The sequence below is a fragment of the Echeneis naucrates genome, chromosome 7, assembly GCF_900963305.1.
Source record: "Echeneis naucrates chromosome 7, fEcheNa1.1, whole genome shotgun sequence".
Lineage (NCBI taxonomy): Eukaryota > Metazoa > Chordata > Actinopteri > Carangiformes > Echeneidae > Echeneis > Echeneis naucrates.
In genome coordinates, this window is record NC_042517.1 from 21,177,022 (window position 1) to 21,249,110 (window position 72,089).

The 72,089-nt window shown below is 42.0% G+C and overlaps 2 protein-coding genes across 2 annotated transcripts; one reads left to right on the forward strand and one right to left on the reverse strand.

Moving 5' to 3' along the window:
- The first annotated feature begins 9,675 nt into the window (after nt 1-9,675).
- hdac7a (histone deacetylase 7a) lies at nt 9,676-54,934 on the forward strand. Its single transcript, XM_029505503.1, has 27 exons — nt 9,676-9,916; nt 10,024-10,260; nt 25,894-25,959; nt 38,932-39,122; nt 39,218-39,308; nt 39,755-39,854; nt 40,472-40,572; nt 41,080-41,202; nt 41,311-41,420; nt 41,971-42,072; nt 42,241-42,406; nt 42,651-42,856; nt 43,020-43,223; nt 43,738-43,972; nt 44,408-44,541; nt 44,765-44,885; nt 45,205-45,254; nt 45,888-45,995; nt 47,100-47,155; nt 47,322-47,409; nt 47,524-47,643; nt 47,717-47,814; nt 50,695-50,813; nt 51,200-51,333; nt 51,714-51,795; nt 52,153-52,291; nt 52,369-54,934. The coding sequence occupies exons 1-27, from the start codon at nt 9,676-9,678 to the stop codon at nt 52,409-52,411; spliced, it is 3,465 nt and encodes a 1,154-aa protein (XP_029361363.1). The 3' UTR covers nt 52,412-54,934.
- Nucleotides 54,935-55,123: 189 nt separating this feature from the next.
- LOC115046357 (twist-related protein 2-like) lies at nt 55,124-58,920 on the reverse strand. Its single transcript, XM_029506676.1, has 2 exons — nt 57,590-58,920; nt 55,124-56,295 (listed from the first exon to the last, which is right to left on the reverse strand). The coding sequence occupies exon 1, from the start codon at nt 58,689-58,691 to the stop codon at nt 58,050-58,052; it is 642 nt and encodes a 213-aa protein (XP_029362536.1). The 5' UTR covers nt 58,692-58,920; the 3' UTR covers nt 55,124-56,295; nt 57,590-58,049.
- Nucleotides 58,921-72,089: the final 13,169 nt, after the last annotated feature.

The window sequence follows — 72,089 nt, forward strand, 5'->3', positions numbered from 1 at the left end:
TATGAATTAATCTATTAATTTGTTATTCTATGTACAGTAAATTTTTTAATCTGCAATTATTTTTTTATCATAACAAAAACTAAATTGCATTCAAAATATGAGCTTAAATTAACCTCTGCATATAAATCAACTAAAATGAATTTAGCCTTCTATATTTCCTGTCCCAAGTTTTAATTCAGCATCATAGGAGAGCTTCTATGAGGACTATGAGCTTGTTGACTCATTCGATGAAAGTACATCTGTAGTATCCATGCATCCATGTGACAGGGAAGAAGACTGAATGAGGAAGGATTGAATGCTTTGGAGTTTCTGACTGGAGTACAAGCAGTAGACCTCTCATACTGCTGCAGAGTGGTTGGCCTTGATGTAGCAACAACTTTCAGAGTGCCTTTGTCTTCTACCTTTGAAATTGAGTTCACATTAAGGAAGTCATTTCCAAATATGGGGTCCATGAAATGAAAAGTGAGACAGCCATTTTCACTTCATCAATTACGTCATCCACAGTTGTGGAGGTCCATTAGGGAGTGCCAATCTCTGAGCATTGCCATCAGTAATATAATATTTAGGAGCATCGAAATCCCCATCTTCAAAAACGAAGCCTGCACAAACAAAATACAAATCAGCAGTCAGACATCTGTGCATTTTATGTTTCAATTTTAGTGGCTGGGCAGCGCAGAGACATAGTGGATAGCGCTGTCGCCCCACATTAATAAGGTCATGGGTTCAGTTCTCTGGCCTGGGGCCTTTCTGTGCGGTGTTTGCATATTCTCCCTCTGCCTGTGTGGGTTTCCTCCGGGTACTTTTGTTTCCTCCCATCATCCGAAGACATGCATGTTTAGGTTAACTGGGGACTCTAAATAGTCTGTAGGTCTGAATGTGAGTGTGAGTGGTTGTTTGTCTCTATTGGTCTCTGTGTGTTGGCCCTGCAATGAATTGGTGGCCTGTCTAGGCTGTACCCCATCCTCACCCAGTGTGAGGTCAGGTGGATAGTCAAAGATGACTTGAAAATTTTTGTGGAGGATATTTTTTTATTACCCAGGTGAGAGAATGAAGTCAAGTCGTATCAAACTAGTCAGTTGAGTTGGGGCAGAGTTCTTTCACCTAGGTGGGTAAGAGAGTCTGACAATTACTCATTGGCTTGCCCCTTGAAAAATAAGGGTCAACACTGCACATATTGACTGCATATACTTAATGTAATAGTCAATACACCTTGACACTTATGAAACACTCGTAATTATAACTTCAATATACCATAGTAACATCTGACAAAAAGATCTAAAATCACTGAAGTAGCAAACTTTGTGAAGACCAGTACTTGTGTCAGTCTCAACATTTTTGTCCACAGCTGTATACAAGTAGGCCCGGGGACATAGCTCAGTTGTAGAACAGATGCTTTGCTTGTAGAGGCCCCAGGTTCAAATCCCAGCCACAAGACAAGCCAGTGGTAAGTTTGTGCCGGTCCCAAGCCTGGGGAAACGGGGAGAATTGCGACAGGAAGGGCATCCAGCATAAAAAAATCTAGCCAAATTAGCAATGCAAGTAACAGAGTTAACTGGCTGTATAGGGAATAGCTAGGGAAAAGCCTAAACATAAAAAAAAAACCTTCATGACTATACACTGCATTGGTATGCAAACAGGGAACATGTGTGTGTGTGAGTGTGTCTGTGTGTGTTATTCTGGTTCGTGTGACTGTGGGAATGCGGTGAAGGAGTTCTGTGGTATTTTTAATGTAGGTTATTAAATAGAACCACAAAAGACCCAGACCCTTGTTTCCTTCCTCCTCTTCTTCTTCCTCTTCCTCCTCCTCACTCCCTTCAACTCCTTCTCCTTCTTCTCCTCTTCCTCTGCCTCTTCCCTTTTGTCCTCCTGTACCTACTCCTTCTCAACCTCTTCTCCTCTCCTTCCGTCTCCTCTTCCTCGTCCTTTCCCTGCTCTGACACAGAAACAGTGCTGTCCTGTTCCAGGGACAGCCCTACATTTGGTGCACATCAGACCAGTATTAAGTGAGTTGATTATCCCCAAAGTACAGACCTTATATCAACATCCCCATTATATTAACACCAGTGCTGACATGTTAAATGGTAATGCCAACAGTGAACCTCATGGTGGGTGACAGTAAGTGGAGGAGGTCATATAATATCCTTTACAGGAGCAACTTTCATTGGTTTAATATTTTAAAGATTTTAAAAATCATTTTTTTGTTTTCAATGTGTGTGTGTGTGTGTGTGTATGTGAGGTCTATGGACATCGCCATAACATTTACTTATCCTGCTTCTCTTTTTGTCAGGAAAGAGAGTTCAAGTGTTGGGTGGAGTCAACAGATGGAAGATTCATCGCATACAATATACCATTTTTTTCTTACCAAATGCAGAACTCATTATTTCTCTTTTCCATCCTTCCATCCTCTCATACCATCTACACTCAGAAATGTTGTGTCTTTTCTACTGTTTGAATCAGAAATTCAATTCAGCTTGACTCTATTGTCTTAACTGGATGGTATTTGTGTCTGTGTAGTGAAGCATGTGGTTTATTTCCTGCCAAGGCAGACTGAGGGTAGAGCAGAGGTCACATAAACCACTGAACCGCTGCCTAGTTTTACTTTAATAAGAAAGTTTCTCTCTATTTTCTAGAAACTGGTCTTTTTTGGCAGGCCTTATCACCTAATAGTTCATTTATGACCAGGAAATTTAGATCAGTATTCAACAGATATTCACCCACATGATATTTTTTATTGTAATTTTCCATTGTTCATCAAACTTTTTCTCACGTTACTCATTTCCGTCACTTCCCAACTTTCTCCACTCTTCTGTATGCTCCCTTCTTTTACAACTCATTGTCTCTCAGCTAATCTGTCTATCTTTCTACTATTTTTTAAGGAAGTCACAGCAATCACAGAGACTCCAAACTTTTCCACGTAAGCAGCCAAATTTATCCTGGTGGTTTTCCACATGTTTATTTTGGATTTTCTTGAAGGACAACATATCTGCGGAAAACAAAACAACACGGACTGGCTGCTTCTTCTCTGGGGATCATCTTAGCTTAGGATAAAAATAGGAAAGTCTTTTTTGGGAAATGGAATTAAGGCTTGGTGAGTAACTCCCCAGGGCTGCGTTCTCTCCCAGCTGCATGAGGACGGGACAGATCATCACACATGTTTCCAGTCAGTATGTGAACACAACAGTTTGGGTCATGAAGCTGTTTGTCATTTAAAATATCATTACAATTTCCCAGGACAATTACACATAACATGATGACTTGAACTGTGTAAACACATCACAAAACTCTTATTCTCTTTCCCCCTTTTCTCCAGTTAAACTCATTTTGGGAAGTGTGTGTGGGTTGGGAGGAATTCTGGGATAGGAAAAACCTCCTTCACTCTGACTCTTGGTTTGACCTGTGTTTAACATTCTGTCTGCTTTGGTCATCTACTACTACTATTACTGCTGCATTGCCCTGCATACATGGGAAATGGTCATGTGCAGGGAGGACAACCTGCTTGGGGGGAGAAGCTTGACTGCGAGATGGTTTTGTTCACCAGGGCTTAACTGCCAAGGTCCTGATGAAGCTGGACTGTATACAGCTGGACAGCTGAAAAATTATGTGGGTGAAGTTCCTCCTTGACATTTAATAATCCACATTTCACTGATTAGAGCAAAGGGACTTTTCCACCCAGGGACAGCCATGTGTCTCACTCAGACAGTGCCATGTAACTGTCAACACACTGGACCATTTGAGGTCAAAAGATCTGCAGCCAAACACAAAATATCTGAAATTAAGTATTAATATTATAATATATTAATATAGTATTAGTATATAACAGATCACATCTCAACAGTGTTCCCTCCGCCCCCTTTTGTTTGAGGACAAGCAACAAAGACTTGATTTTGAAAAACTTTGAAAAACTTCAATATCAATCATTTCTAATATTAAAGGTCCATCCTAACTGAGAGCCCAGGACATGGGGAGGAGAGTTGCTGGGGTTACTGCAGGTCAGGAGGGAACTGTAAAAGAGTAACAAGACAACAAATTAAATTCAGTGAACAGAAATTTATCCGGAAAGAAAAAACAGACGTGTTGTCAACAGCTTTTCTTCTGATTGCATCAGCTCATATTGCAATGATGGAGAGCACGGATATGGTGAAGTCAGTGAGAAGTGAGATAGATGGGAAAACCTCACTTTACATACTAGAACCTTAGGAAAAGGAATTTATTGAAGGTGACTGTTAGACGCTCCATGTCCATGTCTGATCTGACCTCAGCCCTCATCACTGGGCTGGGGCCATTGTCACAGCTGAGCTCAGACACTAACATGTGACTGTGAATTTAAGAGTCGAGTGTGTCATTCAGGCTCTTCCCGCCCTCATTTATGACTCTGTAGAAAACAGAAGTGATACTAAAGTTATTTTCTGCAGATATTAAGTGAGATGAAAAGTTAATCAATGTTATTTGTTCAGCCGTTTCAATCATCTTTGTCTGACACTGGCTGTGAATTCCTGGAGTTCCATGAATGACCAGGTTTGTGACCTCAGACCTCTGACCTGGTCAGGAGATTTATGAGCCATTAAAGTGTCTGAGCTACTGATGGACATATTGAAGAAAAGCAACCAGACACAAAGACGCTGTCTGAACTGTTAATTCTCCCGTAAGTTTCTGATTGATCTATCATGAAGCGGTTTAAGCTCCACAAGTCTGGAGGGACCTGGACAACCCAGACCCCAAAGTCTTGGTCTGGGCTGTGTGGAAAGAAGAGGAAATTACTTAATGAAACTCAGAGGCCTCTGCAGGGCTGGAATCCATACACACACTAGCACACACTCATTCGCATACCTGTCCACACCAATGCCTCACACCAATACAAAAAGTAACTGTAAAAGTAGAGACAAGAGCAATGTGTGCACACACACAGACAGACACACACCGCTACTGGCCTTGTGTGAGTGTTGAGTGTATTATTCATCTTGCTGCCTAGTTGAGCATTTAACAGAAAATGTTTCAGAAAACACTTCCTGTTTTGACAACTCCCTCACTGAACCGTTCCCTCAGTGAAACAGTCCCAGAGATCGTAATGAGTTTGTCACCCAGGGAACGCATCTGTGTGACTGTGCATGTGCACATACACTGTGCACGTCTACTCCATATGTATTAATCCTGATGTTGTTGCTGAGCTGCAGAGTTGGACCTTTTCCTCTGTCTCTTCTGTTTTTCATGTTTCTTTGATTCACAGCTCAGACACCTCAATAAGAAACAGGAAGTAATCACAGAGAAATACTCCCCTGACCTTTTCTGCTCAGATTCTTTAGACAGAGAAGAAGAAGTTGATCATGTGTTTATTAGGACCAATGCAGCATTGTCTCCTGGACTGAAAGAAGTTTGCTGGCACCTCATTGTTCTGATGACACTGTTCTCCTGTGTTTCATACATAACCACTCTCAGGGGAAAATGATAAAAATCTTTAGTTCCTAAAGCTGTGATGAAAATGTTGGATTCTTTTGTTGGTGATGTGTCTGACCTCAGAGATCACTCACTCTGTACTTCTACTTATCCACTTATCCTTATTAATTTCTGGGTCACAGGAGCTGCTGGAGCCAATCCCAGAACACGCACTCACACTCACACTCACACCTAATTTAGAGTCACCCATCAACCTAGACTGTGGGACTTTGGGAGGAAACTGGAGTACTTGAAGGAAACCTACACTGGCACAGGGAGAACATGCAAACTGCATGCAGAAGTTTGGATGTTACACACAGAAAGGCATCGGGCCAGTGAATTGATCCCGCAACCTTCATGCTGTGAGGGAACAGCGGTAAGCACTTTACCGCCATGCTGCCCACCCCAGAGATCGTGAAAGGGTATCTTGTCAACTACAGCAGCATGACTCCAGAGACATGAAGCATTTGGAGTGTACTTACTGAATGTTCATGCTGAACTTGGCCGATATCTATCTATCTATCTATCTATATCCATATATCTCTATATAGATATAGAGATATATAGATAGATATACATACTGTATATATCATAAAAAAAAAATAAAAAAAAACACCAGGTCAACTGGTCAAGAGCTTTTAGATTTACTGACTGTTCAGCAGCATATTTTATTTGATATGGTTCCAAAGACCTTAATAGCTAAGCAGAAATCATCTAACATGGTCCTTCAGTTCAGCAAGAACTTCACTTTGTTTATGGCTTTAATCAGTAAAATTCAGTAGCTGCAGGTTATGATGACATGAAAACAAAATCTGCAAGGCAAGGAAACACATGTTGTGAGTGTGGGACACTAATAAAAACAATGTTTGTGTCAGACCGGGACTCAGAGAGGACTCAGATGCAGAGGCTTTGTAAGACAGACTTTGTTCTTGGCAGCCAAGATCTCAGAACCGAGTGAAAAAAAGGAAAAAGGGCTATGAAACATTAACTAAAAAAAAGGGATATCACTAGGTTCTAAAATCACAAGAAAACAAAATCACTCCCTAAGGAGGAAAAAAAACAAAAAAAACAAAACACTAGCGTGAACTACACTAGAGGAACCTAAAGGGGGAAAACAAAAAACATGTCGTAGGGAGGAAAAACCTGACTAAGATAACAAGAGAAACTCACTCACGCTACTAAGCGCACCTTCGAGGAGGTGAGTGAATGCAGAGGAGCTGCTAATGCGCTGAAGCCTCTGATGAACCGCCTGTAAAAGTTAGCAAATCCAAGGAACTGCTGAACTTTCTTGCGGTTATCAGGAGTGGGCCAGTTGGTCACAGCGCTAACTTTAGCCAGATCCATCTTCACTCTCCCAGGGGCTACGATAAAGCCCAGGAAGGAGATGGTGTCGGCGTGAAATTTGCTTTTTTCGGCTTAAATCTAAATATGGAGAGTAGATGATAATATCGTCTAGGTACACATACACAAACTGGTCGAGGAAGTCCCTTAGCACATTGTTAATCATGGCATGAAAGACTGCAGGGGCATTAGTGAGCCCGAACAGCATGACTAGGTACTCATAAAGTCCACTAGGGGTGTTGAACCCTGTTTTCCATTCATCCCCCTCCCTTCTTCTGACGAGATGATAAGCGTTACGGAGATCTAGCTTTGTGAACATTTTGGCCTTTTGGAGTTGATCGTATATGGAGGACATGAGGGGCAATGGAGTTCGGTTTTTGATTATGTCATTGAGGGGGCTGTAGTCGATGTATGGTCTTAGGGTTAGGTGTCTATGTATTCCTTCATGGCTGCCCTCTCTAGCCCAGAAACCGAGTATAGGTGGCCCTTGGGGATGCTGGAACCAGGGATCAGATCTTTGGCGCAGTCGTAAGGTCTATGAGATGGTAACGACAAGACCTTGGATTTACTGAAAACCTTGCGGAGGTGGTGATAGCAGGGAGGGACGGACTTCAGGTCTATCTCCGAGTCTGTGGTAGCATGGAGAGAAACATGGTTAATGATGGACACATTATGTTCCTGGTTTGGAATATACTCTAGTTGTTCGGCGCATTCCTCTCCCCATCCTAAGATCTCCCCGGTTCTCCAATTAATCTCTCCCCGGTCCTCCAATAATGAGGGTTATGAATGCACAGCCAGGGATGGCCAAGGATCAGTTTCGGTGATGGTGAGTGACAGAGGTAGAAGTTTATGTGCTCCTTATGTCCGTGAGTGTGTAGTTCTAGGGTTTCAGTGATGTGAGTCATGGTAAACAGTTCTTTGCCGTTGAGTGCTCGGGCTCTAATGGGCCTGTGGAGTGGCTCAGGATTGAGCCCCAATTTGGCTGCCAATCCCCAGTCCAGACTCTCATCGGCCCCTGAGACTATGAGTATCTTTTAGGTTCGTGGTAGTGGTGTGGTGGATGACCTTGACGGCTGGGAGGCTGGTGAGGCGCCGCCATGAACTGTGGGTGGACTCACCGGTTTGGTTCCTTTGGCTAGACAAGCGGCGACGAGGTGACCGGATTCCCCACAGTAAAAGCATCTGCTCTCCTGCTGTTGTCATCGCTCCTCAGGCGTCAGCTGCGTCCTGCCAAGGTGTATGGGTTCGATCTCCCCTGCCAGATTTTCCGGAGAAGAGCCCGGGGCTACCGGTCCATCCCGTGCCACGGAGCGCCAGCACCTCTCCGATGACTGTCAGCGTTCCCGATGTTGATGAAGTTCGTGGAGTCGGTCTGAATGGCTAGGGCGATGAGGGAGTCCAGGTCCGCTGGTAGGTCCACAGGATCCAGTCATTCCCGTATGGGTGTGGACAGCCCCTTCAGGAATACGTCGTACAGCGCCGTGGTGTTCCATCCGCTCTCCGCCGCCAGGATGCGGAAGTGAATGGCGTAGTCACAGATCGAACCATCGGCCTGTGTCGCCCGCTTAGCTCTCCGGCCTTTTCTCTGTCTGTGGATACCGGGTCAAAAGTCCTCTGGAGAGCCGCTTGAAAGTCACTGAGAGCGGCAAGTGGAGAATCACGCCCCCACTCCGCGGTGGCCCATGCGCTTGCTCTCCTGGTCAGATGGGAAACCATAAACGCAAACTCAGCACGGTCATTGGCAAATGCGTGGGGGGACTGCTCAAAGTGGATGGAGCAGTCTGTCAGGAACGCCTTGGCCTGGCTCCCCAGAGAAACGCTCTGGGGGTGCCAGCCTAATACCAAAACCAGCGGTGGGCTCAGCCTGAACGAGAGCCGCTGTCGGGATTGACGGGCGGGTTGGAGGTCTGCTGCAGGTGTCCAATCAGGGTCTGCACCTTTGCTGACATCTGACCCACCTGCGTTACCATCACCCCCTGGAACTCCTCCTAGCGGGTGAGTCACGCTTCTTGAGTGCGTAGCGCGGCTGACAGCTGGGCCGCCTCTGCTGAATCCATACTGGCCAGTGTGTACTGTCAGAGAGGACTCAGATGCAGCGGCCTTGTAAGACAGACTTTATTCTTGGCAGCCAAGATCTCAGAACCAAGTGAAAAAAGGAAACAGGGCTATGAAACATTAACTAAAAGGGATGTTCTAAAATCGCGAGAAAACAACTTTACACTCCGTAGAGAGAAAAAACCTAAGATAATAAGAGAAACTCACTCACGCTACTAAGTGGAGGATCAAAAGGTAATACTATGAAAATGCTACTACAACTCAAAATCACTCTCAACGAGGAAACACAAAAGCTATGAACATAAATATATCCAAAAGAATCTACAAACCAGACCAAAAGCTAACACAAGGAATGAGGACTGTGGCATGGACGTAAGCTTTTTTGTCAGCTTTTTATGAGATTGATGTTATTTTAGTTTTGCAGCTAAATATTTTATTATTTCAGTACATCATCACCCACCATCGCTGGAAGCTAGTTTGTTGATCTTTATTGAGTGAAAGGGAAGGGAAGGGAAACAGTCGGTGCTGGTAGGAACTGGTGGAGTGAAGGATCCTTTGCTTTTGCTGCCACCTCACTCAACCTTATGGGAGTCCAGAGGGTTTCTGTGTAGCTCTCTGGAGAGGTGGGAGTCCAGATTGGTGAAGGTGGCCCAACAGAGGAACCGAGTCAAAGATGGGGTACATAGCGATGGATTGAAACAACAACTCATTCAAGGATTCATCAATTCTTCATGATATGACCCAACACAAGCTGGACAATGAAACCATACATGCATGCAGGCATTCCCAAAATTCCCAGACCCAGAGAGCCACATGGCACACTGCAGCCCCCAGTGTTCCACGTGGGTAATGGCGAGCATCACTGAACCGCCCAAGCAAGTGCACGTCGCAGCAGGACAGGAGTGCTCCCCACACCCCAACATCCCCCAGCCATCACCCAGCCATCACCCAGCCATCAACATCTCACACCCCAAACCCCATCCCTCACCCACCAGACAAACTGGAAGCATCCCGTCAGCTGAAGAGACCCACCCGGAAACCTGTCTATGCCCCTGTGGGAAAGCACCCAAAGGGGGGAGCTGCTGCAGAGGTGGGGGGGTTGTGGTGCCATGGGCTGTCGGACCTGTGCCCCAGACGCACACAAACTGAGAAGGAACTCTTCCATGCACGGGGAAAAGCCCCCATGCGCCCCATAAGGGCGAGAGGAACTGGCAAGCTTTCACATACCAGCCACCGTCGGCCCCACATGGACCTATCACCACACAGCACCAGGAGACAAACCCCAGCCACGAGTCCCCAGAAGAGCCCAGGCACCCAATCGAACCGTTTGCCGTAGGACCCCAGGTCACCAGCCCCCTGTGCCACCCAACTGGAGAAGGCCGGGCTCTCCAAGCCATGCCATGACTAACTGCAACTTAGAGTGTTCTCTGTCCTGTGCGTTTTCAATCCCAATTGAGAAAGCTGGTTTGGTGCTTTAAGCTTGGGAGAGGGTTGGGGTGGGGCAGGTCAGAGGACTACAGCACACTGCTGTCCTGCAGCCTGGCCCAACAGAGTGCCCCCTGAACCTGCCCCAGTTCATCCCCCAAGGTGTGGCACATTAAAATGATATGTTAGATGTATGTTGTGAACCTAAATGTGCCTGTGAGCAATTATATTGTGAAAAATGTGTGGTAGGTGAAGAGTGATGTAGGTGCAATTTAGGAGGCAGGCAGGTGAGGGTCCAGTCCCCAGCCAACGGAATAAAGTTACACAAAAATAGTCTTTGATAACTCCAATGGAAAAAATAGGTTCAAATGCTAGGCAGGGGAAAACAATAGCAGGGAGTCATAAGCAAAAGCTAAAAATGATTGCAAAAACAGGACAAAAAGCAAGATCAGAAAACTAGCAAGAAAAGCCAGGAACAAAAAAAAAAAAAAAAATCACACTCAAACTAGAAGGAAAACGAAAAGAAAAAAATCACCGTGAGGACTGGAAACAACAGTGTAAAGCAGCAAACAAAAATCACTGCTCGGGCAGGAGCAAAAGGCTAGCAACTAAGACAGTTCAAAAGGTCTGGAGAGGCAGAGAACAAATTAGACACCCAAAGTGAGATGAACTACGAATGACCAGGAACATGAGGAGCACTCTGGCACAGTGTGACTAGCGAATGGAGAATAAATGGGGAGACTAATGAAAAGGGATTCAGGTGTTCCTCGTCTGCCGCATCTCCTGACCTTAAACAAACAGAGAGAGAGAATCAGAAAACCAGCTATTTTAAATGTATTTTGGCAGATGTGGGTCCAAAATTCAAAGTCAGCAGAGAGGGACAGCTCTGTTTCCCATGTTAAAGTTGGTAGATGTTTCGAATGGGTGCTTGAGGGTATCTCAGCCACAGCCATAGTCTTGTTGTTACTGAACCTTGCTTGTTTTTTGACCTTGTCTTTTTGCCTCATGTTTTCTGGATACCTCTGACTGCCTTCCCTTCTATTGACCTCTGCCTGGAAATATACTGCCTATTGTTGTCTATAGCCAGTCTCTGTTGTGCTTTTGAGTCCTGGCTTCCCTGTGCTACGTTCCTTACAAACTCAGCTTGCTCAGGAAAACCGTCCTCTGAGGGCAGAGTTTTTGGGGCCTCTGACCATTATGGCCCAGTTTTGCCACACCAGACTCCAGGCCACACCCTTACCTGCTGAAGGGGTTGGTGCGATTTTCAAAGAATCTTTTGTTCTCAGCACAACTATATTCAAAATTGAACATGGTTGTAGGCCTCCTTTTGTTCACAGCACATGGTCAGAATCCCAACACTAACAATGATGGTAATGCAGTGTAGAGCAGATTTTATTCCAAAGGCTCAGCTGATGACTGCTTCGTAGTTCCACATTAGAAAATATTAGTATAGTGCAAATAAACTGGCGGGAAAAAAAAGACTGTTGGAAATTCCAAACAGTCCCTCAGGCCAGAGTTTTTCAGGCAGGACTCCAGGTTTTCAGAAACATTTGAAAGCCCTGCTTCCAAAATCATATGGTCTTTCAGCAACTGCTAATAAAACAAAATGACAGCAGAGCGTGTGTTGCTGGGTCTCGGACAGGAGGTGAGTGAGTGAGTGGTGGGAGGCTGGGGGTGTATTTCATGTCCTCTAACACTAACATTCGTTAAGTAGGTCAAGTAGAGAAGTGATTCCCAGCCTTTTCCATAAACCTACTGATGTAATACTGACCCACAAATGACAGTAGCTGCTAGGACCCTGTCTTTACTCCTCCTTTTCTCCTTCTTTCTCCTCTCCTACTTTCTTCCTTCTATTGGTTGCACCTCAATGAAGCTCAGACTCATTCACACAACTTTCTCTGAATCCAAACCCAAACCATAAAATTTTATTGGCCTAATCACAGTCACAGTCAAGGAAGCTGTTCTTTTATTTCATCAACTGCTGACTTAATCACCTATGAATTGGCATTAACAGTCTCTTCTTTGGAAGCACAGTGTGATTGTAATGATCTGACATAGCTGTGTTTCTGTGAACTGAACTACTCTCATTTCATCTGTTTTAGTCTCCACCAACTTGGGATGCAAATGCTGCGCCATGTCATTCCTCAGCTAGTGGCTAATATAGCTAACATTGCAGCTGGAAACAAGATTGATGAGCATGGAAGCCTTTAACACGGAAATAAAATAAACTTAAGACACGCTGCAGAAACAGAACTCAACAGTAACACACTCTCTGTAAATGTATAAAATTGATAATTTGCTCTTCCTTCTGCTCTGTGGATGTTTACAGGCATGACAATAGGAGATCAGACCTGCTGTAGCTCTGATCTCCTCCCCCTGCTGCTGGTTGTGTTGTTTCCGTCTGCTTGTGTGTTCGTGTGTCTCCTCTGATCTTCTCCCTCAACTGATGACCCTCTGTACTGAGTCCACTTCCTTATATCTTCTGTCCATGGTATGTACTGTCCTCATCTGGTTCTGGTCCCAAACCACCAAACCATCCTCACCCTTAGTTGTTCCTTCTCCCGATCCTGGTTCCCCTGTCAACACACTCAGCCACTGGATTCCACTGGCCCAGACCTCAGCACTCAGTCCTTCTGTCTCCTCAATCTGTCCTGCCTCCAGGACTTTGTTTGTGTAAATAGAAATGGTTTGCACAGAAAAAGTTGAATGATTTTTTTTCCCTCATGGGACTTCTGCCCCATAGAACTCCAGGCTGCTTTTAAGCCCCACTGCTTTTCTCAGGAGAAATGCACATAAACATGATTCCAGGCAGTGAATACAAACATCATTAAACACATTCCTCCGTGTCTTCATCATATTTCACACCTTCTGTCAATTTATGTTGATTTGTGCAGTTTAATTTTGTATAAAAATATGTGTGTGTGTGTGTTGATAGGACAAATACTGCAAAATAGTTTAATCCCCAGGCATACGTTGGCAAAGGTAGATGAGGGCACATAAAGTAATATTTGTGTGCGTATTCGTGTATTTGTATTTTAGATGTGTAATTACCCAGCCCTCCAGAAGAACTTCACCCATTTTGTTTCCATTCATTTTAATGGCAAACACATTCTCTGGTTAAGACACACACTTAATCTCACACATGTATGCGCACCATCCATATGTTGCACATGCAACTGACAGTGATGCACAGGATTGTTTGGATTGTTTTACGAAGCCAAAATGAGATTCAGATGTCTTGAATGAGTCTGATTAACAGCATACCGCTCCTTTAGGTCTCAGACTCAACCTGCAACTTTAACCTCAGATTGGTTCACTGTCTCATTGTGAACCAGGGGTTTCACATTTATTACATGCTGTTCACCTAGGCTCTTATGGTCTGCATCATTTTGAGGGTCTCTAGCCCCGTTTAAGGAACATTCTGGATCTTCCAAAGACAGAGTCAAACCAACAACCGATTTTCATCATAAAAATAATGCATCTCCACCCTAATTTTAGTGGCTTTGACTGATCACACAACATTTTCTAAAGGATCCATCCAGAGAGGGAGAGAGAGAAACAGCTTGGCCACTTTTTTTTTTTTTTTTATATTTCGCCATTTATTTATTTCTCAGATAAAGACAGTGAATATTCCTTCATCGCCACAGAACTAGCAATGTCCCTGGTTTTAATTTCAGAAGACTAATCTGACAGTAAAGCTTATCTGATTTGTTAGATAAAATTTACAGATGAACTTTGCTGCTGGAAAATAAATTTGTGGTTCCTTTAAAAGAAGTGAAATAAAACAGCTGTCAAACCTGAGACCAAATGTGCTTTCTTTGCACATGCACTGCTCTGAGTTTAGGAAAATGCCTAAGACTTCAGTGTCAGCGTGAAAATTTGTAAGCATGATTAAAATTAATTCGTCAATTAAGTGGATTAAAACCATATTTGTTGCTGTTTTCTGAGTGATAATAATTAATGGAAATATTTCACAGTGAAATACAATCCATGAGTACCAGAAAACTTTATTACTCCCCAGAACACACACCCACAATGACTAGTTTGTAGACAGACTGTGTGTTTTTTGTGTACAGCGAGTGTCTGTTTGTTGTTGTTAGTCGTGTCTGTTTTCAGCGAGTCAGTTCAATTCAGTGAGCAGGCGGCAATGGTCTCCAGGGGCCATCATAACTCTAATAATGCACATTGCAAAGCATCAGGCTGAATATCAGCCTCTGAAGGTGAATCTCTGGGTCACTGATCTGATTCTTTTATGTGGCCCAAAGATGCAGCACAACCCCCAAGTCCAGAGGACAAAGATTACATTTAGTATGTGACCCATGTGTGTTATTAACACCATTAAGAAATTTGAGGAACAAGAAATGTGGCGCATGGACAACAACTACTTATCCGATCAGTCAGTCAGATCAGTCAGTTCCTTTGCAGGTATCTTGTTCTCTTCAACAATCAGTTGCTCCGTAAGCCCCTAACACACAAACTCACACACACATGCACATACAGGGGTTGACCTGCAAAGGAGGAACTTGAATTACAGATGTAATGGAGCTCCTTGTGTGTCTAATCAGAGCAACCTTGGACTCAGTCGTAGCCCTGAGAGCAAGCTAGGGAAGCTGTTCTTATCACTGGATGTGATTACAGACCAGGGAATGTGTGTGTGTGTGAGAGACAGTTGCAGTTGACATGAAGAAGCTAAATGTTTGGCAGTAGTGCAACTTCTTAAATTTTCTTAGATACAGCAAAGTGGTTGATGTTGCAGTGACAAAAATAAAAGCAACTCTCATCCTCGTGAACTCAGATCCTTGTGGATTTGGGGTTTTTATATCCTGTTGTAACAAAAAAATCTCTTTGACTTTTTGCTACAGGCTGTTTTCCCTGTGGAGGTTGTTGTTTTTCACTGTCTCCTAATTATTTTTGTGCTGGTATTTTGCCTCCTCCTGATATAGTGTTTCCTCCTATTGTCTCTTTCTACCAGGCTGGCTGTCCCTGGATTCCTTCCAGCTGCTCTGTCCTACCTTAACACACACACACACGGATTGACACACAAATCTCCTACCATGTACACACACGCTCTCTCCCTTCCTCCCCTTTGGCACTTGAGTATGTTGTGTATGCCTATGTGTGTTGTGTGTGAGAGAGAGGGAGGGAGAGAGTCCACCAGTCTGCTCAGAAGGGTTAATCTCTCTTTCTCCCTCTCTCTTTGCCTTGCTCTCTCCCTCCCTCCTTCCATTGCCTTTTGTTGCGGCCCCTCACTTTCTCAACAGTTGGACAGACGGAACTGATACTTTGCTTGAGATTGTGTGTGTGCATTTGTGTGTGTGTTGAGTTCTCTGGACTGAACTGTGCGCAAACATGAGTGACGGGATTCTGTAACTCAAGCTGGATATTCACACCACAGTCTGGTAAGGCAACTATCTCTGAAAGTTAGGGTGCAAAGGAATGAGTGTTACGTCGCCACCTTGTGTGTTTTGCCATTTTGTGTGTGTGTGTGTGTGTGTGTGTGTGTGTGTGTGTGTGTGGAGAATATGCGTTTAGTTTCCTTGAGCTGGGATGTCTGGTTTCCGTGATGAGGGGCTCACTCTTCCTCCTCATCCCTCTTGCTCCCTCAAGTTACCAGCTTCCTCCTGTTGTTGTTCCTTTGTGGCTTCCCTGCCCCTCCCACACTCTCCCAAACAGAAAGAAAGAAAGCAAAACTGCAGTCACCATTTGGGAAAAGAAGTGGGAGAAGCACAGCCAGCGTTATACCAGATCTCCCCCATTAGCGCTGTCACTGACAAGCTTTGTCCTTTTAACAGTGAGCTCCTTGGAAATATGTCTCCGCTGCTTCTCTGCCTAGCTGCTGTTTGTTTTCTGGGCAAAGGTTTTTTTCTTTTCTCCCAAGGTGGTGGGGAGGGTGAGCGAGTGAGAAAATTGGAAACAGAGCCACCCACAGTGGAAGTGAGTCAGCCCAGCATTTAGTGGTGTTGCTTTTGCAAATGGTAGGGGTGTGGGGTGGCGTGCTGGGGCTGTTTGTGTGTGGGGTGGGGGGGTCCAAGAGTGTCAAATTCTTAATCTTTTCTGCTGAGGATGCCAAAAGTTCTGTAAAGTGGGAGTTGAGCTGTAAAGTAAAAGAAGAAAGGGAAGAGGAGGAGAAGAAGGGAGAACAGAGCAGAGGATAGTTGGAAGCCAGAGGCTGTTTATAAAGAGAGGGAGTGCCTGGTGTCCATCTGAGACAATCTCAAATGCTGGAAGGCCCACCCTGATCCCAAACACCCTCCTCCCCCTTTAACTGGCTGGATTTTTTTCTTGCTCCTTCACAATAAAGCCCTGGCAAGGACATTTTGAATTGAAACCTGAATTTAACATTACACTTGTTGCATTTGTTCTTTTTCCAGACATGAACGTCTTTACACTCTATTGTCTCTGTCTCTGTATCTCTATCAGTCCTGATGATGCATTATCATCTAACTGGTCGCATTTATTTCCTGTTTGATCTCCCACAGTTGTCCTGAGAGGATGGTGATGATGATGATGGTGATGGTGGTGGTGCTTCCTTCTGTATTTCTTGGACAAAGACAAGACAAGCCCATTTACAAGAATAAGTTTAGGATCGTCAAACTTGCCCAGTGTCTGCACAGCACACTGGTTAATATAGGCATAATATAATAATACAGAAGTGTAATAAATGTGTAATGCCAAATTATTTGCTGGAGCAGAGGCTACGTGTTGCTGTCATGTCCCATAGATAAGGAGGAGGAAGAGGAGTGATGAAGGCTCATTCACAAAGAACTAAAGAGCTGAGGTCACCTAGACACTGTCATTAACTGGAGGAACATCATCTCCACAAATACACAATGGGCCTGCAGTCCTCCTCCTCCTCATCATCATCATGATCATCATCATTATCATTCACTATCACCTCTGATTATCATTCAATCATTTCTCAGCATTTTTCTCCCTGAAGTTTTCATAAAAGACTTTAACAACCACAGTCCTTTCTGTTTTTTATCGCCTGCCTAGCCACCCTTCTTTCCTCCTCCCTCCGACCTTCCTCCTTCTGTGCTGCCTGTGTATCCAGTGATAAGGGGGCAGCAATGGTAGCAATTTCTCTCGCAACAGGAAGCAGGAAGTGTGGATTTCCACAGCAACATAACTGGAATCAGCCCGTGACAATCCAATTTAAACACAGAACATGTGTGCGTGTGCAATGCCTCCACTATATAAATGGTACCTGGTGGTTTTCATGGGAAACCACCTGGGAAACGGTGCTGTATGCAGCTCCTTGACCCAGGTCACTGGTTGATAGGCTGATTATTCCTCTAATCACAGCAAATGTTTTGTCATCACCCACTTTGACCGCACTGAGCAGCAGTGGGGCTGTCGAGCTTAAAAAAACACAAACAACCATTTGTCAGCTAATGTTTTCCAGTTCATCTGACGGTGAGAAATTTAAACTTCTAGTCAAATGAAGATATTTGTGATGTAGAAGTCATTTTGTGTTTGGTTTTGTGTGACAGACGAGTGGCATCAGACACCACAGTGTCTTTTTACTGTCATTTGCTGTCAAGATATTTTTAGTTATGCAAATTAAAGAGAAACAGTTCAGAACTGCCGTCCTCACAAAGTCTAATGTAAACACATCTTTGTGGCTCATCTGTAAACATGTGAAGTTGAAAAGTTACGCACATCTATATCCAGGTCCTTTTCATGGCTGGATAGACGTTCGAAAGTGTATTTTCTCATCTGTCACTGAACACCTCACTATGATGGAGACAGTGTTGTTTCTTGAGACCAACATTAAGTCACATTTACAGTTCATGCAGGAGATAATGCTATTTTTACCAATGTTTATTTATTTATTGAATTCTATCTTACACCTATCTCATTGATATTTATTCACGCATATTGTTTTTTAAGAATTTTTAGCCATTGGCATGAACCTGTGTAAACTGGTGAAACTTGAGTGCGTTGGAGGCCTAAGTGTGAAATACAACATCTGAGTTCTCCTGAAAATCATTATGTGGCTTCCCAGCTCAGTGCACATAAATGATGGTTATGTGTGTTTAACAGGTGCTCTAATAGAGAGGGCTCAGTGTCCTGGTTCATAAATTCAGTTAGTTTAGGATGTTTGCTGCAAATGTGCTGATGGAGAAGTAACAAGGAAAAGGAAGAAAAGAACGATAGCATTACACTTGATGTAGAGAGAGAGAGTGAGATAGGGAGTGAAGAGGCCAAAGTGAAAGAAATTTGGACCTAAACTCTGAGCAGGTCAGAGGTCAAGAGGGGTGAGGAAGTCAGACTGAGCCCAGCAGCTCTACTTAGAACAGGATATCCTGAGAGTAAAAACCATCTGTCTCTCTCTGGTTGGGACTCTTGAAGGCCCGCTGAGGGCAGAAGGGGAGGAGAGGGGTAACCTTTCACTGAGAGAAAACAGCAGGCGCTCCAAAGCCATCAATCAGCACAGACACAGATCCATGGCAAACAGGAGGTGTCTATACCCGACAAATCGAACTTGAAAAAAGTCTCTCGGTGTCTGAGCACGTTTTCTTCCCTGGAGGAACGAAGATTTTTCCTCTCTCTATGTCTTTAGGAGACAGGCAGATGGTGTTGACCAAATGGCTGTCTCTTTGGATCACAGTCCAGATTTAAATGAACATCAGCTGTTTGAGTTGCACTGAAAGTGCTTCAGAGACTGAATATGAGGCTGCATCTTTCTGTCTGTCCGTCCTGCTGAAGTGTCTCTAAGCTATGATAAAACCTGCCAGCTCCAGGCAATTGCTGTCATGACAGAAATGGACAAGGGTGGCGCATGAGACAGAGCAGAATGTGTTCCACATGACATGAGGTGGCAGAGGAGACATGAGGATCATTCAGGGTTTATCTTGTTTAAGATGTTTAGATGGAGGACTCCAAGGATTTATCTATGAAAACTTCTTGGATAATGAATGTGATTTTCAGCTTCTCCAGAACAGATCAGTTTATTGATGGATTGATTGATTGATATATTAATTGATATTGACTCTTGTGGGGCTTGATGGTGATCCAGCCTTTGATCCTTAAACCACCAGCAGTGACTTACTGGTTCAGGTTTCAGCCTCTCTGCTTGCCATAGTTTAGATATCCAAATGGCGTGGATCAGGCGGAGTTTGTGAGGTTGATCCAGGCTCTGCCAGTCAGGGATGGCACACAGAGACATAAAATGACGAATAACAATTCAGACCCATACCTACAGGCTATTTAGTGTCACCAATGCACCTAGATGTAAATGTATTTGGACCGTGGGAGGAAACAGGAGTACCCAAAGGAACCCACACAGGCATGCAAACAACATGCAAGCTCCACACAGAAAGGCCCAAAGACTGGAATCTGTCATACAACCTTAATGCTGTGAGACGACAACACTAACCACTCTTACACTGTGCTGCAAAAACACACCATCTTCTGCTTGTTTAACAAAGACTACAATTCCACTCATTTAAAAGTGTCCACCTCATCAGGATGAAAGTGAACCACTAAACATGCTCCCTGTGAGTCCTCCCTAAGCCCTCTGTTTACAGCCCTGCTCCTCTTCTAATTGGTGTTCCTGAGGCAAAACAAAGTGATTCAATTGCTACTGGGGTTTGAAGAGCTGTGGATGCAGTGGCACATGAAAAAGGAGACAGTCACTTGGAGATGGACATGCTGATTTTACCTCCATGCAAACAAAACAAGAGTTCCCCTTTCTAACTTTTTCAGGATGTGTCAGACATGATGTTGATGTTTCTTCCGATGCAACAGAAATCTCTCCCTCCAGGCCACCTCATATTCACACAGTCAAATGCTCTCTAAAGTAGGTGATATTTTCCGTATGGGAACATTAAGTTGGGTTTTTTTTTTTTCTTCTGGTTCGTAGTTACACAAATGAGAGACACAGAAGAATAGATCGAGAGAGTGATGGACTGAAAGTGAGATATGGGGAACGAGGGCAGATCTATTTTTGGCCTGTGAACACCCACCACTCTGAACAACAACAGGCCTGAGAAGCGTGAGTGTGTAGGAAACACCCAGAGTTTTCATTTGAGTCGACTTTGTGTCTTGAGAGCGAGTGTGTGTGTGTGTTTGTGTGTTTTGAAATCTCTGGGATTTTCCTGTGGTTGGTATGGTTTCTCACAGTGTTTTGAAGCAATTGCCTTGACTCCAAACATCCAAAAGATCCTGAGCCCATTATCCCTCTCTGTCAGTAGATACCGTTCTGGATGTGTATCTGCCCCCCCACACCTTCATCCCAGAAGCTCAACGTTTCAGCTGTTTCAGGATTCCACTGTGTCTCTGATGAGTCTCTGATATTTCTCTTAATTCACAGCTTTGAGAGAAGTCATATGTCTGTTTGGTGTAACCTATAATGCCAGTTAGTGATGACATGACAGTCAGTCATCTGTGGAAACTGCCTGTCAGCGATTCACAGTGTTTCTGTGGTTGCACACACACACACAGCATACAATTTTTGATCAATGGATTGTGTTTGTCATTTACCCTGCAACAAGAAGGCCACAGGTTCAGTTCCCAGCCTGGGTCCTTTCTGTACGGAAATTGCATGTTCTCCCCGTGCCTGCATGGGTTTCCTCGGGGTACTCCATCCAAAGATATACAAGTTTAGATTAATTGGTGACTCTAATTTGTCTGTAGGTCTGTAGTGCATCTCTGTCTGTCTCAGTGTGTTGGCCCTGTGATGGACTAGTGACCTGTCGAGGGTGTACCCCACCCTCACCCAATGTGAGCTGGGATTGGGTCCAGCACCACCCATGACCCAGAAACAGATAAGCAGTAGAAGATGAACGAATGAATGAATGCAGCTCACTGTTCACTGAGAGAACTTAATCATATCAGTCCTTTAAATGTGTGGAGCTCCATAGAGCAGAAGTGTGTTTGTGCTCATGAAGCTCATGATGATTAACTGAGCTTCAGCAGACGAGCTGCTGTTGACTCTCTTTGGATCTTTCTGCAGGTGTATGGCTGTAAGGCTGTTGGTGCAGACAAAACCTTGAGAGGAAAAGAAAGCTCTAATTTGATGCCATACAATGAGTCTTTAGCTCACAGATAAGACACAGACATATTCACACATGAATGTCAATGTGATGCAAACACACACTCACTTGCACAAAGATAAAAACATACACATACAGGTTTTTCCTATGAAATATTTTCCAGCTTATTATTTTTATCCCCTTTGTTCTTGTGTTTACTCAACCCAGCAGAGTAAACACTCCTTCCCTCTCTCCCTCCAATTCCCTCATTTTACTCTGCCCTCATCTTCCTCTCTCTCTATATATATCTTCATCTCACCTTGGATTCCCTGCCTTTCTCACTCCTTCTCCTCCTCCTCCCTGCTATCCTTCTTGGCTTGTTCTTTCTTTGCTTTCATGCTCCTGTGTTTTTCACCCTCTCCTCCTTCCCTTTTCCTCTCATGCTGCATTCCTCAAATTCCTGTTGGCTTCTCAAGAGGAAGGACCCCACTGGCAGAGCAAGGCCAAATGTTATTACAGTCTCTCTCCCTCTCAGCCAAACCCTTCTTTATTCTTTATCTTTCTAATTCTTTCACCCCTCGTCTTGGCTGATTCCACAGTACAGACTGAGTTAAAGCAGTTTAGTGAGACCACCGTCTTTCATAATGAGTGGAAATAATGTTGTGTGCCATGAAACAGGCTCATTCATGTTTGCATAAGCGCATGGACAGTTTCTCGACAACAGCCCATGCGAACAAAATACTGTCCAACCATGGGGGTGATCTATCTCTCACACACACACTCCTCATTAACTGAAAGTGTCATCAATGTCTAATACTGTAAATTTTTGTCTGCAGATATAACTGAATCATCATGAGATGTGGTAATCATTTTCCTGCTTCGTTCTTGTTATTTTGTCAAATCCAAACTGTTTTTCTCCCTTTGTGTCAAATCTTGTGTTGTCACAGGAACACACTTTTCTGCAGGCGGGAGGTACTGTAACTATATAGTTAGTTCACAGTTGGCCACATCCTGCACCATATAGTACTGAAAAAAAACACTACAGACGTCACTCAGGCTGTCACCCCAGCAGATTTTACTTCTTAAGCATGACTGATGATCATGCTTCTGACAACTGAAAGAGTTCAGCTGGTTTTCTTTCTGTTTGAGCTCAAGCTGCGTCATATTGTCAGCACTGACCACGTCTTCGTGTTCAATTAGCAGGAATTTCCTCTTGTGTGCAGGATGGACTGAGTGCTTATTTATCTGTAAGATATTTTAGATTCGTCTTATCCTTCAGTCACTTGTGACATATTTATGCACACCAATTAGCGAATTCAAGATTTATTGAACAGCAGTCTGTTTTAGTTTAGTTTGTCTGAACAATGGGCGGACAAAAAGTGTCAAAACACTCCATTTCTGCAGGAGAGAAGTCTTCTTAAATCATGTTATTTTTGGAAAATAGTAAATGGCCAGTGCTAGACTGTGTGTGTGTGTGTGTGTGGGGGGGGGGGGGGGCAGGTGTGTGAGTGTGATCCTCTCCTGTGGACGGTTGCCTGGTGCAGTGCTTTTCTGTCACCCTGTGGTTTTGTTATTTTCAGCTTGAAACCGGATGTGATTCAGACTGCATGGTGGGTTGTGTAATTGAATGGACTAACCACACACACACACACACACACACGCACACACACAAACACATACAAATATGTGCGCACATATTTATGCTTGTGCACACACACACACACACTTTATATTGTTGAACACACATACTGAGTTGTGTCGTTGTCTCCACCCACACACACACACACACACAGAGGGTTTCTGGAAATGTTGCTGGGCTCCCCCATACTGATAGAAGCTGAGCGAGTGGCGACACACTAGCAGCAATGACAAACACACACTTCAGGGTTTCACTATTTGTTTGAAACATCAGTTGTTGACCCGACTGACGCCGAGATCGTTAAAAAGGATAAAAAGCATTCACACTTTTACCGTGTGGAAACAGGAGGACGGTTGAAAGTGGGGGAAAACACTGAGAAGTGTTAGTGAAACTCATAATAAATGTCAGTTTCTGCCTCCAAAAAATGAACTGAATATACAGATTTCAGAAAATATCAGAGAAGCAGGGAGAAGATAAGAGTTGTTTACTCTCCTCATTCATAAAAAACAAAATCCCATATTTATATACTGAACATTTTCATTAATTTGTGGTTTTGTGCTACAGGAGATTTGCTGATGTTTCCTTTCATTGTTTCCAGAAACATGTAGATTCATGATTGAACAGAAGAAAACAGACTAAGTAATATTTTTATTTTCTATGACGCCCCAGAATTCAAATGATAGTTAAGTTAAGAGTTAATTGTGCTCAGCAGGAAGTTTTACTGTGAGCCTTTTTCACAGTTAATCCAATGGAAATATGTTGGAGGATTTCTGTTGCACAAAGTCTCAGCTTTTCTTCCTCTGCAATATTTAAATGGGATCCACTGAACAAACAGAGCTGTGAACATTTTACACATAATGGCTGTTTTCTTTGATAACAGGCTGCAAGTAGCATCGATTCCATATGGACTTAATCTGTAAACACTGTGATCACAACTCTGTGCTGTTTAATCCATTCACTGAAGTTTAAGTACAGAAGATAAACAACATATTAAATGCTGTATGATTTTATATAATGGAAATTGACAATGTGTTGGTTCAGCGTATTTTATAAGAGCAAAAACTTTTAATAAAATTTAATTTTGACTGCTTGTGCCACACACACACTCATCTCAGATTGTAAACCCTCTGTGACCTCAGCTTTTATTTGGTATGCATATTAATGGGACTTATTGGTCATCTTGATTGTACAATGATCATTGTAATATGCTTTGACCACTAGACAGCAGCAAGCATAAATGTGGCTCACAGATGTAAATTAAACAAAATTAAGTATAATGGAGAAGAGAACCCAAAATATAATGTCCTCATATTAGGATGCACAGTCTAAGGACATTGAGGATCAGCCTTAGTTTCAGTAATATAGGAACCAAAATGCATTCTCAGGAAATGCAAATGAGAAACTAGCTAAATGAGCTCGTTCATTTGGCTAATTTTTCTGGTACCCACCTGGAGGTGGAAGAAAAAGTTTGAAAGGACAGAACCTACTCAGGGATCCTGTCTTTTATCATCCATGTCAGGGACAGCAGGAGGGATGAGAGGAATGTGCTCAGTGAGAGTTCAGGCTCATCGGCTGATGAGGCTCTTTGTATTTTTGCAACCATTCCCTCATAAAATAATTCTAATGTGAGGGACTAGGTCCTAGTCCTGGGACCACTAGGTGAGTGGGACTTGGTCCGTGAAAATGGAGATCCTGGCCCCTTAGGTTGAGGGTCCAACCGTGAGGCTGGCCCTGCCTGGAGCCTGCAGCTGGTCTTGGTACGGGAGTACCTCCAGGTGGCGCCGCAGTGTGTTGGACAGGCTGCTCAAGGATGAGGAGATAAAGCAATGAGGAGCTGGAATTTAACTGGATGCTGCAGCAGCCAATCAAAATCCGGCTCTGCTGGGAAAAACAATAGCGCTTCAGGTGTGACGTCATGACTATTTTTGGTGGATCCTTCCTCACTTGCTATTTCTGTCGGCGGGAGCACGCTTGGGAGCGCGCAGGAGAGCGAGAGAAGGAAGGGGCAGGACAGGAGGGGCCGGACTTTCTTTTCTGCAACTTCCCTCCGATAAGTGTCTTTTCTTTTACCCCCGCTTGAACTGTTTCTCTCTCCGTCTCTGTCTATCTGCTTCCCTCCATCACCTCGCACCGGTTCGCGGTGTCTCGGCACACACGGGCTTAGCACAACCTCCAGCGGAGACAAGCTTAATTTTCTGTGTTCGGACTTCGGCTCAGAAGGCTGTAAAGTTTTCGCATAGTCTGTCGGACAAGGTAGGAAACTGAGCTCAGGACGAGCCTACCGTGGGAACCCTAACCCTAACTACCGCTCGACACCACTCTCTTGACTTACGCATATGCTGTTTTAACTGCTCACTTCATGTTTAAGGATCGTATCATATATGATGATTATTATATATTATTATGATAATGATGCAGTAACTCTTCTGTTGTTTATGTGGTTCAGCTTAATTTTTTGTTGCTGTCAAACACCACCAATTGGAAATCACTAATTTCCTACTGAAAGGAAGTTCCTGAAAGGATTTTTATAGAAACACACGTTTCACACAAACACACAACGCACAAAGACATAAACAAAAACTGTTGGAGAGCCTGTGAGATTCTATCAGATGTTATTCAATATAATATTAATGTTTTTCAGCTTTTTTGCCTTTGTCTGTGACCTTTTGAAGTTTTTGCTAGTGCAGAGATGTTGGCTAACACACAAACGTTTTGGCCTGCTTTTGTTTTATTTCCAATGCCAATACACATCTCATGGTTTTTCTGTGCAGAACACGGTCACAGATAACACCTGACAGGTGCGTATGAGGTCACGGGAAGAGGTCAGATGCTGATCAGCTCTGCCCATCAGGCAGCCACATTGAGTCAAGTTAAACCTCTCAGAATTCTGTCACCTTTTTAATTGACTTTTATTTTGCTACCCAAGGTTTCAGGAGCAGCTGGCAGTGGTCTGGAGGATTTTGTAGTGAGAAGACTTGTGTATTAATGTTTCATGACACTTACTCATATTTCTGTTTGTTTCAGATGGAACCAGCATCTCTGGGAACATCATAAAGACCAACAGATACAGCATATTTCATACAGTGGCAGGTAGGACCTTTATTTTCCTGAAGAAACTGGACTAAACTCCAATTCAGCAAGTTGTTTGTGTTGTGGGTCAGTAACATTTTACTCAAAATGTTTAAGTTGCCCGTCTGCAACACTCATGTGGAAAAATGCTGCCATGTCCCCCTTTGGGCAACATCTTGTCTTCTTTATGACATTTCTTATGGCATGCATGCACACACTTTGGGTGACAGCAGTCTTTCCAGAATGAGCTGATCTGTTCGCCTCTGAGAAAACTGCAGAGAAGGACAAAACAGGTGTTGGCCTAGTTGGAGAGACGTACTTAGTCCTATGTGGTTTCATTGTGTGGCTTCAGAAATCTGGTTTCTACTGTATGTGAAGTGCAGCTGCTGCAAAAATATATCTTCTTGTAGATGCATACGATTTATACTATAAACGGTGGGCACAGTGTAGTGGTACAATTCAGTTCACGCTTTTCAATTACACTGTGATTGTGTCATCATAATCGATCCAAATGTATCTTCTGCATGTGATTAAAGAGGTCATCATGTGTAGGATTGTGTTCCTCATATTGTCTCTAAGCAGCAGCTCAGTCTCATCATCCTCTCAGCTCAGTTTTTACCAATTGTACCAATTGTTTGATGCCTTAGTTTAGATGAGCATTGTCCACTTTGAAGCATGTCCGGTGATCATACTGTGTAGGATTACAACGCATGACTCTTTCAATGGAAGCTGGTTCTTGCTGTGCCAGGCTCTTCTCAACCCTGTGTGTGTGGAAAAACCCAGTGAGGTCATGGCCGGGCAGCAGGGTCTGGTTACATGTGTGTGGTCCACAAGGGACAACTGACACTGCCTGTCCCTCCTTTGTCCTCCTCCTCGAATCTCTCTATCTTCACCCCAGTCCTGATCTGGGGCGTGTTCATAGTCTGAGGTTCCAACAATTACCTTTTTAAAAATTCTCCAGAACACAAGACCTTTAAACTACCAATAGACCTGCAAACCATGATAAAAGCCTGCAAGCCATGCCACACACAATCACAACAAAGTCAAATGGATTGACTTTTAAATGATTTAATCCATATCCAGCTGTCCATCCAATATGTGATGATTTATGTGTTTATTTACTTCATAGAGCTACTTTGCCCAGGGCCATAGTTCAGTGGTAGAGAGCATCCCTTGCATGCAGAGGCCCCAGATTCAAACCCCAGCCATAACACAAAACAGTGGTAGGCTGGTGCCAGTCCCAAGCGCAGATAAATGGGGAGTGTAGTGGCAGGAAAACAAACATTAAAAAACTCTTTAGAGATGCTCTAATTGAGTCATGTGACCTCATTTCAATATTTAATCGACAAGTTTAGTCTGCATTCAATACAAAGCTGTTATAACATCAAACAACACAGGAGGCTGGTTATTCAATACTAGCTGTGCAGCCTTTCCTTCTAGTGTCAGCTCATCAGATTTATCGAATCAACATCCAATTAAACCTGTGTAGGTATGAGGGTGAATTTGGATCCTGTGGTCCCTTGAGCTGACCTGCAGCGTAGACACAGGCTGTTCATTGCTCGTGGTTGTACTGGCTGTATTCAGAGACGCCAATGAAGCAGGTGGCTATTTTTGACTTGCTGAACAATTGCCCAATTGTCCCACCTTGTGCATGAACTCACTTGATATATCATGGGTAATGTTATATAATACCTTGCTAGGGCCCCACAGCAGTGCGTTAGTTTCTGTTTCTCAGCCTACACACATTAAAAGTATTTTAGCTCAGAGATACAGTGTGTGTGTTTTGTGTTTCTGTGTGTGGGGTGGTGGTCTGAGGGAACATTGTTGTTAAGGTTAATTAGTCGGTCACAACAGTTCATGTTGTGTTGGCCTTTGTGCTTCAGCCTCCTCACTATGGTCAGCTGGTAACTGGTCAACTATTGCCCTCCAGCAGCAGTCTGCATCCCTCAGGACTCCTGACTCTCCCTGTCTCTCCCTCAGATACAGACTCAACCCCCCCCCCCCACACACACACACCCCCAACCGAGCCCGAACCGAACTGAGCTTCGATCTGAAGCTGTAGGTGATACATGTTTTATCACAGCCTGACATTGGCCCAGATATTGTCTAATCTAAAGAGAAATGGCTGGATCATATTCTCCTCAGACCAGAGAGGTGACTAACACCAACTCCCATCAGATCAGATGGCTGAGTGCTACTCGATCCCTTTTACCTCTGTCTGTGTGTGTGTGTGTGTTTACAGCTTCAGGCTAGTTTCACGAATTCTGTGTAATGGAAGGGGAGTAACACACAATACATATTTGTTGAACGTGTGTGCGTGCACATGTTGGATTGTCTGTGTACATAGATGGATTATTATGTACACACACAACAGAGAAGAATATATTCAATATCAAAAAGAGGAAGGAACCTAGATGCATTAGTGTACAGTAATTGTTTGTGTTGTTGTGTTACAGTGATTTATGGTACCCCCTCCCCCCTGCACGCACACACACGCACACACTTCTTCATAATTTAGTTTTAATTTTGCCCAAAGCCTTTACTGAAACATTTCAGTAATTAAACCCTGTGGTGACACTGAAGGTGATTGATCAGTATTGATAACTTATTAGTCGGAAAAGAAAATAGATTTCTACCTGTAGCTTCATTATGTCTCCATATGTGGATTTGTGTGTGTGTGTGTGTATGTGTATGCATGTTTCCGCAGTGATGTTTACAGCTTCAGGCTAATTTCTTCAGGAGAGAGACAAATAATACATGTCTGTTTAATGTGAGTCAGTGGTGTGTGTGTGTGTCTTTGCATATAGATGTGTTATTATGCACACACACACAACAGAGAAAAATATGTTCAATATCACAAAGAGGAAGGAAACTAGATGCATTACTGCTTAGGGGTATAACGTTATCTGTATTCGTACCAAACTGTTTGGTACAGGGAGTTTGGTATGAGTACTGTACACGTGTACTGAATACATCGAAAATATTACCAAGCTGAAACAAAGTGGAGCTACTCACCACTTCTTGTTTCCTCCCAGTGATGAAACACTTTTGCAAAGCCCCATATGTTGTTGTCGAGCCATCATAGGGACATCGTTTAACATGTAGACCATTGCTGCCTCACTGAGCTTAAGCTACCCAAACAAATTTGAGTTAAATAATGTAACTAACAACCCAGTCTACTGTTAGTAAAGACGAGCCACACGGAGCCATCTGGCACCTAGTACCCTTTATTCATGGAATTGTGTTATGTTTAATGCTTGCAATTTGATAAAAAATTAAAAAATCACTTTTTTCTTTTTTCTGGACTGAAAATGTACCGAACAGTATTTTCTAGACTGAAATACACACCAAACTGTAACTTTAGCGCACCATTACACTCCTATTCGTGTTCATTTGCAGTGGTTTAAGAGCCTGCACAGACAGACACACTTCTTCACAATTGTCTTTTAATTTTGCCCAGAGCCTTTACTGTAAAATTAACTGTCCCCTGTGGGACACTGAAGGTGATTGACCAGTGACAAATTAAGGAAATAAAAGAAATAAAGGAATCAAAGAAATAAACTGATTTGAGCATGTTGCTTCGTTAATGTCTGCATACATGAATTTATGAGTGAGTGAGTGAGTGAGAGTGTGTGTATGTGTGTGTGTGTGTGCGTGTTCACATCTCACCGCTGTGCAGAGCCTGTGTACAAGAATGTTAATGTCCGCACAGATAGCTTAGTGTGACTGTGCATATTCATGAGGCACCTTCCTGGAACATGTTCACTTTTTACCCAGAAAAGAATGCTAAAAAAGAAAAGTATGATAGATAGGGATAATGTTCATTGAAATTGAGTAATCTGTAGGAGAGAAGAAAATGGAGGATGAGGCAAAGTCAGAAAGTCGAACTCCTGTCAGCAGCTCCATCTCACACCAACACTTCACTTTATTGAAGTTGTGCCACAGAGCTGAAGCTGTTTCTGTTGCTGTTGTGTTGATTTGTGTTGGTCGCTGGCTTACTGTACAAACTAAAGGAAAGAGGTCAGACACATTTGCCTCCCAGCAGTCTTTATCTTTGTTCAGCAGAGAACTGTAGCAGGTTTGCGTGGTGTGGAACTACAAGTGGAGTGAGGCTGAGTTCTAGGCTTGTTCTTATTTACACTAAGCATTTTGCTACCATCTCACCACGAGAACCACACATACTTTCAGCGTATCTGTCACTGCTGTTTTCATGATTCACTTTGCACCACTGATAATCAGCAAGATCCTTAATTTCATTTGAAATTTCGTTTCCTCTTTCTAAAATATGTGTGAGAAGAGATGAAGACTGCTGCTGATTCCACTGTGTTGCTCTGAGCCAGGTTTGTTTGGCTATAAAGGAAGTGTCTGTTCTCTGTGTGTTTATTGTCGCTTCTGATGATAAAGGTGGACCAATATGAGTGGGATGTGCATCTGATGGGGGGCTCTTGGAGTGAGCTGCTGAGTTGAACAGCATTACCTATCGGAAATGTGAGGAATGTATTTGATGTTAAAGAGAAGTGTGTGTGTGTGTGTGTGTGTGTGTGTGTGTGTGTGTGTGTTTGTGTGTATTTATGTTTATGTGTTCATTCATACATTCATCTTCTACTGCTTATCTGTTTCCGGGTCTCGGGGTTGCTGGAGGCAGTTCTAGCTCACATTGGGTGAGGATGAGGTAGAGGTACACCCTGGACAGGTCACCAGTCCATCACAGGGCCAACACACAGAGACAGACAGAGACAAACAACCACTCGCACTCAGATCTACGGACAATTTTGAGTCACCAGTGAACCCAAACAAGATGTCTTTGGATGGTGGGAAACCAGAATACCTGGAGGAAACCCACACAAACACGGGTAGAACATGCAAACTCAGCACAAAAACACTACAGGCCTGGGAGCTGAACCTAAAACTTGTTGTCTTCTTGTCTTGAAAGTTTCACTGACCTTGTTGTCTTTGTTGGGGCTCTTGTGAAGTTGTGCACATTAACAACTGTTTCACTGTTCCTTTCAAGTAGTTGCTCTGGAGATAATCAGCTAACCTGTGTGATGCTGACACACCTGGTATCTGACGGACAGGAGTCTTCACATACATGCATTGTGTAATTGTGTGTATATTTGTGTTTGTGTGGTGGGGTGGGTTAGGGTTCGGGTGGTTAAAGAAGCAGGTGACAGACATGTTTGTACAGAGTCTGAGCTCAGTGAAGTTGTATTTTTAGTATGCTTCTAATTGAAATTTCATCTTTATGAGGCCTGTTCATGAATCTCAGAAGAAGAAAAAGCCAAATTCATCAACACGTCATTTCACAAAACCTAAATTTTTTCTTGTGATGCTGCCCTGATGGTATTCTCACTATGCAAACAATTCCCCTTCATAATGACCTGAAACAATTTGGCCTAAGTTTTACAGTTACAGGACACTACATGTGTGACTAAAATGTTCTGAGGTTTGGTCCACATCTATGAGGCTGAAGCCTGAAACAAGAACATCTAAGAAAATCCCTTTTGATGGTTTGTGGTGGAAATGGATATAGATGTTACAATAGCAACAGTAAACCTCATCATGTCTTTAGCATGCTAACCAGCTAGCCCCATGTTTGAACTGCTTGCCGTCAGAAACGCATCTGCTTCCAACCATCCCTGAAGATGCAGCTGAGTCATCAGCAGATATTGTGACACTAACTGAAGGGCTTCTGTCCTGAACTAGAACCTGAGCGAAGATGATGAGAACCAAAAGTCTATCTGATGCTGAAGGTGCTGCCTCATCCTCATTTAAACGTGTAAATGTCTGACATCTTCTTATTGAAGTGAATCAAGTAATGGCATGCATGCATTAAGACAGGCTTACATGCATGCACACCACCACCATTTACACTCAAGCCTGCACCAAAAGAGCAAAACCATAAATATAGAAATAGTTTGGCGAAAGTTGTAGGCAAGTGGATCTGTGCACACATACAAACCTCATCCTTGGCAGCTGCCTTGGGAAGACAAGAGGTGTTGAAAGTGAGAGACAGCTGTGGATTCCTCAGGATGAAGGAGGAGGAGAGCGAGAGAGAGAGGCGGGGGACTTGGAGATGTGTTTGTCAGTAAGAGCCAGGATGGCAAAGAAAGACAGACGAGCATGAATGGGAAGGTGGGACCTACCAGGGAGGAAACACTTCTGATTTATTTTCCTTTTTTCCTCAAATAGGTGTTGAGGTTGAGTTTTTTGTGCACTAAAATAAAGTAAAGTAGATTAAAATGAAAGAAGAGGATGAGTGACTGAGAGTCATTACAAAACCCTGAACCTGAAAATAGAACTGAGCTTCTTATGCATTAACAACCTCTCTCATCAAATACATGAAATATCAAAGTGATTATGTTTATCACTTTAACACACTTAAACACACTTGCAAACTGACATACACAATCACACACAGAGTAAATTATATCTGATGATAACTGGCAGGCTAACCATAGAGAGCCTGTATTGCACAAGGTAGATTTAGAAACTTGGTTGATTTTTTTTTTTTTGCAAACTCTTTCCCTGCACCTTTTACTCAGGACATCTTTACTTTGATCCACACAACACAGATTCTTAACAACATCTACATTTTTTAACAACACACACTGAGGTGGAAAACTCCTACAAGAGTTTTTAGAAGAGCTGGGATGTGAAAATTCTGTGTGTCACAGGAAGAGATGACTTCCAGATGATCGGATCATGTTTCTAATAAACGTAGGAAGAAGTAGCTTTGATCATGAGCTGGTCAAGAGACAGACAACAGTCAGCAATACTGACATCACTGACCGACAGGTAATTTCTGCAGAAACATTGCGCTTCCCTAAAGCCATAGTGAGCTGATCCTGACACTGTAAGTCTGTAGCTGCAGCCCTGGCTGAGAAACCCTTGACACATTATCATCTGGCAAGTTTCACTAAAAAAACATGCCCTCTCGTTCCACCCCCACCTGCTCTGTCGCACAGCTGCAGTCAGCAGGGGATTAGTTTAATGTGGCATCAAGACTAAGTGTCATCTCATCTCATTGTGAGACACTAAGCTGGACTCTAGCTTTATTATCAGGTATTTTTCTGCTTATTACTCCAAATGTCAAAAAAATATATTTGAACAGTGTTAGCAGAAATTCGAAACAACAACACAAATGCAGCATTTTCTAGCAACAATTTAAATTGATAGAAAAATTAAACTCAATTGTCAATAATTTGCCAGGTAGTTTTCTGTGTGTCGGTAATAGATATATGTGTCTTTGTTTTCAGGACATTAGTGTATTGCCTTCAGGGCCATTGTTAGTCATTAATCTTAGTTGTTAATGTTCTCAGCTTTTCACTGAAGCAGTACAGTTAGAGCAAAGGAAAATGTGATTTGTTAGGCAGCTCTCTCTGACAGTTAGGGTGCAGAGGGATGAGTGATGTGGCCAGCTGCTACTTTGTGTGTGTGTGGGTATGCCAGAGGGACAGAAACAAACTGAGACTGTAATAAACGGTGGTTGGTTCTATGTTACTGTCTTTTAACATTGTACTCAAGTACTCAAACTTTGCTGCTCAAGGGCACTAAGGCAGTGCCATCACAACGGGGGGAGGGGCGGGGAGGAAATGGGAGTCTAAACTGAGCTCTTAAACAGGAAGCCTCTTGGGTCTCTCATTGTTGTGTTTTTATAGACTCAACTTCCTGCAGGGCTGACCGCCCCTCGTTACCACGGCTACAATCCCTGTTGTTTATGGGATGGAGCAGCGGCAGGAGCTTTTGGCCATGTCCAAGTGTGGAGGTTGAAAAACAGAGCAGGAGGATCTGAAGAGAAGCAGCACAAACCCCTGAGATGTGGTTAGTGTTTCCAGGCTGGGCAGGGGGCTGCAGTGTTCGGCGGACACACAGTGTTTCCTTCTCTTCCTCCTTTCATCTGTTCCAGTTATGCAGCACTCACAAACTTTTTTAAAACCCATTTAGATCGTGAAGCTCACACTGTGTGAATGAAATAATGAGATCAAGAGTTTGGTTTCTGACACTGTCAGCAAACACAGTGTATTTGCTGAGAGGGAGGGAGTAGAAGAAAGAGAAGGAGTTTAAGAAAAGAGGATGTGGCTGTCAGTAAAAGATGACTGGAGGGGAGTGGAGCTCTCTGTCTAATTATAGATCCTGCTGCTAGCTGCCTGATGCAGAAGTGTTACTGGGGTTTTCACACTGCCGAATATTTACTGAACATGGGTATGACTTCAACTTGACTGATCCTTCACTCTGTGTGCATCTATGGATGAGCAGCTTGTTGTCAGGTGGGCATTGAGATATAGTTAGAGCTTTCTTATTAATATCCATGCGGCATTGATCTTACTGAGTCCACAGAGAGAGACAAAGATGGTCATGGAGAGAGAGAGCGTGAGAGAGACCAAGAGGGAGCCATAGAGAGAATGAGAGCAAGAGAGTGGGAGAGAGTCTTTTCTTAACACACTTGTTTATGCAAGCTCTCTCTCTCTCTCTCTCTCTCTCTCTCTCTCTCTCTCTCTCTCTCTCTGTCTCTCTCTCTCTCTCTCTCTCTCTCTCTCTCTCTCTCTCTCTCTCTCTCTCTCTCTCTCTCTCTCTCTCTCTCTCTCTCACTCTATCTTTGTGTATGTGTGTCTGTGTGTGTGTGTGTGTGCTTGCTGACCAAACATTCAACAGTCCTGTTTCTGGATGTTTATGGAAACTCAGTGAGGACTTAGGAAACTGGACCCATGCTGCATTATACATCAACCTTCCTCTGTTAGTGACACACAAACACACACACAAATAGTTTGCTGTCATTAAAGGGCTGGGTTGTCTTTGTGTCTTTGCTGCAGCAGCTTTATTGTTTTAAATAAAGTTTTATATTTTGTTTTTAAATGATTAATTTGTGAAAGTTATGTGCATCTGGAATGTGGTTTTTTAGGTGTGTGTGTGTGTGTGTGTGTGTGTGTATGTATGTATTCATTTGTTAATTAATTAATTTTCTCCCGCATATTCGTTTCTGGGTCGTGGGTGGTGCTGGAACCAATCCCAGCTCACATCGGGTGAAGGTGGGATACACCCTGGACAGGTCGCCAGTCCATCGCAGGGCCAACACACAGACACAGACAGAGACAAACAACCACTCACACTCAGACGTACAGACAAATTTTAGTCACTAATAAATCTAAACTTGCATGTCTTTGGATGGACTACCTGGAGGAAACCCACGTAGGCATGGGGAGAACATGCAAATTCCGTGCAGAATGGCCCCAGGCCTGGGAACCAAACCTGCGACCTTCTAGTTGTGGCAGCAGCACTGACCACTATGCCTCTGTATTATTATTATTATTATTATTTATTTATTTATTCATTTTATATTACTTTTTCTGTGGCTGCTCAGCAAATCTCTATGTTAGTTGGTTTAAAATGCATTAAGCTCAGGTTTTTGTTTTCTGCAAGCTCATTTCTGTGAGGAAGAGAAATATTTTAACAGTTGCAACTGTAACTGAACAAACAGGCTGTAAAGTTAGATCAGAGAACCGACACAGACTGAAACACACAGAGTGATGTGTCGAGACTGTCCAATCATGATGGAGATAAAGAATATTTTCCCTCAGCAGCCTCTCAGAGACCGCAGGCGGTGACAACTTCTGGCTGGAAAAGGTACAGTTTTATATGATTCATGTCATGCTGCAGAGACACAGTTGGACCATTGACTGTACTGTCTCTCAGCTGTCTGTCCTCTGCAGGTTGTTGAGGATGGATGACTTGCAGGGAACCAACTTGTCTGTCTTGTCTTTCTCCTCGTTTTTAGTTTGTGGGATCTGTTTTGTATTTGGCTTCCTTTTTGTTCCTCTTCTAATTTCATTGTCCTTGCTCTCCTTCAGTGGGCTCTTTTTGGTCTCCTCAGCTGTGCCCTGGTGTCAACACATCCACTCTATGTGAGGAAGTGGGGAGGGACAGAGACAGAAACGGATTCCTGTACATTCTGGTCTGACCTGTAGAACCAGTCCTGGCTAATCAGAACATGTGATCGCAAGAAAATAATAGAAAAGGCAGGAACAAGTCTGAAGGTTTAATCCAAATGTCAGCTGTGTGTTTGTTACACAGTCACGCACATACGTGCACACGCACACACACACATACACACACTCACAGTCAGCTGTTGGTGATCTAGAAGATTAATGAGCTCATTGCCAATGGCTGATGGAACAAAACCGGCAGTAATATGGCGTTGTTGCTGGTTTACATAATGACTTGCTGACACGCCTACATCACACACACACACACACACACACATACAACCCTACTGTGCTGAATAATGCTTTCCACCTTTGGCCTCATGGCCTAAAAAGTTTTTTTGTGTCATCCTGTCCGTCCGTGTCCATCCCTGTCTGTCCCCATTTGACCCTCTGCAATCCTGTTCAATCCCACCTGTACCTGTCCATACCTGTCTGTCTCTGTATTAAAATGTGGACATCATTGCTGTAGGGCACAGTCAACACTCTTAACACTTGTCTCCCAAGTGAAACATCACATTAAAAATATAGCTGATAGCTCGAGAGGAATCTTCCTAGGTACATGGTAATAATGATGATGATGATGATGATGATGATAAAGTGTTTGTATTTGGCTGCTTTAATGTCCTGTGTTAGTCCATGTGTGTTCACTGGTTCTTCTGCCCTATTCAAACTGTCTAGTTTAAAGAAAATAACAGGATGAACTTGTGTTATTGACCGACACACGTAGAATGAGCTGTAACACAACACCACTCTTTAACAACCTAAAACATGGGTTCCCTGCTCTTTAGAGATCCAGACACTGTATCTCGGTTTGTGGACTTGAACCTAGATCTGGTTTTCAAGAGTCCCCAGACACAGTAAATAAGACACAATATGTAAAATATCAATGAAACAATGTATTGTAAGTTATTTTGCCTATGGTGGGAAACGTGGCGTGTCTTCTGTCTGCATCCTGGAAATGCTGAGATGAACACCACAAAGACATGATTTTAACAGCACTCACCTTCGTCTCACTGAAGGGTCAATAAACACTGAAGAGTGAGAATTGAGCAACATGTGAAGGCAAACCTTTTTTTTGTCATTCTTAATATTCTTACCCTTCAATTTCACTTCAACTACAACGGGAAACTGGAGGTGACGTCACTGGGATAGTCTGGAAAGTGTGTGTGTGTGTGTGTCTGTGTGTGTACACTTTAGCAGCCTTTGTTTCCTTGTATAAGCTATGTTCTCTCCTTCTCTCTGGAATAATAACCTTGTTATTCTTTTCTGTCATTGACAACAATGTGTGTGTGTGTGTGTGTGTGTGTGTTGATTATCAATGGATCTCTGCTAATCCAGCCATGCTCTTGCCCAACGTGAGCAGGGATTGGCTGTACCCTCTGCGACCAGGAAACAGATAAGCAGTAGAAGATGAATGAATGAATGAATGAATGAAATGCTATGGCATTCAGTTCGTCTCTCTGCTTCATAACTCCTAATATGGATATGACACTGATACCGCATGCACACACACACACACACACAGAGCTATGTCGCATTAATCCAAACAGTGATGCATATAAGACCATTGTTTGTGTGTCTCTCTGTCTCTCTAGTTGTGCCATGTTGGTGAGTGACCTCAATTAGTGACATTTACTTCACAACAACATGAAGAAGATGTCATTCCAAGTTATTTCAAGTTAGGCCTGATCCGTGTCCGTGTGCGTCTGAGATTTGGTTTAAACATCAAGGCAGGTTTGTACAATTGGTTTTTGCTCAAGACTGTCTTGTATGTGCAGCGGCGTAAGAGTTTCAAAGTGTTTATTGTTATGTGTACAATAAAGAGGTTTTTCTGTGCAATGAATTTTTTTTTGTTTGAGTGTGTTATGTGTGAACAAATGTACAATGTTTGAAGGTCTGCTTGCTGCATGACTGTCCCCGTGTGCAAGTGTAGTTCTTGTTGCTATTTGTTAATAGCTGTTCCAGTCAGTGTGAATTTAAGTGTGAATATGGAAGTATATAAGTGTATTGTGTGTATGTCTGACAGAGAGAAACCAACCCCAGCCTTTTTGAAAGCTGTTCCCTTCCTGGATCCTGTTTTAGTGCCAGATGATGGAATCTTTCCCATTGACTCAACCACGCGATTCAAATAGCTCAAAAACTTGCAAATAATATGGAAACGTGTATGTGTGTGTCTGTCACAGACAGGTAGACAGGTTCAGACACACACACAAAGAGTGACTTAATGAAAAGAAAACACAAAGCTGGTGGTCTGTGTGTGTTGATGCTGGGGAAGTGAAACATTTATCATGAGAGACCTTTGAGTGCACAGTTTCTGCCGTGTGCAGAGCCTTTCTATCCCTCGCCAGTGGACTGCATCGCAGTGGCTGCACACACAACATATGCACTGCACCCTTGCAACCAAAGGTCCTCATTTAGGACACTTAAAAAAAAAGCCAGTCAACACACTTCTCTGGTCCTTCTTAATAAATTGTAACCAAGTGATCTGCAGCAGTGAGGACTTGACATATTTGGCTCTGCATTGTCCACAGGAAAAAAATATAACAGATTAATTTACCTGCTCTTTTTAGGATGGCACATTTTATTTTGTTATACTAACAAAAACTCCCTTCACAATCAGGTTAACTTATAATTCTGTGTGAAAGAGCCACACTGATTTTCTCATTTTCAAAGATTGACATTGGTCATTGTCCTAGTTAGTAATGAAGTGAAATGAAGTGAAAAGATTCAGCTGGGCAGAAAGTCTACTTTTATCCTTCATCCTTTGAAACACTGAAATAATTCCAAATATAAATAGATTCATCAGCCACAGTGGCAGTCGTTTTACCAGCGTCTGTTCCCGGCAGCCATGTCAGTTTTGTTGGGCTGCAGCTTATTTAATTCCTGTGCTCACACACCCTTTGTTTTCCAGGTGGGGTTTCCCTCAGACTTTGTGTTAACCAGCTGTTCTTAGTCGGGATGAAGCAAACTGACGCCTCTCCCACTCCCTCCCTTTACCCCTGTCTTTTCCCAGACTCCCCAGTGGCAGTGCCTGTTTCTTACGTGGCCTTGTTTCCCATGGACCTGAGGGTGGGAGAGCGGGGGATGCGTCCTGGTTCGGACATGGCGCTCCTTACACCTCTGCACCCACCTTTACTCCTCACCCAGTTTTCCACTCAGCCTTGCACCCCTTTTGCCCAGCAGCAACTGCACCAACAGATCAGGGTAAAGGAAAGAAACAAAGAGAATCCTCTTTGACCAAATACATGGGCATTTTCTTTTCCTGTGCTGTTACAATCTAAATGTGTGTGCTATTTCAGTTTAATGTGGAGCAGAGGAGGCGAGAGCAGGAGCACCATGAGAAAAACCAAGAGCTGCACCAGCTAAAACATAAAGACAAGAGTCAACAAAGTGAGTCCACAAGCACACACACACACACACACTTGACTAACATGTTGTTACTAGCCTCAGTTTACGTATCAATCACTGTGACATACAGCGGAAAGTCCCTTGATCAGATCTTCACATCTTTTCTGAACAGTTCCAGCTTTTTGCTTTGAGAGCGCTAAATATAGCCTGAAAAGTGGGGCCACAACAGTGCAGTTAAATATAGTTCTGGCCTCTGGGGACACAAAGTCACTGGGTCAATATTGACTCCATCACTCCCAGCACCTCCTATCGCTTCTGTGTGCACACACAGTGACACACACAATAATTGCTTCTTCATAATGATGCAGCAGTGGTTGGTTGTGCGTTCAAGTTCCAGCTGGGTTATTCCTTTTTTCCCTTCTTCATGATCAAGCGGTTTGTGAGTCCGTCAAGGTTTTTAATTGGCTGTTTGTGTTATTGATTAACAGGTGCAGTGGCCAGTTCCCTGGTGAAACAGAAACTCCAGGCAGTGATTCTTAACAAACGCAAACAGGCGGCGCAGGAGAGAACAGCGCCTGTAGCATACAGGTGATGCACAATACACACAAACACACCACAAAAAGAAAAGATCAAATCCTTAAATGCACATCACAAACACATTTGTTCTCCTAATACTAACCCTTCTCCTACTTGTCACAATCTACTGCACATCTGGGATCCTTTAAATATTCTCTTAAATTTAAAATGATCACGTTGTATCTAGAGGGCAGCACAGTGCCATAGTGGTTAGCACAGGTTTAGTGTGGGTTTGGTTCCCGCCTTGGGCCATTCTATGTGGAATTTCCATGTTCTCCCCGTGCTTGTGTGGGTTTTCTCCGGGTTGTCTGGTTTCCTCCCACCTTCCAACCAACCAACCAAACACATGCAAGTTTAGGTCAACTGGAGACTCTAAACTGTCCATAGAGCTGACAGTGACAGTGTGTGAGTGTGAGTGGTTGTTTTTCTCTGTCTCTCTCTGTATGTTGACCCTGGAAAGGACTGGTGACCTGTCCAGGGTGTACCCCACTCTCACCCAATGTGAGCTGGGATTGGCTCCAGCACCCCCCATGACCCGAAAATGGATAAGTGGTAGAAGATGAATGAATTATGCTGTAATGAATGCTATATCTATTTAGGTTCTTCGTGCTTGTGTTGCGTTTCTACAGAAAACTGGGCCCAGACCCCAGTACATCCTCACAGCTGGTGGTTTCACCTCCATCCCAGCCTTCATCTGAGGGCTCAGAGGAGACGCCGCTACGCAGAGCAGGTAAAGTCTCAGCATCACTTTGACTTTCCTCCAACTGTCTCTGTGTTCAAGGTGAAGTGAAGGTGAAGTTACATTTTTACTGCAAAACATCCAAAGATGTCATGTTGATTTCTTTTTTATTTTACTTTTATTAAAAGGACAAATCTTTGAACATTTTATTCTGTGATAGCATTTTGGTGAAACTCTAATTAAATTTAAGATGAATTATCTTGAATAAACAGATACATTTTTATTTTTAGTCCAAATGTGTTGAGTGAAGTGCCAATAGAAACAATAAAATGAGAGAAGATTTTGCTTACTAGTTTCTTTGTGGACACTGCCTCACTTGATTATACTTATTTGACACCTATAGTTTGTCCACTGGTACCAGTAAAGTTCACACACACTTCATTAACTGGAAATAAGTTGAATCATTGTTGATTCAGACAGACAGCAGCAAAATGAGCTAACGCTGTTACATAATCACATATGTAACAACCTCACTACCCTGTTTCTTTGATTTGTCAGCATCTGAGCCCAATCTGAAGGTGAAGAACAAGCTGAAGAAGCACCTCAACACCCGCAAGAGCCCGCTAACTCGCAAAGAGAGCGCCCCACCAACAATTAAACACAGAGCAGCTGACACACAGGGTGACTCACTCACACATGCATACACGGATCTGAGTTGTAGATATCTGAAATATGTATGATACTCATATCCTCACCCATAACTTCCAGCTGTCTGCCACCCCCCTCCAGACTCGTCCCCGAGCAGCAGCAGCACTCCGGTCTCTGGCTGTAGTTCTCCAAATGACAGTCTGCCAAATGAGAATGGGCTACTGCCATCTGCAGGCGGCCTCTCACATGAGGTTAGAAACACACACACACACACACACAAAACTCTTCTGCTGTGATTATTATATATTTACAGTAAAACAAACTGAAACATTCATCAATGCCTGAAAAGAAATCAAAGCTGTCTGGTGGAAAACTGAGATAATGAAGTAATGCAGTAAAGTCAAGCTCTTCTTCCTGGAGATTGAAAACAATGAGCTTTCTCAACACATGCGGGATTACAAGGTTTAATGAACTTGAGACCCAGAGTAATGACATGTTTAATGCAGAGACACAAGAGAAAAGGGACAAGGAGTGTGTCAGCTGTATAATTAATTTAATCAAAGCAGCCACTGTCACACCTGCCTCACATGTCTGATTCATCTTTCGTGCATCCACACAGCTCAGGACACACCAGATTTGAACAGACAATACTTGACTATAGGCAAGACTTTTAAAACACCTTAGACAATATATTAAAGCAGAGCGGAGAGGTTTTGATTCAGTTCCCCTGCCTCTCATACAAAAAGCAGATATAATGTGTGTAAATCAGTTCAGATTGGAGACTACGTTTTGTGTTCCCAGGCCCAGAAGCTGCTGCTCAGAGATGGGACTCTGGCAAACTTTACCATCCAGAGTACATCCACTCTGCCCACAATCACACTGGGACTCCCGGCCAATGCCAGGGTAAACACTTGACCTCTGACTGCCTCTGCAATCACACTGACCACCATTGTCTCTGGCAACATCCACAAACATTCACCATTAGAAAGGAATCTCAGTTGTGTGTCTGTCACTTTGACAAGGACAGTTGTGGACTCTGATGTTGATGTGTGCAATGAACTGTATGTCCAGTCCGAGGGGGAGCTGTCGTCCCTGAATGTTGGCCGGGTGCCCGTGGTCACTGCTGGGGGCTCACCAGTCTTCCTCCCCCTGAGCAGAGATGACCAGGCAGGAAATCCCCACCTGCCTGTTATAGTCCTGGAGCCCTCAGGCCTGGTACACACTCCACTGCTCACTGGTTAGTGCGCACACGCTTTCACATTATTGTGAACTCAGTGCATTTTCACAAAGGGCTTCTACTTTTACTGTCTACAATGTTGCAGTACCATCTAGTGGTCATATTTAGATTTATCTTTGTTTTGGCAGTATAGTTGGCTGAATTCAACCTCTGCTCTTCTTCTCCCATCTCAGTGGGTTACCAAGCAGACAAAAAGCATACTTAACAACACTTTTCTGACCTTCTCCCCTGTGTCTGTCACCAGTTCCAGGCTTAGACCCAGTTCCACTGCAATTTGGTACTCAGTTAGACCACCTGTCTTCTGGAGGTGCTCACCCACACAAGCCACTGAGCAGGACCCGTTCTGAACCCCTCCCCCAAAGTCCGAGGACCCTCCACGCACATCTTCTCCAACAACAGCAAAACACAATACTACTGGAGAGGCTCAGACAACAGACTCATCTAGGAAAGGTGTGAATCATCACATTGCTATATTTAGACGTAAATATAGCTTTTCGCTGTTCGATATATAAAACACGCCGTCAGCCAACAGCAAGCAGCTTAGGTTTGTTCTGGTTTTGTAATATTAATGGTACACTTACACATTCATCTGAATATTTATTCCCTTATGCAGCTGATGTCCAAGTCCAGTGAGAAGCCCAGACTGCATCAGATCCCTTCCGAGGACATGGACTCAGAGGATGGAGGCCGGATGTCACCAACGGAGCCAACTTATCAGACCAGAGCAAGGGCAGAGTCGCTGAGGGAGGCTGAGCCAGCAGCATCCAAGAGCCATGAAGAGCACATGAACCTGCAGCAAGCACTCATCCTCAACCAGGTTGGAAAACTGAATAAATTCTGGCAAAAACACAAAGCAGTTGTGCAGTTAGACCCTTAGGGAGAAACCACATGGCTTTTATTGGTACTTTAAGCTTTAAGGGTTGGCTTTCCTCTTCCACTTCCTTTTTTCCAGTTGCTTTTGCGTCACCTCGTGACAATAAAGTGTCTGTTCCAGCCTGATATGATGACACACAGCATGAAATACAAGCTGTGACTCTTTAGTTTAGGGTCAAGAGGAGGCTTCGAGTGAAGGAGAAACAATAATTACTCTAAAATATGACTTCAAAATATAAAACTGTACACTTGATACTGACCAGATTTTTCTTGGTGGAACAGGTCAGATTGAGGTGTCAATGAAAACAGGTATTATTGACAATAAGCTTGCACCTGATGAGCAGACCCTGGACTTTCTGGTCTAAACGTCACCCTTTTACATTGAAATTTGTCTTCTTTTGTGTGTATGATTCTTTTTGATTCTGTTGGTGACTTTGTGCCTCTCCCTGTCTCTGCAGTCACTGCTTTGGGAGCAGCAGAAGCAGCTGCAGCAGCTGCATCGACAGATGGAGACCTTGGCAGTGCCCATGTTACGAGGCAGCAATGGTGGGGGTGGGGTCGGAGCTGGCCTAAGCTTCCATCGCCCCCTGTCACGAACACAGTCATCACCCGCCTCCACCTCTCTCACTCTACCTGAAAAGAGCCTGAGCCTGCCCCCCCAGGACCCCAACAGCAAACCACGTTTCACCACCGGTGAGTCAATCATGTCTGTTCGCTGCTATGGTGGATCATCCTCATCATCATATTTCTCATGATGCTCAAGGGACACTGTGCTCCTAAACATCTAAATGAAAACAGAGGAAAGTCTTAGTTTATTATGAGAACAGAACTAAGTGTGACAGGAGTTGCATGTCAGAAGTCTCTGCTAGTCTGACTAAAAACTATTTCAGTCCAAACTCTGAAATCACAGGTTGTTTGTATGAATGCAACGGAGGAAGTAGCTGCTAGGTTAGCTTTTCCCCCTGCATTCTGCCTTGTGCTAAGCAGGTAATTGCTAGCCTCATATTTAGGAAGAGACAAGTTAGTGATATGCTCTTTCTAAAATGACAAAAACTCCTTAAAGACAACTCCTGCTCTGTCAACAGAGGGGATGAAAGTGTGTATCATTTTGTGTGTGTGTGTGTGCAGGCCTGGTGTATGACTCCCAAATGTTGAAGCACCAGTGCACGTGTGGGGACAACAGTAGTCACCCAGAGCATGCTGGGAGAATACAGAGCATCTGGTCTCGACTCCAGGAGAGAGGCCTGAGGGGACAGTGTGAGGTGAGGTACACTACACACACACTCACACACGCATGCATAGACACAAACATGCCTGCACATGCACGATTATAATTCCTCTGTGGTTGATTTTGATAGCAGTGGGGCAGATTTTTATGTTTTTAAGTCTGATTATTATACCATGGGGGCAGTTTTCTTTACATTTGGGGCAGATTCTGGCCTTCCTTACACCTCAGAGTGAGTAAAAGTGCAAATGTCCATGCAGACAATCCGTGGTCGTAAAGCCACTCTGGAGGAGCTGCAGTCTGTCCATTCTGAGCGACACGTGTTGCTCTATGGCACCAACCCTCTCAACAGACTCAAACTGGATAACCGCAAACTGGCCGGTGAGCTGCACCTCATCCTGATTACACATCAATTCTGACTGTCAAAAGGACCTGAGTCTGCAGAGTAAATACACTTGGTCGCTATAACACAACTGGAGCTGTCAGTGCGACAGCAGTTTTTTCATGGCTCAGTGTGGCGGGGAGGGGGGTGGGGGTGTGGGGGGTCAGGAATATATACGAAGGAAATGAATGTCTAAATGTTTTTTTTTTTTTGTTTGTTTGTTTGTTTGTTTTTTTGTCTGCATTTGTCCTCATAGTTTAGCACAACAGAGTGTCAACATTATATTATTTCGTCTTCTCTGTCTTTATGTTTGCTCAGGAATCCTCTCTCAGAGAATGTTTGTGATGCTGCCATGTGGGGGAGTCGGGGTAAGACGATACAAACACAAACACACACACGTAAACACAAACAGAAACACAGAAGGACACAGACACACAAAAACTACTTTTGATTATAATTTTCCAAAGCCCTTAGTATATAATAAAACAACCTCACAAACTCTGATGAAAGATCCTATTGTTTCAAAGAAAAGCATCAAAGATCTTCAGCAGAAAATTACACGCAAAAACAAAGCGGAAGACAGAGTTGCTTGGTCTAATGCAAACGTTTGTCAGTCCATGTCAGTCCATGGCAAGTCAGACTAATGAGAACAACATGTCTATCACCAGCAATAAAAGAAATGCTACATATTTCATTCTAGCCAGTTTGTGAAGAGGCAGCAGATAGAAAAAAGATGGAGAAGAAAACTTATTAGCAAATATAGATCTGGATTCAAGATGAGAGAGTAAAGCATATTTACTCTCCAGTCACAGCTGTGAGTTGGCTCATTGGTGGCCTCAGGAAAGTGTTTGTTTTTCTTATATTTCACTGGAACAAGCTTGATAAGATATTATTATAATAGATGTCCACATACATATTATAATGGTTCCACATACAGTAAATGTGAATGGATATTTACTCTGTGGATTAATTTGCTGTATCATTTGTCTGCTGATTAACAGGTTGACAACGACACGATCTGGAATGAATCACACACCTCGACGGCATCACGCATGGCCGCTGGCAGCGTCATTGAGTTGGCATTCAAAGTGGCCAAAGGGGAGATTAAGGTGGCACACTGAACAGAGGGACAGATCTTTCTTTCATTCCTGCTCCATTTTCTTGTTTCTCTCCCCTGTCTCCTCCCCACTGTTGGTCTCCTGATAAAATATACTCAAAACCCACCGCATGTTTTTTTGCATGTCTGCATCGAATGTTACCCAACAAGAGAAACTGTCAGCTTTAAACCTTAAGAAAATTTCCCCATATCTGAAAAATACAGATGTGCAAGGCAAGAAACATCAATCCACTACAGATGTGATGGAAGTAGCTCAAACACACTGGGAGGATCAACTCCCACAATAAACACAGGAAGATTGGAGACACATTTATTTGGTCCCTCCATGAAAAAGAGATTTATTGTGACACTTGCACATGTAAAGTTACTGCTTTCAAATACATGTTCATGGGACAAAACAAACTTGCATGAAAAAGGTCAGCGAGAATTTCAGCTCCAGCAGAGTCAGCCCCAAGGATCATCTCCTGTATCACAGCGTTCTCTAGACACTCCTCTTTTTCCTCCTCACTCTGATCAAAGTCTGGCATTGTTTTTCTTTTTCTAAATGGCTAAATTCAAATTCACCACTGGCTAACAGAATTTATAGCCGGCAGCTTCAATCCAAACCTTTTTACCCCAAGAAACAAATGAAATAACATAAATCAGGCAGTGATGTAGAACAATGGCTCGGTCAGTAGTCAGCACAGCAAAACCACAGCAATTCAAAACAGCTGTCATTGAGCTATACATATTGTAGGGAATGTAGACTCTCATAGTTATTTATAAGACAACATAATAAGTACCATGAATATGCTGAACTCCTGCTTTCGATCTGCTGTTTGTATGATATGTTTAAGTATGAGATTCAGAAGAGAAAAATGAAGCTGCTTGGAACGAAATGACAAAATGTAAATTTTTATAAAATTGCATTATTCTATGTAGAAACCTTAAAACAATAATATACAGCATATAACAGTTTTATTTTTACAACACATAACCTGAGTTTAAAGTGTCAGTTTTAAATGACTTGCAGTTATTTTTCATTTATATAAGTAAAAGGACTTTGGCACAACAACAGTGGCAGTCATGATAAACAGTATCTTCTTCTTCTGCACAGAACGGCTTTGCTGTAGTCAGACCGCCAGGCCATCATGCAGACCCCTCCAATCCAATGTAAGTGTGTGTGTGTCTAACCAGTGAGTTTTCCTGTTATCAGAATCTTCTCTATTCAGGATACAGTATTTATGGTGTCAACATTTTTTTGTTTGTGTGTGCTGTTATTGGTGGAGAGAAGGTTCAGAATTTCAGTGGTGTCTCTGAACACTGTTTGTCTCTGCAGGGGTTTTTGTTACTTTAACTCAGTGGCTATAGCTGCAAAGCAGCTCCAACACAAATTGAACATCAGCAAGATTCTCATTGTTGATTGGGTAAGACATTATTTTCTGATGAAAGCCTACGTTGCAGCCGATCCAAACTTTAATTTGTATGATATTGCAATGCACGGTCAAGTAATAAAATGTCTTCCTTCCTGCTGTTGCTAGGATGTTCACCATGGTAACGGCACCCAGGAAGTGTTTTACAGAGACCCCAGTGTTCTCTACATCTCCCTTCATCGCTATGACAATGGGAACTTCTTCCCTGGAAGCGGGTCTCCAGCTGAGGTGGGTGGAACTTACACGTTGTCGCCCTGAGTGACAGTATCAAACTAGCCCTGAACCCTGTTTCTGGTTTTAGGTTGGTGCTGGAGCTGGCGAGGGCTTCAACGTCAATGTGGCATGGACAGGAGGACTGGAGCCCCCCATGGGGGACACTGAGTACCTTGCTGCATTCAGGTAGCTCCAACTACTTAAACACAAATCTTACAAGATTGGATGTCTGTGTGAGGGAGAAATTAAAGCTTTACGTGTCAGAGACAAACAGCGTCAATGCTGTTCATCATCCAAGGAAGATCCAGAATCACATGTGTTTACACGTCGAAGTTCTCAGTGAGTCCTTAATGCATCAACTATCACATGTGATTACACGTCGAAGTTCTCAGTGAGTCCTTAATGCATCAACTATCTCTTTAATATGTCATCTATTTGTCTGTAGCTCTTACTGAGCATGAATTGATAAATTGGTCTTTATTGTGGATCTAAAGCTTTCATTGGTGATCAACAACAGAAAGTTGTTAACCTTCCCATGACATATTTTCTAAAACAGATATGGACATAACAGAAATGGACATTTCATTGTCACAGATAATACAGTTATTTTTTCTGCTTTTAATTTGTATTTGTGTCTTGAATATGAAATCTTGTAGATCAGACAACAAACAGAACCAGAGTCCTAATACATTAGCCACCATCTGTATTCTACAGGCAGTCTTAGTGATGTGGTTGATGGGACTGTCAGATTTATCACTATTTAGTGGAAGATAGTTTCTTAGCATCCATAAGATTCCATTAGAGTCATCCATTAGATTCATTGATCAGATTTGTTTCTGAGCTGACCAGGAAATGTAAGTAATTCTGAATTTAGCGTCAAGAAGAAAACAAGTATTTTCTCAAAGAGAAGCTCAGATTTTACTATGTGTTGAATGACCTGACTGAGTTGAAGCACTTTCCCATCAGATCTACAAAGAAGAGGGTGGACCGATGGAAATATAATTTTTGTTATATAATGTCAGTCATACGGGCCGCTCCTCAGATCTGGACCTAATAAGATATCTAAGTCAATGGCAGTTTGTTTCAATCTACCTGTGGCCACAGTTGATGAGAGTTCACCACATAGAACATGATTTAGATATTTCTTTTATGCCCAGGACTGAATTCGGGTCACTGAGTCCACTGAGTGGACTGAATGCTGCAGAAAATGGATGTCTCAACAAGCTTCAGAAGTTCACAAATCTAAGTGTTTGTTGTTGTCCTGGCCAGAACTCTTTTGGAAGTGAAAACCCACAGTGTCTTCACTGAGCATCTGAAATCAAAGGAAACTTTAAGCTCCTTTCTTGTGCCACCCCCCAGCTCTGGAACCCCCAGCCAGTGTAACAGATGACGTTTGAATGGTCTGTGGAAAAGCCTGAAATTAATTTAATGGATTTAATTCAGATTCAGCTTATGCAGTGGAGCTTTGATGCATTTTACACCTTATCCTTCACTCTCACCCCCTCCACCTTGTTTTCCATTACCGCAACCCTCCTAGGACCCCACCCCCACCTGCCTCATTTCCTCCCCTGATTTATCTTTAATAAGTTCCCATCCTCCTCTGTCCTCCCTTCCATCTTTCCATTAGTTTGTCTCTGTAGTTCTACTCCTGGCGGGGGGGGGGGGGATAATGGGTCTCCAGGGGAGGAAGGGTTGGATTCTGCGGTTAGGTGTGTGTGCCCATGTTTGTGTCTGTGCATACGTGTGTGCAGTGCCTCTCATTGCTGAAATGATGACTGAAAATCAAACTGTAACACAGCCTTTTGTGTGTGCATGAAATTTGATCCATGTTGTATTTTCCTTTTTGTTTCTTTGTCCATTTGCATTCGTATGCATTAATCTATTTGTCTGTCTTATCTCTGTGTCCTCATTGTTGTTGATGATTTCATGTTGTCCATCTGCATTCAGTCATGACAGAGAGTGTGTGTGTGTGTCTGTGTGTGTGTGTGTGTGTGAAAGGGAGGTTTCAAAACTCCCCAGGAAGAATAATGAAATGAAATGGATCCCAGATGGGTAGTTTTTCCTCTTTTCTCTGAGCTGTTGGTGACGTGAGGCAAATGACAAGCTTCTAATGGGAAACAGATTCACACTCTCTGACCTTCAACTCTGCCAACGGCATCAAGCCGCAGATTTAACAAGAACATTAGGAAATGAGTTTGAAGTGCACAGACACTGCAGAGGATGCATGCGGAGCAGAGAAACAACAGTCTGCTCGGTTTGGATCAGCTTTGGTTTCACTGGTTGATGACTTTTTCTATTGTCATCTCAGGGAGATCACCCAGTTTGGAATATTTGGACCAATCTTTCAATGAATCCGGGTTAGAACCACTTTTTACTGTCAGTGTCTTAACACCTTGTTAATGTTAAACTCTTACACTTCAATCAGGAAAGACACATAAGAGGAATGAGTGTGAGGAATTTAACATGGCAGGAAGTGAGTTCTCACTGGAGTTTTACATGTTTCTCTTCTGACTGGATGTGTATATATGAGATAGTGAAGCTTGTGAGGGGCAGCACGGTGGCATAGTGGTTAGCTTTTGCCCCAGCTTTTGGCCCTGTGATGGACTGGTGACCTGTCCATGGTGACCCCACCCTTGTCCAATGTGAGCTGGGATTGGCTCCAGCACCTCCCGCAACCCTGAAAGATAAGCGGTAGAAGATGAATTAATTAATTAATGAAGATCATGAGTGATTGATTGAAGGCCAACGGGTTAAACTGTAATTGGATGGAAAAGGATGGAGTTTATAGAGATGTTTTTGATGCTTCAATGGTGTTTTTTGTGTTTGTGTTGAACCTCTGAAATGTGAACAGGCAGAATCTGAGCCACAATGTGAATTTTTCAAATCTCTGATTCCAGAGTTCAGATATTGTTATGTTGTGACTCTTAGGTTTGAGGTTTCCTGCTTTTTATGTGAATAAAAAAAAAAAGGTTTCCTCTGTTCCTCCATTTGTGCTCAATTTACATGAAGTTCAAACCTCTGATGTGTATGATACAAATTTCATGGTGTGTGTGTGTTTGTGATCAGGTCTGTGGTGATTCCCATCGCTCAGGAGTTCTCCCCAGATGTGGTTCTGGTGTCGGCTGGATTTGATGCTGCTGAAGGAAACCCAGCTCCTCTGGGAGGGTACAAGGTTTCTGCCAAATGTAAGTTCTGCAGAACACACTGTGCTCCTTTTTGGTGAATGATGAACAGTGGAACTTTATTTCATGGTCCTGTGGATATTCAGTAATTTTAATAGATTGTTACAGCTGCTGTCAAGCAGAGAGACCAGAGAGTGGGAGTTAGACCATCCACCATAGCTCACTGATCACTTATTTAACCATAATTAGTAACTGCTGGTGGTACATTGTTATCAGAGGATCCCCGTTTAAAAAATATTCCTCTGTTGTTATAAAATGGTGCAGATAATAGCAAAAAGTGCTTTTCAAAATCCCGCAGTCCTGCATTCTAATGACTTCAGCTTCAGTGTTATTGTCTTTTCCACAGTTCATGCTTCATGTTAAAATTTTTGAGTGCTTGTCTGCCCCAGGTTTCAGCTTCCTGACCCACCAGCTCATGTCACTGGCAGGGGGTCGTCTGGTTTTGGCCCTTGAGGGAGGTCACGACCTTACAGCTATTTGTGATGCATCTGAAGCCTGTGTCAGTGCACTCCTGGGCATACAGGTAAGGAATACTGTTAACTAGATTGGTTTCAAATGTCTGCTCTGGGATTATATGTGCAGCCAGCACATGATTGTGGCTGAAAGTGATTTTCAGGGTTTGTAGAATATCATAGTTTTGAGGGTCGCACACAACAGACAGGAAGTTGCAGTATATAGACACTCTCCACTTTATGAAGTGTTACACTACATTCTGAACAGCTGTTCTTATCCTGAATTCTTTGTAACAGAGCACATCTTAGTGCTAATGCAAGTACAAAGAACTGTGATGCTGTGGCAGCATAGGCAACGGTGCTCATACTGGGCGGAAGAAGCGTACAGAACAAAATGGCTGAAGACTAAAGGTTGTTTGATTGGGTCTCTATATCTTGACCTCTCCTGTAGGACGCAATGCCAGAGGAAGTCCTGCTGCAGAAGCCAAATGCCAATGCCATCCGCTCCCTGCAGACTGTCATCCAGATACAGAGTCAGTGTTTTGTCTTTGCTGTTTTGTTGTTGTTGTTGTTGTTATTTTTTTTTTGTGCGTGTGTGTGTGGTGATCAGCATTAGTTTTTCATAGCAGTAGCTGTTCTCCCTAACTGTTTAGATGTTGGCAAGACCACACACGCATACTAAATCTAATTAATAACTTTTAACATGAAACTAGCACATTCTTAAATGTGTTTCTTCTATCACTGTTTTGTATCATCTGATTTGAGAGGAGAATGTGACCTGTGGAGACGAATAACATGCATGTATATATATGTGTGTGTGTGTGTGTGTGTGTGTGTACGTACGTGTGTACATGCACACGTGCGAATGTGCGTATGTGTGGATGCTGCAGGTCAGTACTGGCAGAGAGTGAAGGGTCACAGTGGGTCAGTGTCCCTTTCCTATCTGGCTGCTCAGAGAAGAGACTGTGAGGAAACTGATGCTGTGAATGCTTTAGCCTCACTGTCTGTGGGAGTGCTCTCCACAAAGAGGTACAGCACAAACACGCACACCCACACACACACACACACCCACACACCACTAACTTCTTTCTCACTTTCCTCTCCAGCTTCCCCGATGAGACAATGGAGCATGATAGTGACTCCATGTAGAAGAATCCAACCAATCACGGCCTTATTTACAGCATATCCAATGACTCCTGATGCTAAAAAAAACTCTTAGACCTGAGTGCTGGTGACCTCACTTCCTGCAGCTGGAAGCCTCCTGAACTATGTCCAAAGAGCAAAACACAATGATTTTTCCAAATCCTCACCAAGTGTGGATTGCATGCATCATCACAAACCTCTGCAGGAACAAACTTTGAAACTCATGAAGCACCAGCAGCTGTTTGTTGCCTTAACTCTGCCTTAAAGAAAAGACCAACAACTGGATTGAGAAGGAGATGACTGAGGATGATAAATTATTTTCCCTTCTTGTCCCCTTGTTGAAAGGACTGTCAAAAAACCTACTGTATGACACCTGGAGAAAAATGTACCACAAATATGAACCTGATGGACAAAACAAACAAGGTGGCCACATCAAAAAAGAAGACACGTTGGTTGTCTGTTTTAATTATGTCATGACATACAGTTTAACCACTAAGAGAAAACAACAAATCTACTCAAAGCAAAGAGAGAATATGATGACACAAAAGGGACAAACTGTGGTTTTTGTTGAAACAAAGAAAGGGGAATATATCTGTTGTTTAATTGCACTGTTCATTCCATAATGTGAACCATAAGGATTTACAAAGCTCTGGGAAAAAAACTCCTCTCTCTAGGTTATATTTAATAGTTTTCTTTATTTTGATTTTTTTTATTTTAATTTTTTTTTTTTTTTTTTTTTTGATTTGGATGAAACTCTTGTTTTTCCCGCTCTTCATGTCTTATGAAGTCTCTAAAGACGTTTTGGCCGAAATACTGTACAGTTGTACTTCCTCTGAAGTAAAACTTTAAATGTAGGCAAGATTCTAGGACCAGGTTATATTCCACTCCTGCTCAGTAGTTGCACAAACACACACAGACACACACAATTGTACAAAGCAATGATAAACTGTAGCTGTACCACTAGTATTGAATACTGTATTATTGTTTATATTTGTGACTAAAGGAGCAGTCATTCCACCGTTCCACCACTGAGGACCATTGTATTGTTCAATGGAGGCAATAATGTTAATGCACTTAATGAACCCCACCCAAAGTCTTAAAATAGCCTACATTTGACAAAAAGGCTGTGTACAAGCAACACGAGGGACCAGCAGGGACTCTGCTCTTTGTACGCTTTTCAAAAGACCAAATTGAACCTGTGTGGGTGCAGACTTGAGTTTGACACAGTCAGGTCTGTCCTGCAGTCTAAGGAAATTAATGCATTGTGGGTTTTTTTGTTTTATCTTTGTTGTTGTTGTTTTTCTTTTGTTCTGTTTTTTTTTGTATGTAACCTTTGTTGTGCTAATGCTGTGTAGCTACGACTCTTGTCACGTCACAGTCATGGTGTCTGAAGGCTTGACAATATGATGAAACAATGTTTTGTTGTTGGTTTGTTGGGCACTCAAGGTTCGACCAGTTTATGCAATTATTGACCAAAGCTAATGTTGCTAATGAGAGCAAAGCTGTGTCTCATCATGACATTTTCTCTCCAGATTTTTATAATTTGAAGCAGCATCTCGACTAAAACGTTGTAATGAAACTGAGATTTGACTTGTGCTCATGATCTGGCTGTGTATGTGGGGATTTTAAGAAGCTCAATCCAGTTGCCTTATGTTTAAATTTAGCTTTTGTCAAATCTAGAAGAAAATGAACTCCATCTTTGCAGCAAGTCGATCCTCTTTCTGTGGGAACTGTTTGCAGTGTAGCATTCAGGTCGGGGACAGAGTTAGACTAGTTTCCTTTGCTGGGACGTCATCTGCCCAGCCGAAGGTCTCAGAGCCTTTATAGCAGACCACAGGATATTTACTCTGGCTGAGGTCCCTCTGCTGTTGCACCATGGCTCCATTGTTAAATATATTTTACAAACAGGACTGAAATAAGTGTTGTTTTATTGTTGTTCATAGTATTTGACAGGATCTAAACATCATTCTGTGTCTTCACAGCAAGTGCACAGTAAGTACCTGTTTCCTGTGTCTGACTGTGTGCGTGCGTGCATGCGTGTGCGTGTGCGTGCGTGTGTGTGTGTGTGTGTGTGTGTGTATGCGTGCGTGCGTACATGCAAACTGTCATGTGTTCAGTGTGTGGATATATAAGTGTCTCATACTGTAAGTGACCTCTCCATTTAATATTCCCAGCGCCTGTTTGTCTTATGAAGGCCAGAGCTGCCTCAACCCTGAACTCCCTTTATTACTAATCTCATTGTAGCTTCCTCTTAAAGAAAGACACTGTAAATAGAAACTTCAAGACCAAAATACACTTTACGCATGTGCCTTAATGCATTCAGTAATGTGTATTGGTAACTCTTAACTAACTGGACTTACAGCAATTCTGTTATTTGAAAACATGACGTTGAATCATTTTCATTGTTGTTTACTTACCTGTATGTGTTACTCTTCCTTTACATTTCCTACCATGTATATGTATAGAAAGATTGTCTATTTTGTACTTTTACTTTTGACTTTTCCTCTTGATTAAAAAAAATAATTTCCAGTATAAGCCATTTTTCTAAATCCTGTTTTTTTTTTCAATAATTTTGTCAAAGCAATTAAATTAGGACTATAAACATAACATAAACATGGCTGAAACAGAGAACCAACTATAACCAAACAGGCTTATTATTTGTAAATTATCTCTTTATTTGTACTGGGGTCAGGTAATACATAATAGATGCAGGTAGGATTCTAACAAAACCCACCTGGTCATCAGTCTGCCCATCTTTAGAGGACATAACAAACTTGTTAATGTGTTCAGCAGCAGGAAAAGTACTGAAGTCACTGAGCCCATGATCAAATGTCACATAGCTCCAGCTCCAGGAGAGCAGGGACATCAGAAAATTCCAATACAACATGTCAGGAGTCTCTTCTCTGAAGCGCCTTTGATTAACAGCTGACTCAGCTCTCCATTAATTTAGTTTTTAGCGGATGAAGGTGGAAGGAGCTGATGTGTCCCGTTCTAGTCTTGGAAACACCTGAGGCTTGGATTGGCTGCTCCACTGAGAAGCTACATGCAAGTTAGGGATAGAGGAAAGGACAGATGCCTTCAAGCCACGACAGATAAAAGACCGTGGGACTAATGAATTCACTGTGATTGTAACAAATACCTGGAAATTGTATCAACAGAATCAGTCATCTCCAGCCCAGTGTGTGTGTTGCTTTCACAGATTTTGATTAATGGCCATCAACACTTATCTAAAAATATTTTAAATTTGGTGGCATCTGGTTATTCATACTACCTATTTTCTTCCTCCTGTGTCTGTGAAAGTGTTAATAATAAATGAATAATAACTGAAGCTCAGGCATGAAAATACACATGAGGAAAAGTTCAGACTAAAAGTTTTAAGGTCTATCAAATCAATTTCCCAATGACACATTAACTTTTTTATGTTCTTTTTGGAGGAATTAACTGTTCCTGACTGACCAGGGGAAGGCAGAGACCTCACTAAAAAAAAGAGAGAGAGCAGAGGAAGGAAGGGAAAACAAGAGAGACAATTTAACAAGACAGATGGCAGACAAAGAAGGTGTGGCATCTGTGTAAATCTTGAGAATGTTTATCATCCAGTTTTAGCTCCAAAACAGGAAGGCTTTTTTTTTTTTAGACAAATGATGACACACAAATTGTAACTTAATCACTCAATCTATTTTTCTGTGATATTTTTCATCAAACATCACCCAAAAATGAAAATAAAAACAAAACTCTGGCTATACAAGAGATGAACACAATATGTTCAGTCTTTTTCCAATGAGATTTATATTTGTTTCTTCAGAATAATATTCGTGCAGGCTGCAGCCTCTTCATATGACCGGAATGGCAAAAGCATGTAGATGAAAAGACAAGGTCACATCATTCAGCAGCTGGAAGACAAAAATGGAGTGTCATTGTGCTATCGTGGTGACCAACTAAGAGACCACATTTGAATCTATTCCCTTCAGAATAAGATATTTTCGCTGCAAGAGGAGATTTTATATTTCTTAATGGCCACAAAAAAAAAGATAAGTGTTCATCCTGAATACCCAGGCATGATGATGCCTGGGCTTCAATCCCAGACATTTATTGGGTTTTGGCAAAAGCACTCCAGTTTGTTGTTTCCAAATCTATCATCTATCATTCCACTATGACGCCTTCAGTTGAAAATTTGCAACTGCCATCTTGTCTTAGAAACTAGATGACTTTCACTCTTATTTTAAAAGAATACCCAACTTTTCCCGAGTCTGTCTCTCCCAGAAGTGAATTAAATCTCTGACATTGTGTGGGCCTAGAGGACCAATCTACACTGCCTATGGGCTCACCAAGAGACTTCCGAGGAGCTGGATACATTAGCTACCCCCCTTGGTCTAATTTAGTCCACTGGTTTATAGACTTCATGCATATTGGCAATGAAGGGCAGAGCAGTTTGTCATGGATATGTGTTGAATACAGACACAGTCTCAACCCCTTTTATTCAGCCTGTTTGTTTAAAGCTAAATTCTGCAGGTGATCTTCTTTTTGTATCAGTTCTCTTTCTCGTGATTCCAAAGTTGGAGACACAATATTGCAAAAAGCAGCTTTTGTTGTTTACTTACATGCATAAATTAGGAATTAGGGATGTGGAGAAAAAGGAGCACTTGGGTTCTTTTTAAAACTGGAGATGTGGTGTGTGTTTTTGTGCGCATGAGTCCATCTATGCACGATGGCTCATTTGCATACATAAAAATCAGCTCTCGCCTCCTCCATCATTCCCAGTGGGAGGTACATTGATCTTCCCCTTTGATGGTGACACGCATGATTCATGGCTTCCAGAGGACAGTTATTTTCATTATGCCTCCTCATAAACTCACTGTAGCTGTATAACAGTTCCATGCAATGCAAGCAAATTTGGGCCAAAATTAGAGGAAAGAATTTCAAGAGGAAAGTTTTTTTTGGCCTGGGAAGAGACAAAGGGGCTTGGTTTGGGTATAAAGAGGAGAAATTTAAGTTGAGATGATGGCTGCCCGCGGGCCACTTTTCCACTGTCATGTGAGTTCAGGGGTGGTCAGGAAAAAGAAGAAGTCGAAAGGGTATAGAACAGTCAAAGTGAACACTTTTATAAGTTTTTGTGTGCTACACAAAACTTACTCACACTTGCTGAATTGAGGCTGAAATTCATTCATTCAATTTCAAAAAGCATACCTTTGATGATGACGATGATGATGACACTGAAGGCGGCAGTCAAAGGTGAAGCCAAAGGGTCAAACTTAGGACATCACTTGCTTCACCATAAACTTGTTGAAGTGAATAAATGTTGAAGTCTCATTGTTTTTGCTCTCTGTCCAGTTCTGGTCTATATAAACAGTCACTGGGCCCAATGTCCCTGTTGTGGAACCTTTCTTCAGACTTATCACAAATGAGCAATGATGGCTGCTGCTTTTGATAAGCAAAAATAACATAGCAGAATCCATACTTACATCTTATATGTAGGTTTGAGAGCATTAGCAGCTAATCTAAATGCTCATGTAGAAGTGTAAAAATGTCCCTCATCGTTTCATAGTGCGAGTCCACTGTCAGCTGTTGGATATTAATATTTCTTTCAGGTTGAACACCGTGTGTTACAGGGCAGGAGGTGAAAGACGAGTCCAGCCTTTGGGAAGGACTAGTGACCAGTGGACATGGTAGACCAAGCCCCCTCCATTCTCCACACAGAGAAGGCATAGCTCAGTCGTTCATGGGCCAGGTAGTTACATCCAGCCAGCTTGGAGTCCATCTCGTCGCTCTGCAGCACCTGGTACAGGAAATCAATGTAGCGGGATGCCAACTTAAGGGTCTGGATTTTGCTCAGTTTGTCAGAGGGCAGTGTAGGGATGATCTTACGCAATGAGGCAAAGGCTTCGTTCAAAGACTGCGTTCGCTGGCGTTCCCGGATGTTGGCAATCACTCGCTGGGCATGTGGGTCCTCCAGGGCTGAGAGACTTCCAGGACTATGGCCCGGCCCAGGAGTGAGGGAGGGGCCTGAGGAAGGTGGTCGATGAAGAGGAATCTTCTTGAGTCTTTTGTGTCCCATCAGGGTGTAGATCTCGATGCCCTCCCCTGGCTTTGCCTTGCAATTTGTAGCTGCTGTGGTGGGAGAAGGAACGTGATCCTCAGTGTGTGAGCCTGTCGGCCGTTTACACCCAGTGACCCCCAGCATCGCTACAACAACAGGACATGTGTTAGAATGTGGTCTTACCACATTCTCCTTGCTTGAAACAACCCTTCCCTCAGGTTGGGCATCAGTACACTGCTCCTCCTCTCTCATGCTCAGCCAGATTTTCTCTCTGTCTTGTCTGTGAGGGACTCTCGTTGTCCTCCTGTTGTTTCTCTGAACGTCTCCAGCCTTCCTGTCCTCCTCAGTGTCTGTCCCTCCACTCTCCCACTGCCTCCTTCACACGCTCTTTCTTCAGGAGCTCCCTCTGGTACGTTGTGTGTTTCTCTTGGCATTTTTCTTCATCTCAAACAGTTATCACTTTTTAACACTGAATCTCAGCTTTGGATCTTCCACACACGCAATCGTCTTGGTGAGCAATAACCCTAACCCTGCATCGGCAAACCAATCTGACACTCAGCCTCGGTTCTGTGACTGCGTGTGAGACAACAGCAACCTGAATCTGACTTTTTAAAAGGAGGGGACCCTGAAAGTTTGAGCTCCCCACCCAACTGCCTCACTGATTGGTCCACATGACATTTTTTTTTTTTTTTTTTGGACAGCTGAGCTTAAGACAACAGGAAGAATGAATCTTAAGTGATTGGTTCGATCAAAGGCACGAGGCGGAGACAAAGGTGTGTCCACCCCTGTGACGTTTGCTTCTTGTCATAGAAGTTGACCAAGTTTATAGGTTCCAGATTTCCTGTGAAGTGAGTTTGTACCATCCCCCCTCTGCCTGGTGCTCTGTCCTCTTCTGCCTCCCTCATAGCTCAGCACCAGCATCAACTGCTTTCTGTCCAGCAAGACTGAAAAGTTTGGACAAAGTGCTTCTGGGTTTTTGTGCCACACAGTCAAATGTGACAATATTATTCAGTCATTACATTCCAGGCAGATGGAGTAATGGTGGTAAGAGATTTAGGTAATAAGAATTTCACTCCTTATTTTCTGTTTGGTAAACAAAATCAAATTGTTATGGTTGCCAGGGCAGCCATCACTGGTGTCTGAAGAGGTTTGGAGATGTCAGAATCCTTTAACACTAATCTACAGTTCCCTTGCCAGACATATTCAAATCACAGAAACTAAAACCATCCTTCATAATGTGAACACATTATTTGGCAAATTAACTAAAGCACAGAAAGAAGTGACATAGAAAGACATAGAGGGTTTTATTGTTGTAGCAATGACTTGGCTGTAGGTTGTGAGCTTCGACCTGGACAGAGGGAAGAGCTGGAGTTCAGCCAGCAGCGCAGCACTAAGGTCTAATCACAGCATTCAGGAAAGAATGAGTTCTGTGAATCACAGTGAGGCCTCTCGGACTTTTTCTCACTTTCCTCCACTGAGCTCCATCTAGGAGAAGCTGCTTTCCAGAGGGGTATTCCAGAAAGCAGGTTATGTTAACCCTGAGATGACGGAAACTCTGACTTATCGGTTCCAGAAAGAGGGCGATCTGAAACTCTGAGTCAATCACCATGGTAACACATCTGTGAACACAACCTGCTTGCTGGCAGGTTTTCTTTAAGAAACCCTAAGTTTCCACCTGTCTCCTCCCACACAAAGATAGCTGTTGCACATGGATTGCCCATTCCCCATGGATTGCCCACATCTGATTGATATTGAAGGCCAAGTAATTTGAAATGCTTTATGTGGCGAGAGATTAGATGTCCTGGCGTTTCCAGAGGGGCATCTGTCATTTATCTCAATAACATTCTCCTGCCATACATCACCAACCTCACACACTGTGGACGTGCGCTCACATCACAGCACATTTGATGCATGGCGCTAACTTTTGTTTTGTTTGTTGCAAACTAATTTTCTTTACAACATCAGTGACGCAGAGCACTTTGGAAAGGCAACAGTGTGTAGAACAGTGAGAAAAGTAACTCTTGCACTGAAATGGCTGTTCCCAATGTTGGAAGTGTTCCCAAGACACAAACCTGTAAGAAACATCAAAGAGGAATTCAACAGGATTGCGGGTGACTGATTTAGAAATCATATATTCTATTATTTTAAATTATATACAGTACGGGCCAAACACTTTCTCATTCAAATAGATAGGAAAGTGTGTCCAAACATTTGGCCTGTACTGTACATTCTGCTGCTCTCCCTGTGGCAGCAGACAGCATTTCTTCATCATCATCATCCTCCTCTTGTGATCCAGGAAAAGATTCTGTTTCAGAATACTTTGAACAGCCACCTGAGGCAAGATCTGAGTCTGTTCGCTGGGTGTTCAATAGTTTCAGTCGGAGGCTGAACGAGGCAGATGGCACCATCCACAACTGTTTGGAGGTGACGGGGGGTGGAGATATATATACAAGAAGTTATATATATGTTATATATACAAGTTTTATTTTTTAAAAGACACAATTTATACTTATATCTAATGTAAGTACTTGTGTCCTTGGGGATGACCTAGGGATGCCCTCAGCTCCTCACCCTCTGTCAGAGGTGGTGGTGGCGGCTCCACTCATTTTGCGGGCCTCTGCCTTCTTTTTGTTGGCTAAGCAGAATTCAAATGTTAATATATTTTTTTAAATTAGTAGATTTTATTTCGTTTGTGTACACATCATCACTTTTTTAATTACTTCAATAAATGGGTAAACATTGTATAATGTGTTCATCTACTCAGTGGGCTATTAAATGAGATGACGTTAAAACATTTTGTTAGGGGTTTAAATTAATATTTAGTTTGTTTAATACCTTAAGTCAATAAAAAAAAAAAAAAAACAATTAAAATCAAAGCGAGGTACAATTATAGCCCAGCAAAATATCCCTTACCTTTTTGAATGATGTTTTGTATTTAATTTTTTTACTGCTTCCAAGTATGCTTCTCTCCTGATGGACTGCACCTAAATGAAAATCAGATTTTATTCCCATTTATATTTATAACTGTAAGCTACGATCTCTTACGGTTAAATGGAAAATCAAGAGTACATCCAAACTTATGCGTTGACTCGGGTAGTCATCTTTTTCTCCTGCTGTTTCTCCTTCGCTGCTGCAGCGGTGTTACATTTACGGCGAAACATGTGCTCATACTCTCCATAGGCCTGCATTAAGACCTCCAACTCCATTGTGTTGAAATAACTGGATTTTTTTTTTTTTTTTTTTTCGGTTGTCATGGTGACTCTTGGTATTGGGCCTCCATTGATGACGGCTATTTATAGAGGTTGTGCATGTTCGCAACTCAAAGTGAAAAGTGAAAATACTGAGAGTTGATTGAACCAACTCAGATCAGCTTTTCTGTAACCGGATACCTAGAGTTTCCCCATCTCAGAGTAAGTCAACTCAGAGTTCAGGGAATAGCCCCCAGTTCCAACCTCCACCAACAGCCACACCCCCACAGGAGAAGAGTCCATTGTTTGAGGACACTTTTAGAGACTGGATGCATCCTCTGATGAAGACATTGAAAAACTAAAGGAAATGTCAGAGTCAGCTTGCTGATGGCTCAAGTCCAAGAAAAGAAACCTCTATAGTCTAAGCACAGATGATTCCATGACAACACTTTGACATGTTTCCGTTCACGGTCCCAAAGATGCAGTTAGTTGAGCTTTTTGAGACTCATCTTTGTCCAATGACACAAATACATTCCCGCCATGTAACAGCGAGATGGTCAAGCAAGTGCCTTCGTTTAACAAAGAAGTTGGTGGCGCTCATTGTAAAGTCGGTAAAATGCTCATTTCCCACCAGGAACATTTTCTATCAACAGAATCTGCTTGACTGACCCATGGAACCAGCCAATCTCAATGTGAACATTTTGACTCTTTTCCATTACATTTTTGACTTCACACCATCTTTTCTGGTCTGCAGTAAGAGGAAACGTGTGGTTTCTCTAGCATCTACAGATTATCTAAACATTCTAAAATTGTGTGTACAAGAAATAACCTGCTCACACTCTTCCCTATAAAATCATACAAACACTCAACAAATCCAAATATACTTTTTGCAGATATTTAGAATAAATTTCAACACATTAGATGACTTGTTGAATGTTTTGGCCACAGGAAGAGCAATAAGCTGAAAACTCTGGATCTGCAACATTAAGACTAAACATTTGTTAAATTAATTTAGCAATGAAGCAACAGAGTAACACAAGCTCATATTTCATCATTTTAGTTGAATTTTCCTCATGTTTAAATAATAGAAAGTTGTGAGATTCTTCTTTCATCATTAACTCTTGATGGTTTTGTGTTAAACTGCTAATGAGGTTATTTGATGATGCATGTCAGACAAAAAACCAAGAAATGAAGACCAGAGAACTTTCAGGGGAGGTCTATCTTAGGGTTACACAAGGGCCCAGTTACCCAAGTGCAAGAGCAGGAAGCAGCAGGGTGAAGGTGGAGACTAACACAAAGACTCTGAACTAATACAAAACAATGACGTGTGGCATGTGGGGGCCAATAAGGGTGAATACTAGAAGGTAATTGAATACTGTATGACAATTTTGATCGAATCAGCCACCCAACCAGATGATAAGAAAGTTATTACATTACATTGAGTATCAGCTGCCAACAATGCCACTCGGACTTTCACGAGGATTAGGTTAACCCTTTACACAATGGTTAGAACACACATGTTTGTTTGCTAATGAGGGCTTGAGACTGGATACAGAGTACAAATTCAATTAATCTTTATTAAAAATCTTTTTTAACAACTTCACAATAAAAATGTCTTGCACACTCACACGGCAATCCAAAAAAATACACAACGGGAAAGCAAATAGAAAAATTGGGTCAAATCAATTAAACGCATAGCTCAGCAAACCACACAAATGCAAAAGAATAAACAAAAAAGAAATTTACTCAAAAGAAATCTAGAAATTATCAATCTACTAAACATACAAAACCATTAAACCAAAATACTAGTAACTAACCATGAATAATCAAAAAAAAAAGAAAGCATGCAAAGAAACCCACACAAACCAAAACTAATTTCAAAAAGTGATCTACCCTCAATAGGCTACATGCAATCAAAAGAACAGAAACAAAAACAAGATTGCCAATAAAGTTCAGTTCAAATGCATACATTGGGCACCAGGGTAAAGGCGCCAACCAACTTACTCCCAAGGCAGCACAGTCGACGATTTAAAGTTGGATGTAGGCTGGATGATTGGGTTCAAACAGCCATACCAAATAACAGGCAAAGTAGAAGCCTCTATTCTCAAACCTGGGCATGAAATGAATAACACAGTCACAAACAATCCTGCTATACAATTAAAAACAGAAGTTGACATTTTGTCTGTGCTGTCAACATTGCTGTTTTCTTTTGATTTACTTTTCTTTAAACATCTAAGACAGTGCATCTGCACCGTGGGCAGCAGGACACCAGCGATGGATCACAATGATTTACACATCATTGTCCTCCAGGAATACTTCCTAGCTTGAAAAACAAAATATCTCCAGGCAAGAGGCATGATGGGAAATGGATATCAGTTTTGATATAAACATGTGTGGTGGTGTGTATCTGCGCGAGTGGGGGTTCAAATGGTGCTTACAATGCTTTTCATTTGTATGGAGCTGAGTGCTTCTGGAAAATGAGGACCTCACACAAATATTTCCACCATGAGAAATGGGAGCAGGTTATCACATGTGGAGATTATATATACACGCACACAGTGCATACACATGCTAAGAAATTCATGGTTGTGAAATGTGACATGCACTTACACATGCACAAAAAAGGATCCACTTTCTGAAAAAGGCAGTGAGGGATGTTGAGATCATGATGAATTTACTTTAATATTTTATGATTGAAACGCATTTTGCATAAAGCATCTAACGACTCTTCTCTGTTTACAATCAGCCCAGTTGCAAACATCAAAACATCCTCCAGAGACACAGCAGCCTGACCTTCTGCAAAGAAAAATGTTCAGTTACATCTTGGCAATGTATTTTTTCAACAAATTATAAAAAAAAATGTGATTCACAAACCTTCACAATCAAGGACATAGATAGTCCACCCAGTATCCCAAAGTTTGACTTTCTTTAGGTCTCCTGTTACTCCCTGATGGACTGAGGTCAGGTTTGAAGAGTCTCTCAAGTTCAAGACCAGTGAGTGGCTTTTCAGAGTGACACAGGACAGGGGCCAGCAAAGTAGGGTGTTGCTGTAGGGCAGTCAAAAACTGAAGAGCTGAAAGACCATCTTTGAATCTAAAAAGTGACCACTCACTGTGTTATGCCAATCACATTTAAATTACCTAAAGAAACTTAAGTGTTTTCTAAAATTACTATCCACCCAAACACAAACACTCATATTAATAACTATGTACAGTATGTACTGTATCTTCTTGCCTACTTTTTATTCCAAGACACAATATTTAATTCTATGACATAAGATTAGGCCATGCATGCTATGCATGGTCTAATCTTATCACAAACAATAAATGAAGCCAATTCTGTGTATGTGATAAAACAGACAATTAAAAAAAAAAACTGCAGGAACAACATAATACTCTGTCCTACCACACCATAGCCTACTCTCACCTCTTTCAAAGCTTTCCCTATTTCTTCATCAGTGATTGAATCAACTGTTGCTTTGAATGAAGGCTGGCCCACAAGGTAATGTACAAGATCTTGTGACAGGAAATGTGGCCCCGGACCTCCATGCACCACTGACACCACAATCATCTTTCCTGCCAGGTAGTATTCATCCTCCCTGACAGCTGTTAATGAACTTATGTTGTAAAATTAAAATTTATCATTGTATTATATACTATAATGTATTGAGATTAAACACAATACGTTTTTGAAAAATAGTTCAAGCAACAAAGCATATGTCATGTGATATATAAAGTTAATGTTTGTTTGATATTATGGCTGCAGTTCTGAATTGGGTGTATGGTTCCTTTAACTGCTGAGGTTGTGATGGCATTGCAGGTTTAGCAGCTCCTGCTGGTAGGTTGTTGCCTCCTGTTGGTAGATGAGTGACATTACAACTTGAAGCCTGTTGAACAAATGGCACATCAGAGGGTTTGAGAGCAGACTTTTGTTTTGACACATAGGAGTTCAATCCATTTGAGACCTTGATTCCTATGTCCGACCCTATGTTAGTGAGTACAGAAACCTTTGCTGTCTGAGCAGCAATCCCACTTTACACTTCAAGCAGTTCCTTTATTTTCCTTATTTATTCCTCCTGAGCTTCCAGTTCATGCCTTTCCTTGAGAGCAGCCTCCATAGCCTGGAGTGCAGCTCTTTCAGCCTCTTCCTGAATCTGTGCAGAGGCCATTGAAGACCTTGAAGATCTAGAGCTCCCATGTGACACATTTGGGCCAATAGTATCCACATCCTCATTTCCACTTCCATTGTAATGCAGAACCTCATTTGCATGCAACACATAATTTTCATTTGAACCGTTATTTTGCACAAACCCATTTGCATTATTTGAAACGTCATATATTTTATGATGATCATCATCATCACCCTCCTCCGGTATGCATTGCTCCCTGTTTTGCAAGCACCCATTTTTCCATTTGGCTTATCACTTCATTGACTTTGTGCATTTGATTTTGAAACCATTAATTTTTTTTAAACATTAATCCTCAGGCAATAAAGGTTTTAATGACTCATGCAACCTTACAGTTTCCCCATACATTTTCCACATTATTCCATGTTTGATTTGCACATCAGAAACATTTTCATTTGAAATCATCATTCGTTTCAATTCCTTTGCCAACCCCTCCCACCTGTGCCCCAGTGACACCTCAAGTAAACTTCATGTCGCCTGCTATTGGCTGGCCCCCTCCTATGCCCAGGTTGTGAGTTGTCATGGTAACACCACGATAACATAGCACATTGATAATATAAATACGTTGCAATAAAAAACCCGTTCATTAAATATTCCAGAGATCATCCGCACGAAAAACGGAACCACGTTGATTATCTCAAGGTGTTTCCAGAAAACGGACAAAACATCATTTACTCCACGCGTGCCATAAACCTTCACTCCACAAAGTTTTTCCGCCATACAAACCGATACAGACTTTTTGACCTCACAGTCAATCTTCCTCTGGATCACTTCCGGCATTTGGTACATTCCCCTTCTGTAAGATGCTGTCGTTTGAAATTTGTTTTGTCTGTGGTAAACGTGTTTTGCTTATGTTATTGTTGTATGCTTATGTTATGTTTAATAAAATGTAAAAAATGTTTCCCAACATGTACATTTGTTTCACGCTTTGTAAAATTGTTTCGCACTTTGTAATTTTGTTTTGCACTTACCGGCCACCGTACAATAGCATTTAATTTTAATTTATTCGTTTTTAATGCAAATTCAATTAGGACAAACTAAATGATGCACTTATAAAGGCACGAGAGAAAATATTCATCAAGTCAACAGCACATTTCCCCGCAGTGACATCGGTGGCCACTAAAAACACCAACTGTGGCCATATGTGCAAATGAATAATGCGGTTTTACAAAATTAAATACTTGCAATTAAAATATGAACAAACTTCACAAGAAATCAGCTGAATTTAAGTCAGTGGCCTGAACTCAGTCTCATTCACACCTTCCTCCTGTTGCGCATTGAGTGAAAGAGGATGCCAGCTATTGCGTAATCAAATACGTCCAGTGAGGTTGCTGCAGAGGCGATTGCCATTAAATTTTCTACCTTTGCCTTTGGACAGACGGTTTCTCGTGGCTGTTTTGGCATAGTTCGGAAGTAATTGCAACCTGTCAAAATGACAGATGGCCTTCAGATTTGTCTGTCAAATCTTCTGTCAATGACGAAGACTTCTCAGTTAATGCAACCCCTGATACACACAGACAGATACACAAACACACAGCTCATGAACACTGACTATGGCCATCAGTTTGAATGAGTTCTTCTCCGACTCTGACAAGTCAATGTACTCATCCCTGTCTCCTCTGATATGAGAGCAGCTGATCAACTGTTACGACTGGCATTTCTGTTAGACTGCAGAACACACACAGAGACAGCTATAGAGTCGCACTCACATACATATACAGACACACATAGACACACAAACAAATATTCAGACGCACTCAGACAAATATAGACACACAAATACACACATAGAAACACACAATTACAGACAAAAAAAAAAAAAAAAACGCACAGAGACAAACAACTTTTCAAACTACGAGCGCTAAAAGGAGTAGTCCGAATCACTTTTTCGCCATAGCGCTGCCCGTTCCCTTGAGTGAGAGAAGCATAAAAAAATAACAAAAGAATAAAATTATGCAAATTCACTGATTGATTGACTTTCCTTACTGAGCAGCTGGCAACACTGATTGTTTCACGTCTGTCTCAAATATGTGGGCTGGGAGGGCCTGATTGAACATCCTGTGCAAAATCTCCTTCATCCAGGTCTTAGTCATATCTGGCAAACAACTGAATCGAACACAATTAGTTTTCCAAACCAAAATGTGATCGGGGTGACTTTTGTACTCATCCGGGCAAGAGGCCTTGCGGCACTTAAAAATTTCCCTGGAAACTTCCCGTCACTTTTTTGGCAATAATGCGGCCCGCAGCGTTGAGAAAAGCCCAACAATATATATATCAAAACGTGCGAATCGATCGGGAATAGTGTGCTAAGTCTTTTATTGTCGCGATTCCGATTTTTCCCAAAATTATTCCAAAAAACCCCGCTAAGCTTCAGTTAGAGTGTGTCGGTGAGCTGATGATTATCGAAAAAAGTGTGCTCTCAGGGCACATAGTTTGAGATACACACGTCATTTTCTCCAAAGTAGTAGAGATTCTTGTCCTCTCGAAAAATTTGTTTAACAGTCAGACAATCCAAATTTGAACTTTGGCCATCTAAAGGACATGCTCACCCCTCATCTCTCCTATTTCTCCCCATTTATTTATTTACAGAAACACATATACAGACATACACAGACACAAACATATACAGAGAGACATGCACAAAAAAACCCAGCCAGACGCAAAGAGATGCAAACTCACACAGACAAATATATAGACGATCAGTTTGAATGATTTCTTCTTCGACTGACAAATCAATGGACTCATCCCTGACTCCTCTGATATGACAGCTGCTAAACAACTGTTACTACTGGCATTTCTGTTAGACTGCAGCACACGCACAGAGACTGATTTAGAGACACTCTCACAAACATACATACATACAAATTATGGACTGGCAAAAGCAAACAAAAGCGAACGAAGATGTCAGAGGTATCAGGAAGACACTTATCACTCTGAAAGAGGAGACCACAGTCATTAAGGAGCAGCAAAACAAAATTCTTCAGCTGATGGAGGAGGTGAAACAGCTGAGGATTTTTAACATGGAAAAGGACAAAAAAAATCACGGCATTGGAACGGAGAGTTGATGACTTGGAGTACTCAAGGCTCAATGACATGGTCATTACAGGGCTCAAAATCAAGCCCAGGTCGTATGCAAGGGCTCTGACTGCCAACAACAAGTCAAAGCCAGAGGAGCTGGAGGCAGAGTCTGGAAAAGCAAGTCGCTGCTTTTCTCGAATCCAGGAGGGTTTCCCTGGATTTGGATAACATCAAGGTTTGCCATCCTCTCCCCAGAAGGAAGGACAATGTGACACCAGCAGTGATTGTGAGGTCCGTCAGTTGAAGGAAAAAGACAGATCTGTTAAACAAGGAAAGAAACTGAAGGGATTTTATTTTTTCATCAGTAATCACTTGACACAAAGGAATGCTGAAATTGCACGCAAAGTGAGGTTCATGTGGAAACAAAAGGAAACAAAACACAACATATGTGGGTGAGCAACTGCAAAATATACATCAAACTGATTGGGTCATCAGAGGAGGCCAGAGTACTTGTCATCAGGAGTCTGGAGGAGCTGGACAAGTATGACTGATGCAGTCTGCATCATTAAGGTAAAGAACGTTTCCTCAGTCCATGACACAGACTAACAACAAACTTAACAACTGAATGTCATCAATTGAGAGACCAAATATTGGACAATAGTGCATTGGAATTAAAAACCTTCGAGACTACAGAGCATGGAGATCATGATCATTGATCCAGACAACATCTTTTACTCTAATATGAATATCAACTGTAAATATTACTCAGATGACGAGTATAACTCTATGGATACTGGGAGTAACTTATCAATTATACACTTCAACAGTAGGAGCATGTACAGAAATTTCAATAGCATTAAAGAGTATCTTCAAAGATTTAAAGTCTCATTTAGCATTGTAACACTATCTGAAACTTGGCTTAACAGTAATAAAGGCACAGATTTCACCTTAGAAGGCTATGAACTCAGAAATAGAGAAAATAAAACAGGAGGAGGTGTAGCTATTTATGTAAACAAGAACAATAAAATATAAAATTGTTGAAAAAAATGTCTGAAACTATTGCTTGATTGAGATTAATTGTGAACAGAAAAGAAAAAAAAAACATAATAGTAAGTTGCTTATACAGAACACCAGTCTCAAGTATTAAAAAAAATTATGGTTTGGACGGAAAAACTATTTTAGAGCACAAATAAAATACTATTTATCTATTTAATATATAGATCTAATGAATGAAGATTTAAGATGACTGATGAATTTATCAACTGTATGTATACTATGAGCTTTCCTGCATGTACTAGGCCGAGTAGAATCACATCAAAAGAGTGCAACCCTCATTGATGAAATTTTTACAAATGACATTGAACTAATCAAATTAAGTGGACTAATGATATGTGATATAACTGACCATCTACCTGTTTTTACTTTATGTAGAAATTGGTATGTGAAGAGCAGAAATACATAAAATCATATTTACAAAAGATTATTATCTGACAGAAGTATTGAATCAAACATGATCTATGAGTCCAAGACTGAAATAGTGTGCTAAGAGAAAGTGACATGGATAGAGTGTATAATATGTTTCTGGACATATTTTGTAACCATACAACATCGAATATTGTGAAGCAATATATGAGAAAGAACAAACTTGAAAAATGTCCCTGGTTGACTAAAGGTCTACAAAATGCTAAAAAAAAAAAAAAAAACCCATATAAGCAATTCTTGAAAGTAAAAACAATGGAATCTGAAAGTAAATACGAAATATACAAAAATTAATTGACAAATATATTAAGCAAGAAATTGTAACCCTAACCCTAACCCTAACCCCGTTGAACGGATACTAGATCAAAACAAAAACAACATTAAAGGAATCTGGAATATAATTAATGGCTTACTTAAGGATAATATAAATATCATGGATACCTATCCTGAGTATAGGTGATGAAGTCTCAGGACACTCATGAATTGAATACTCAAAAATACTTGCGAAACACTTCAGTAATAGACCCAAAAATCTTATTGAAAAACACTTTCTTATTTTCTATGTAGAAAAAAGTTACAATCAGGTTATAAACTGTGTAAATAGGGAATTACCAAGAATAAAACTATGGCTGGATAATAAATTATTACTTAATCTTGAAAAAACTAAAGTAATGATGTTTGGTAACTACAAGAAAAATCCAAATATGTCCATAACTATTGATGATAAAATGATAGAAATGGTAACAAAAATTTAATTTTTGGGAATAATAATAGACAAAACTTAAATTGGAAACCCCATATTAATTAAATACAAAAGAAAGTATCAAAAAATATAGCAATAATTAATAAAGTGGGTACTTCACTATAATGCCCTCTATATTTCATGCTTAGGTCTCGTTTTTCCTTACTTAATTTATGTAATAGAAGTATGGGGTAGCAACTATAAGAGTTCATTGCATCCGCTGGTAGTACTTCAAAAGCGTGCAGTGCGAATCATTCACAAGGCTGATTATTTGGAACACACTAACACACTCTTCTCACACTCCAAATTACTAATATTATTTGATTTGGTGGATTTCTATACAGCTCAACTGCTAGACAAAACCAGCAAAAATGTCCTACCTGCCAATATTCAAGGCCAATTCATTGAAAGGAGAGGCTGCTACAATACAATATCCCTACAATACAGAATGGAATATATAATATTATACCACAGGTTGTAAGAACTACGAGAAGGAGTATGCGTGTGTTCATTTGTGGAACTTAAAACAAAGTCCAAACATTCATCAATTCAAAGCTAAATATCAAGAAATTATTTTAGTACGGTACAGTACAGGATGAAAATTCTTCCGATTGTTATCCATAGTATTATGACAACAAGATGAAGACACATTATTAACACCGCTAATAATATGTGTTAATTGATAAGTTATTGTGAGTTAATTAGAGTTGTAATTACTGTCATCAAAGCAACCACTGAACATATGTGCACTGGGGGTGGGAAGTATTTACTTCTTCCCACTGCCTTTTGAACTTTTTTTGTTGTCATTATTGTGTACAGATGTACACAGAGTCCAGAAAAGTTTTGTTTATTTTTTGAGTTTGCTTGATTGATATTTCACAATGGAGGAACAAATTTAGACAATATGATTACTACAAATCAATAATTCCAGAAAAAAGTAACACAGTTGAAGCTGCCAGAAAGAATGTTGGGAAAAAAAATAGCTGACTGTGCCAGTGCATAGATTACCAGGATTATAATATATAATCCCCAAGAGA

What these genes read in the sequence shown, in the direction of transcription:
- hdac7a (XM_029505503.1), top strand. Translation starts at nt 9,676, where the DNA reads ATGGCGAGCATCACTGAACCGCCCAAGCAAGTGCACGTCGCAGCAGGA. An exon ending in AACTGCACCAACAGATCAGG is followed by an intron (nt 39,123 to 39,217) that starts GTAAAGGAAAGA and finishes GTGCTATTTCAG; the next exon opens with TTTAATGTGGAGCAGAGGAG. An exon ending in GTGCACTCCTGGGCATACAG is followed by an intron (nt 51,334 to 51,713) that starts GTAAGGAATACT and finishes CCTCTCCTGTAG; the next exon opens with GACGCAATGCCAGAGGAAGT.
- LOC115046357 (XM_029506676.1), bottom strand. Translation starts at nt 58,691, where the DNA reads ATGAGAGAGGAGGAGCAGTGTACTGATGCCCAACCTGAGGGAAGGGTT.